Source organism: Sceloporus undulatus, chromosome 4, assembly GCF_019175285.1.
Source record: "Sceloporus undulatus isolate JIND9_A2432 ecotype Alabama chromosome 4, SceUnd_v1.1, whole genome shotgun sequence".
NCBI lineage: Eukaryota > Metazoa > Chordata > Lepidosauria > Squamata > Phrynosomatidae > Sceloporus > Sceloporus undulatus.
This window is the reverse complement of record NC_056525.1, coordinates 204,588,671-204,645,879: the sequence shown is the minus strand read 5'-3', so window position 1 is coordinate 204,645,879 and position 57,209 is coordinate 204,588,671. Positions and strand designations below refer to the sequence as shown.

At 40.1% G+C, this 57,209-nt stretch overlaps 1 protein-coding gene across 4 annotated transcripts; it reads left to right on the top strand.

Annotated features, from left to right (window-relative positions):
* Positions 1-16,589: 16,589 nt before the first annotated feature.
* Positions 16,590-45,716, top strand: ARMC1 (armadillo repeat containing 1). Of its 4 annotated transcripts, none has more exons than XM_042464136.1 (7): positions 16,590-16,806; positions 20,882-21,078; positions 28,678-28,769; positions 36,635-36,824; positions 41,817-41,933; positions 42,021-42,095; positions 43,391-45,716. In XM_042464136.1, the coding sequence occupies exons 2-7, from the start codon at positions 20,905-20,907 to the stop codon at positions 43,580-43,582; spliced, it is 840 nt and encodes a 279-aa protein (XP_042320070.1). In that variant the 5' UTR covers positions 16,590-16,806; positions 20,882-20,904; the 3' UTR covers positions 43,583-45,716. The 4 variants fall into 4 exon arrangements, with proteins under 4 accessions (XP_042320070.1, XP_042320069.1, XP_042320068.1 ...); XM_042464135.1 differs by having other exon boundaries at positions 20,879-21,078; XM_042464134.1 differs by having other exon boundaries at positions 16,590-16,810.
* Positions 45,717-57,209: the final 11,493 nt, after the last annotated feature.

Sequence of the window (57,209 nt, the reverse complement as noted above, 5' to 3'; positions counted from 1 at the left end):
AAATAGTGCAAAAGCACGCACCAAAAAGGCCATTCCAGTTCTAAGGACTGGAGTGCAGCTTTTTTGGCGGCTTTGGACGCTAGGACGATGCATCATTGAAATACCATTCCCCAAAGTGACTCGAAGCAGCTTTATTTTGGGCCTGTCTAACAGGCCCATCTTTCCTCAAAGAGAAGCACAATAGAGGTTATCCATCCTGTCTGACAACTTTTCCATTAGTAGATTTTCACACCAGTCAGTGATGGCGAACCTATGGCACGCGTGCCAGAGGTGGCACTCATAGCAATCTCTGTGGGCACATGTGGTTGCCCAGCACAGAGTTTTGTTACTAGAAAGCAAGAGGACATGGCACTTGCAATAAATAAGTGGGTTTTGGGTTACACTTTGGGCACTCAGTCTGCAAAAGGTCACCATCACTGCCATAGCTTATGCCACGATTTCTCCATTGATAACACCCATCTCCAGTTCTTGACATTTCATTTCTATTCAATTCAAAACTGTCATCGCCAGCCTGGAGGGAGTGAGGGGGCGGGACCAAACACCATCGGGACTCCCTGAAGAACAGACCCCCTCCACGGCCAACTGGTCATCGTCCAGCTGGAGGGAGTGAGGGGGCGGGCCCAACCCATCTGGACTGCCCTGAAAGAGACCAGAGCCCTCCCTCCACGGCCAACTGTCATCGTCCAGCTGGAGGGAGTGAGGGGGCGGGCCCAACACCATCTGGACTGCCCAAGAGACAGAGCCCTCCCTCCACGGCCAACTGTCATGTCCAGCCTGGAGGGAGTGAGGGGGCGGGCCCCAACACCACTGGACGGCCCTGAAGAGACAGGCCCTCCCTCCAAGGCCAACGGTCATCGTCCAGCCTGGAGGGAGTGAGGGGGCGGCCCAACACCATCTGGACTGCCCTGAAAGAGACAGAGCCCCCCCCAAGGCCAACTGTCATCGTCCAGCCTGGAGGAGTGGAGGGGGCGGGCCCAACACCATCTGGACTGCCCTGAAGAGACAGAGCCCTCCCTCCATGGCCAACTGTCATCGTCCGCCTGGAGGGAGTGAGGGGGGGCCCAACACCATCTGGACTGCCCTGAAGTGACAGAGCCCCCTCCCACGGCCAACTGCCATCGTCCAGCCTGGAGGGAGTGAGGGGGCGGGCCCAACACCTTCGGGACTGCCCTGAAGTGACAGAGCCCTCCCTGCCACGGCCAACTGTCTCATCCAGCCTGGAGGGAGTGAGTGGGCAGGGCTAATTTGTATTGCATTTTTACTTTACACTGCTAGATCATTGCGGAATATGCGTCTATAAATAAACACATTATTATTATTGTTTTGTTGTTGTTGTGCTGGCCAGATCGCATGCATCTATAATCTCTTCAGATCATATAAATCTTTCGCCTTTAGCTGCCAGCAGAATTGTGCTTCGGGGGCTTAAGGATTCCTAGAGAGAACAATTAATCAAAACGACAAATAACCAAATCTGCAAAAGTCAAAGCTGGCAAATGGGGAGGGCCAACTGTACTCCCATCCAGCTGTAATAAAGGCAAAAAACACTGCAGAAATATACAGTGTGAGGTTGCTTTAACCACCCTGGTTCGGTGCTAGGGAGTCCTGGGGAAATTGTATTTATTGTGGCCCCAGAGCTCGCTTTGCAGAGGCTAAATGTCTCAAAAACAGTCCCCAGAATTCCCAGCATTGACTCGCGGGGGGTTTAAAGCAGTCCCAACTGGATTTTCTGAGTGTGTTGGGACCAAACTCTTCCATTTGCCCCCACTCGGCTTCACTTTGTCCAACCTCTCCTCCTCCACTGTTGCATTGAGGGAGCCTCACCGGCAGGTGGCGCTGCAGCACATCCTTTCATCGCTTCATTTCCGTCCTAACCATAGAGTCGCCCTCAAATGTTTGAAAAAACCATAGATGGAGGGAAAGACTGGACAGAACCTTGAGCCTGGTCTCCTAGACGATAGAGTCCTTCCCAAAGTGTTTGTGCCTCCATTATGGACCTCTAGGCGAACCTGTTTTACCTTAGCAGGTTTCTTCAGAGGGGATTTTGCCATGGCCTTTGCCACCCTCTGAGTCTGGGCTGAGAGAATTGATTGCCCAGTTGATTCGACCCTTTGTCTCCAGAGTCATAGGCTGCCATCCACACTACAGAATAATCCACTCTGAACACTTTAGCTGCCCTGCCTCAGTGCTATGGAAATTCTGGGCGTGTGTTTTGTGCAGACATTTAGCCTCCTCTGTCAGAGAGCTCTGGTGTTAAAGCAGTCTCGTGCTGGATATTCTTGCAGGGTGTTTTGACCTTAGTCCAAAGGGACTACAAGGATCTCTCTAGATATACTTTTCTTTCAGTTCAGCCTCAAAGGGGCTACACAAATCCTCCTGCATACTAACAACAAACAAAATGGCAACTGAGGAAGCACACAGAGTCCACGAAAGTCATGCTGTGACAGCTTCTTTCTTCAGTAGGTCCAAAACCCATTGGCAAGAATAATCCAGTTTTGAGGCCACTTTAACTGCCTGGCTGAGTGCAGAGAATCCTGGGAACTGTAGTTTCTTGTGGCACCAGAGATCTCTCGGACAAAGAAGGCCTAAATGTCTCACAGTGTCTCATGGGGTTTTATATAGTAACTTTACATCTTGGTAGTCCAAGAAGAAGGGGGAGTTGGGAACTTATGTTTAAAACGTTGCAGATTGTCGCCATGTCCTCAAAAAACTACAGTTCCCAGAATTCCCTGAAGACACTGAGCCAGGCAGTTAAAAGCTGCCTCAAACTGATTAATTCTGCAGTGCGTTTGGACCTTAGTCCAATCATAGTCAATGATTCCATAGACGAACCAGGGGCTATATCTTTGAACAAACAAACAGGCATGTTTCTGCAGTGCGGAATGCGGATGAAAGCCCCAGTGCAACGCTCAAAACCACACTTCACGCTCTGAACTTACTACAGTAATCTATGGTCTTTACTATATTATGGCCCAAACGACCTCTTCCATTGTCCCGGATGTGGCGTTGCGTGAAGACTACTAAAAGCCTGGCCCCGCCCCTCTCCTTTCATGAGCGACGCTGATTGGTCAGAGTGAGAGCCGGCGCCGGCGCGGGATGGCTGCTGCTGCTGCGCGAGACGGTGGCAGAAGGGAAAAGATGAGCCGGTCGGTCTGAAGAAAAGCAGGAGCGCTGCGCCTGAAGGCTGACGGGAGTGTAACCCTGAGTCCCTCCGCTTCCATGAGTGGCGGTTCTTCTGCTTTGGAAGATCCAGTAGGGAGGAAGCTAGCGGTTTTTCACCTTTAACGCTTTGTCCTGCTCAGCCCCCACAACAAACGCCAACTCCCCAGATCCATACCCTGAGCCCAGACAAATCGTTAAAAGGCTGCCAAAACGGGTTATTTCTCCAGTGTGGATGCAGCCTGATCTCCTTCTCACCTCATCGAGGAGGACAAAGTTGAGGGGCAACTTGCCACATAAAGCTAGAAACAACTCTTATAACTGTAAAGTCGTGCTTTCTTAGTCCTTCTCAAAATGGAGGCCCTTGAAATTCGACAGGATCTGAAGATGGAGGACGTGTCCTGGAAAAGGAGGACCTCAGTCTGGCCACCCCTGCCCAAGAGGAGGTTTTAAACATAGGCGGGCAGCCACCTGCGAGGCGTTTTTGATTTGTGAGTTCCGCATGGCAGGGGCTGGCTGGATGGCCTTGGGCTATGATCCAGGGTGAAGACAAGAGACTGCAAAATAGAAGTTGTTGAGAGATAAAAAGGGAGGATATGGCCAATGAAAGCGTGAAAACACTTTTTAATATGCTCATAGTCCAACACTCAACCTCTGTGCCTGGCTGGCTTTCTAAAAATGCAATATTGGGGGGAAATGAACAGAACAAAATCTGACATGTTGAGTAACTGGAGGTCATTTGGGACAGATCAAGCAGGAATGGTTACAGTCCATAAACAAAATCCACGAGCAGCATCTATATACCTTTATTGGGTCAACTCAAAGCATAGAATATGTACTGCAAGCTGATGTACAGAGACTCCTTGAGAAATTCAAGGTAAGAAAGGAGCAGTTAGCTTTACCAGACAAGGACACGATTTGCCTTTCCCTGAGGATGAGCGCGTGTCATTTGCCCAAGATCATCCAGTGAGTTTCGGCTGAGTGGGGGATCGAACCCTGGTCTCCAAAATCAATAGTCCAGTGGCACCAAGCTTGCGTTCTCTCCCATTCAAACAAACCCACTGAATCGGATGGTCATACTTGTGTAAATCCATGATTCAATGAGTCTGGCTGTAATTGGGGCTGCCAATGGGATGCAAGTAGAAATGACCTGGGATGAGGGTTCGCCTGAGCATGTGCAGCAGTTTTCTGTTTGAGAGCTAGAGCCCACCCCATTCCCAAGATGGAAATGGCTGCATCCCACACTGCAGAGATAATCTGGGTTTGACAACCATTTTAACTGCCAGGGCCCAGTGCGATGGAATCCTTAGGATTTGTAGTTTCTTGTGGCACCAGACTAGACTACAATCCTAGAATTCCTAGCAATTGAGTCATGGTAGTTAAAAGTGGTGTCAAACCAGATTATTTCTGCAGTGTGGAGCCAGCACTAAGAGCTCACATAGGCAAAAGGTCTGCTTCCAGAGGCCTAACCCTTGCGAGTAACAGGGTATGCGTTGGCTCTTCGCAGGAGCCAGGAAAAGGATCAAAAAGTGCCTTCACTGATTCTCCCTATCAGTTAGGCAGTGTGTGGTTACAGTCAGCCACAATGCACAAACATTTAATTAGGAAGTTAAGCAACTAGTCTGACAGTTTTTTATATATCTCTGGTGTTACACTGTGTGACTCTGTCTGTTTCAGAAACATGCTCTGTACTTCAGTTGGGCAGTGGTAACCTTGAGAGTTTTATTTCCTAACTTGCTTGTTTCCCTGATCTGTTGCAAACAACAGTGTAGGACTTTCTCCTGCAGTCGGCACCAACTTAGGGTTAAGGTTGTAATCAAAGGCAAGACATGAGAATGAAAGTATGGTACTCTTGACAGGATTTCTCATTAATACTGAGGCATGGAAGCTGTTGCCCCATTTGACTGTTTTATGCTTAGGAAAAACAAACTCTGTTGAGCAACGTCAGTCCTTCTTTAAAAGCTTGAACTTGAAAGGCCCAGAACATCAAATGGCCCTTTTGATGTACAACAAAATGTAAAAGCGGTAACAGTTTTGTTTGGGTTTTTTCTGTGAGCAGGTTATAGGGAGAATACTACTATGCTGTTGTTCTTGTGAAAGTGTTTATAAGAATTGAGTTATATCAAGCTTTAATGCTTGAGAGATTGAGATTATTTGGTCAGTGGACACAGGCATTTTGGAGATGAATATTTAGAAATAGGAAAATAATTCAGTTTTTGTAGTTCCTACAGGTTTAATGTGGTCCGGTGTTCCCTCAGAGTCAGACAGCACTTTGTGTGAGAGACACCATAGTTCAGTGGTAGAGTTCCTGTTTTGTATGCTGAAAGTCCAGGAGGTTACTCCATGGCTCTTTAGGTGAAAGGATCAGCGTGTCTGTGGCAGTCCCTTTGCTGGGTGGCACCAGCGAAATGCTCTGCATATTTTTACAATTAATGTTAGGCCACATTTGATTTAAAATGTATTTTTTTAAGCCTAACCCTAAAGGCACCAGATCCTGTTGAACTGGGAAGCTAAGCAGGGCCAGCCCTGATTAGTGTGTGGGAGGGAAACCACTAAGGAATACCAGTGCTGTAGACTATCTTTCCAGAGAAGGAATGGCAACCACCTCTAGTATCCGTGCCTAAGAAAATCCTCTGAAATTCATGAGGTCATCAAAATCGACAGATGACTTAAAGGCACACACACACCCACACACACCCTTACACTTGTGTGTGCGGTAGAGTTAGAAACTTTAAAATGCATCCATTAAGCTGTCGGAATGGGATTTTTTTATAATTATAGGCATCTAGTTGAAAATAAATTAATAACAGTTCAGAGAAAAGAAGAGTGTCTGTATGTGTCAAACTCATGTTTCAGCAAAGAGGAATGAGATTGCTGAACTGGTAAGTTTAACAAATGCTTCCTAGTTCTAGCTAGATCATTGCTCATTCAGCCACAGCTAAGTGATATCACATGCTAGTAAAAAAATGATCCAGATCCCAAGCATGTCTGCTAAGAAGTTGAACACTGCCCGTTCCCTTTTTTGGCTTATCTGGTGTACATGCTGTTGGAAGGAGCTCCCCAAACACTGTTGGAACAGCTCAACTGAATAATGTTACCAGTAGTTATTATTGGGTTGGTTGGTTTTTTTTTCAAGAAAAAACATGTGGGAGACATTGTCCCTTAAAAAGGTATTGAGAGATTTCAGTGCAGGCAGAGACACTGCCATTGTAGGCCATGTGAGTACTAGAAACAAAGAGCATTAAAAAAAGAGGTATAACGTTTTCCATTCCATTAGCAACATAAAAGTAACTAACTTCTCTTGAGATCCAGCTGTCTCTCTCCTGCCACAAACCTAACTGTTCTTTCTAGGCAAAGAACATTGAATTCTCTGAAAGAGTTTCTGTATATCAGCTGGCAGATGTATTTCATGCTGTGAGTTTACCCAATAAAGGTTGCTGCGCTTGTGGATTTTGGATTTTCTTCTTGTATAACTATAACTTTCTTGTTTGATATGTCCCAAGTGACTTCCATTTTATAAACATGTCCAGTTTGGTTCTGTTTTCTTTTCCCCATAATGCACCTTAGAAATTTCACTAAGTAGCAACTAATCACTACTGTTGGTATGAGCAAATTTTTTCTTGTTATGAAGGAAATTCTGAACTGAAAGCAGTAGATATTTTATTTGTTGGTGAACACCAGACACACACAGAAGCAGAAGATGTTATTTTCATCTAACATGAATTTTTTTCACATCAACATTGATTATTTGTCAGAAGTACTTACGTATAGTAGATGTTTAAAAAATGGAAAGGTTTCAGGATAGTTTTTGGTAGTTTAAACAAATATGGGCAACTAGAATTCAGGGCACGTTAAAAACTCAGTTTCATGAACATCTTACATCCTTTGCATACTATTCATACATTGCAATCATATTTTATAATGTTTAGGTCATCTTTTTTTTAATTTGAGAAGACAGAACGAGAATCACATTCTTTATGTAATTGGTTTAAGGCAGTGGTGGGCATAACACAATCATGATCTGGCTGCCCTCCAGTTTGACAGTGTTGTAGCGATTCCATCATATGCAATTTTCTAAACAGGTTACAGCTTGGAGCTCTCCAGTTGCTGTTGGACTGCAAGCTCCCCTCACCATTGGCTTATGTTGACTAGTGCTGTTAGTACAGTACAATAATGGAAGACCACAAGCTTATGTCAACCTACTGCTAAAATGCAAACACACTGCTTGCATCAAAGAAGGAAAATTAATGCTCCCAAGACATGTGGAATGGCAGGTCTCCGTTTTTAGAAGAGATCTATTTTAAATATTTTAGGGGGAGGAGCTTACTTCAATGAATCACAGTAATGGAATTATTAGCATTATTTCTTTTTTTTCTTTAGAATCATATAGAAAAAACAGGATGTGGCACTTATTAATGGAATTAGAATGTTTAGAATGATTAGAGGAGGAAGAGAGGAAATCCCTACTAATAAAAGAAGAACAGGGGATGCAATCATAAAATTTCCAACAGTTCACCATGTTTTCAACCATCTCCCTGGGAGGTCCAGGAGAAGCAATTTTCTAACTAGGAAGTAAACTGCAAGTTTTAAAAAATTGGATTGGGGGGGGGGGGTTAGACCCTCCGGAGTTCCCTGAGGAGCCAGTGGAGATTCATCACTGGAAATTACCCTCCCTTCTTTACATTGAATAAGTGTCATTTGTATATTTGGCAATGGAAATGCGGGAGTCAGAATTAGAGCTATTGGTTTCTTTGAGAGAGGGTTTTTTAATGCTTTGAGAGTCTCATATGGACATTCTTATTTGCAAATGTTTTTCCCGAGTGACTATGGAACATCGGCATCCCAACAAGCTAAGGTGGTTCACTGACAATTTGTGAAGCTCTGTTGTTCTGACGTGATCGGCTGGTTAAAAAACCTGTTCAGAGTGATGTTAGAACAAGTTGGGTTGACTATGGAATCAGTAAGTGTGTGCTTTATAGGGAAATATTTAAACAGTTGGAAGCATAGTATTGTACTCAAGATAGGCATAGCTTCTCATCCGATGAGCAAAAAGAGGTTCAAACTGGTACTTAGGTACCACTAAAATTCATGGCTTAAATTAGAAGGGGGAATCATGTGGCCTACAGGATGCTTTTACAGTGATAAATAAAATTTTTTAAAGACAAGGTGTTCCCCCAAAATTATTTTTTAAAGCTATACAGTAGGCAGATTTTTATATGAAGCTGTACAGGATCAGATCATGCAATTCTTGGTCTTTATTTCCTATTTCAGTTCCTTTAGTGACAGAAAGTGTTTTATATCGCTTGACATCGGTCAGAACAGACCAGCTCTAAGAACCCCTGGCTTCCCAGCAGCTTGGGGGCAGGGCATTTATACACTGCACACCTCCAAGACAACTTGAATCTGGCCAGCTACCCACAGAGTTGCCTTCTTCAAGATGTTCCAATGCCACAGCATTTATATTTTGCATGCCGCCAGAGTGCCTTAAACCTGGTTTTCTGCACAGCTTTTAGCTGCACCCAAAAGGAGCAGTTCTTTGCTTCTTCTTTTCAGGTTGGCTTGAAGGTAGATTGGGCTGCAGCGTGAGGTTGCCGTGGCTGAATCCACCTTTGGAAGGGGCGACGTTAAAGCCTCCTCTTGAGCGTCTGTTTCCACCCCATTGTTGGACTAGAAGAACAAATAATTTTCTCTGTTTTGCTAATTGCGATTTTTATTTCTGGTATGGGGGGAGAGGTTGCCTGATCCTCATAAATTGGTAAACCAAATTAGCAGAACCAACCAAACTGACAGAGCTAGAGAGGTTCCTTGCAGTTCACATTTGCCTTACAGTTCAAGATCTTGTGACTCATTTTCTAACAAATGTTAAACATTACATTGAAATTCCAAGTGCAAATATTGTCTGAATGAGCAGTACTTTTAATACTCCAAACAAATAAAATATGCCAGACAGGTCAGGACACAATAAACGTTTTGTGTTTTAAAAATAACAAATTGGCTTACAGTGGTGTAAAAATACTAATACTGCATTTTAAAAAGAAATTCCAAAAAGGCTATGGTTTTCCCCTGGAAATAACAGGAAAATATCTTTCTTTTTGTCTTTTTGTTTTAACTGTGGCTTCAAAATATCTGCAAATTTTGCATCCCTGGGATTAGGTTTGGACTGCCCCAGCCAGTGTACTGATGAGATGCTATTAGGATTGCAACTGAGCAACATTTGTAGAGTCACATGATTTCCCTTAGCCTAAACCTAGTTGCAAGATCCAGCAAATAGATCTACTAATCTGTTACTGAAATTGAAAGCCAATATAAAATAATTTGTTTGCTTCCATTGATCTACTGGTAGTTGGAATTAGCCATTGTATTTTAGGCCTGTGGAATGTAAGACATACCTCTGAATAGTAACATGCGTACAAGTTCTAACAAGAGATGATCGGTCTTTGTCTCTATCCAGACTTGGTTGTGGTCTCCACGGCATGTTGAAACTCTGGTCTTGTATCCACTTATGAATGTTAATGTCAGTGTATTTAGCCTAATTGATTGTGCATAAATAACATAATTGTTTTAATAAAACGCGAGCAATAGTGTAAGGCCATGATAAAGTAACCTTTTTAACCTTTTTCAGCTTCTTTGGTCAGTAAACCTTAATGGCCCAAATAGAAGTATTGTAAGGAAAATAGGCACCAACCTCTCTGATACAGTGCCCGAGGGTTCAGTTCCAGGAAGATGATACTATTATTATTGTTGTTGTTATTGTTATTTTGTGTGATTGGATTAATGATTAGTCGGGCTGGGATAGCCAAGCACCTGTACATTAGAAGGCAGTGCAAATATCTCATGTGACTGTTATTATTTTCTTCTAATAGCAAACTTGAGATCCAAGCGGATAGTCAATGGAAAACGAAACAGCCCACCAAATAAGGAAGCAGTTTCTATATCCAGTAAATTCCTCAGATAGGTATAATATTGTAAACATATCTGTGAACAAATTGAGAGAAGCAGCTTCGTGGGTGTATACAGTGGTCCCTCCCTTACGCAGGGAATCCATTCCAGACACACATACACACCTGCGTAAAGGAATTGCACTATGCTCGAGCCCCATTAAAGTCAATGGGGCTCTGCTCATGCTGCACGCGCCCCATTCTTTCTGGTGTGGCAGCACGACTTCCGGCATATGCTGGAAGTGCTGTATGATGCGGGCCGCACTGTGCTTCTGTTAACAGTACACCTCAGTTCCTGGGCGTTACTTTGATACGGAGTGCAAAATAAGATGAAAAGACCAGAAATATGTTCCCACAGCACTAGGGGAAAAAAGAGCATTCAACTTTTATCAGAACTAACAACATGCACTGTTAAATGAAGCAGCTGGGTCAGATGAGTGTAGCCTAAGTAACAGACATGTGTTAGCCTTCTAGAGACACTTGAAGGCTTCCTACAACTGCACAGTAATGACGGTCTCCCCCCATAACCCTCTACTTCTTATGGTCTATTTTGGTGCCACCCTCACAAACTGTTTTTTTAACATGAGCGGGGGGGGGGGGGGGAGATAGCTGTGCGGCAGGCTTATGTGCCCTCTCTTTTAATTCTGTTTTGTTTGTTCACACCATGCTCAGTAAGAGATTCTGGGGCAGCTGCTTTTTTTTATTTGCTGTGGTATACAGGGCTGTGCGAAATTTGGGTAGAGTCAAGTCCTACTCTTTCTTAGCTCAGGCTTTATGTTTGAATTTTCAGAAACATGGCTGCAAAACCCAGCACCAAAACTCTGTATTTCTGCAGCCCCCCTTCACTATCTTCCCAATGCTGATACTAATGGGGGTGGGGTCTTCAGCTAAATAGAGGACAAAGAGTGAAGGGCGGGGTAATAGAGAATATTTTTTAAAGAGGAGCTTTGTTGTAAGAGCCTTTGTTAACCAATGCATGCCTATGAAGTGGTGTGTGAGAAAAGGAAAACGTGAAAAGGGAATAAGGTGCATACAGTTGGCAACTACAGTACATTCTAGAAAGGAGAGAGTTGAGCATAGGTGTAACCCCATTTCCCAATTCTCTCACTATACATTCTCTCCCCAGAATGCCTAAGCAGGACTGCAAACAGATATAGTCTGAGCCTGAACCATGACTCGAGGTACTGGAGATACATTGAAATCATTTTGTTGCAATCCTCTCATGGTTACATTATTATTATTTATTATTATTAACCTTTATTTTAAAGCGCTGTAAATTTACACAGCGCTGTACATACAATCTTTTTTATTGGACGGATCCCTGCCCTCAGGCTTACAATCTAAAAGACACGACACAAAGGGAGTGAGGTGGGGAAGGGGCATCTTCTAGTAGGAAATACATATAAAATACATAGCAATAACAGGAAATGAGCAATAAACAGGGAAGAAAAGAACATCAAATAGCAGTGACAATTATGCAATGCCGAGGAACGCTGCCCTGAACAGAATGGTCTTCAACTCCGTTTGAAGCTGGTTAGGAAGTGGATGGCCTCTTGCTCGCGGGGGAAGAAAACTTTATTATGTTATTTTAAAGGTTGAAAAGATATTCGCCTTCAAAGCAGGTTGGTAAACTGACAGGGTTTGGACAGTAAAGGACTGTCCTTAAAATTGGATTCTGAATCTGTTTATCTTCTTAAATTGTTATAAACTTTTGAAAAAGAAATACATTCATGAGCTACTTTCTTGAGAAATCCTGCCAGTCAAGCTCGGCGTATGAACCTTGGGATAATTAGAAGTAGTATAATTAAACATGGGTCTACAAGCCAACCGAGTGTCATCCACGGAATACACAGAACTTTGTCGTAACTCATTAAAGATAAATGAAGTATCACACTAGTGTTACTCTTATGTACATGCTTCAAGTCTATAATCAGAACGAGGAATTTTGGCCCTCCAGATATTTTGACTTGAAGTTTTTCCATAGCCCTAGTTATTAGGCCAAAGGTAGAAATTAGTGAGTTTGTTGTCTAAAATAGCTGAATAGCCACAGATTCTTCAGTCTGTACTGTCGTCAAAAGAGAGATGGCTACATGCATGCATGAAAGGGCTGTGCAAATTTTAAAATATGTGTGTGTTTGTCAGCTTCCAGGACACCTGGTGTCCCAAGTGTTCTGCATGCATGTGGTTTTAACTTGTTGCAGAATAACTTTTATGGAACACTAGAGCCTCTTATTTCAATGGCTAGGAGTGGTTTGTCTCCATACAGCGAGAAATTTGGCTCCAAACCTGAACATTATTACTTACTGAACAGGGCTTGTTTGTCTGAAACAAAGAGAAAACTTCCATGTCTGGTTTAGGTCTTGATATGTGGAAATAGTAAATAAAACCTTTATGGCTTATTGAATATCCTTCCTGGATATCAAGATTCCATTTATATATTTCTCGCTCATTAAGCTTGTGAAGAATAAGTTGAGCAGCCACTTGAGAACTAGTTATATTTATTTTATTTACAGTAAGTGTATCCCTCCCGCCCTTCAGCCCTAAAGGCTCGAGAGTGGCTTACAATTTATTATTATTTTTCATTACACAAGTTTGTGCTTGTGATGTGGATTGACAAAGTCAGTCTGAACAGTTGTTGCTGCCAAGATATTCCATACACTCAGAGGAGCATTTACTCTACTCTTCTCTACTTATTCTCTTATCTGCATAGAAGTTGGTCTGCCTTATTTCAGCATGGCATATCTTAGGTAAAGATCAGAGAACTACAGCCTTAAGTACTAGAGCTTCCGTGTGATTCAATTCGTGTTTCAAGAAGATTCAAAGAGTTATAGTAATGAAGGGTTTCATACATCCTTCTAAATATTATTCTAGAGGAGAGCTGGAATTGATGCATGAAAAAACTGAAACAGGATGAGTGAAAAGTATCTGTGCACAGAAGTGGTTAGGGCCAGTTGTCCTTTTAAAAGATGGATGGGTTAATCTGAAATATCTCTCTTCGAAATGCAAGCACTGTTTGGGTTTTTTTTTAAGGATACTAAAACTTATCTTTCAGTATTAAATTGGATCTTAATTCTTTTTGAAAACAAGGTCTCTGTGATTTTAGTTAATTCACAGTATTTGCAAACATGGGTGTTACTGATCATCAAAAGGTCTGATTTTTGGCATGCTCTTTCTCTACGCTCCATTCTGATGAAGTTTAAACTAGAACTGTTCCCTTTTAATGCTAGGCAGGCACTTCTGAACGTGATGGTTATTCATGGATTTTACAGTAAAACTCATTCTCGATTTGAAGTGGGAGGAGAAAACTCTTTCAGTGAAGATTATATTAGTCATGAACCGCTTTGTTTCTATTGTACTTATATGACAGTAGCACTAATTTTAACTACTGAATCATGTGGGTTATAACAGTGTGGTGACAGAATAATACTGTAAGATCAAGTCATACATATAAAGTTTAATTTGTATAGAACGAGTCTGAGCACTCAGCAGTATGCTGTATGACCCTTAAAATAGCTTGTCCTTTAGTATGGTAAAAAATATTTCCTTTGGTCCATAGGCCTTAGTATCTACCTGGTACACTGTTTTCTGTCTGCTTCAGGGAAATGCCAGTCAGATTTGGATGTTTGGTTAAAAATGAACAAAAGAGTGGCTGGGTTAAACAAAGGCCTCTTACAAAACGGCCCAGAAAGGATAGTTCTCCTGTGAGGTGACCTTTGGAACAGGGAGAAATAGCAGAATAGGTTCACTTAGCCGGCTTCAAAGACTTAAAAACAAAGAGCATTTGTCAACCCAAAGAGCATGCATCATTGAAATACCATACCTCCAAAGTGACTCGAAGCAGCTTTATTTTGGCCTGTCTGTAACAGGCCACGGTATCCCTTTTTTGGAGCGCATTAACTATCAGTCAGGTCAGCTAAAACCACCAGATCAGCGTTTGAATTTCTGGACCTTTATGGAAGCCTAATGACAATGATGACTTATACTTATATGGCTGTTTGTTGTAGACCCTCGTGTATCCCTCCTTAGAGGTATTTTGCCTTTATCTCACCTCTGTCTGTTCTATTGCAATTTCTTGCAAATTATAATAAAGTATATATAAAAAAATTCTGCTGGAAGTTGACCACAGAGTTGTGCTGGAGAACTAGACGTTCCTAGAGAATACACTTCTCTAGGCGAGTGGTTCCCAAATCTTGGTCCTCTGAGTGTTTTGGACTTCAGCTCCCATAAGGCCCAGCTAGCTTAGGCAACCTTCTGGAATTATGGGAACTGAAATCCAAAACATCTGGAAGACCCAAATCTGGGAACCACTGCTCTAGGCATTTGTAGGTCCTCCAGCATGATTCTATGATCAACTTCTCACAGATGTTGACCATAGAGTTGCACTGGAGGACCTGGACATTCCTAGAGAGGTATTATTTTAGGTAAAAATAGTGGCTTTTTATTTGCGTCCCCCCCCCAAATTCACGGGGGTCCTTCACCCCTAACCCAGCAAATGTTGAGGGACCACTGTAAATACTACTAACCCTTGGGGAGGCTGGGGAGAGAAATGTAGCACCCCTCTCTCCAAATGCATTTGCGTCTCAATGGCATCACCGTTCATGAAGCATTGCTGTCCTTTTCGCACTAGGCAATTGTTATAGACTTATATTCCACTTTAACTGCTGTGGCAACATTTTATGGAATCCTAGGATTTGTAGTTTGATGACGCATTGGAGATCTCTCTGGCTGACATTTCTAAATGCTTCCCCCTAAACTGCAAATCTAAGGATTCCATAGAATGTTGACAGAGCAATTAAATGGGAATAAAGAGCTATAATTGTGTAGCATGAAAGGGCAGGTCAGTTTCAGCAACCCTCATTTGCTTTATTTGCAGCACTGACAATCCAGCCTTGGATGCCTGAGTGCATGAGAGAGTTGCTGGTCCTGCACGTACTATTTCTGTAAGGAAAAGTACTCAGCAAACCATTATCACTTCTAGCATCGCAGCAGCCTGTAAAATGACCTATTATGGCTGCGATCCAATAATATTTGCCTGAGACTAACCCTTCCTCCTTGAACCCCATGCTGTTTATTTCTGAGCATATATGGGCAGTTCTACCCTGTGGCTGTATCTGAACTGCAGAAATAATCATTTGACACCACTTTAATTGCCATGGATGCTGAAACCTGCAGATGGCAAGCCTGCAGATGGTGAGGTCCCACTGAGCACCTAGGTCAGAATCATCCAATTCATTGTATTTATTGGTTTATTTGGAGCATTTATACCCTGCTCTTCAGCCACAAAAGCTCTCAGAGCGGCTGACATATTGTTAATTAGACAGTTCCCTGCCTTCAGGCTTAAGAATGGTAATGGAGAAGGGGAACAAGTCCAGTAGTTCTTCTTTCCCTTTGAGGCCAAGGCAATGGCAGATGGAGTGGAAGGAGGGTCGTCTTATTTCTCTGGTTTAGGCCTGATGGAGCTGGGCCTGCCTTTTTCTTCCTCCTTATCTTGCCTTCTACAACATACTAAACCTTCTGGTATCTAACCTCCTCAGTCTTCCAGTCCTTGCGTCTCATTAGTAACAACAACAACCCAAAAATATTTTTAATTTTTTAAATTTATTTTTTTATCTTTTTACCTGTATTTTTATCCTTTCAATAAGTAATCTGTTTTAATATTCTAACAATTTAATTCTGTTGCAATGCATCGCTTTTCTATGTTTTTTTAAATTATATTGTTTTTTAAATGTTGTGAATATCATAATTATTATATTATTTATATAATTTATTATTAGAAATATTGCTATTATTATTAACAAAATAATAAATAAAAATAATAAAGTAAATAAATTAAATAAATTATTACTATAAATGTTTGTTTATTATTATATTGTTAACAATTATTATATTATTTATATAATACAATATTATTATAAATAATAAAATATATAAAAATAAATAAAATTATTATTGTTGTGAACATTATTTATTTATTTATTATTATATTATTAATTATATTATTATTATTATTATAAACAATAATAAATAAAATAATAAAATAAATAAAATTATTATTGCCATAAACATTATTTATTTATTCTATATTATTAATAATTGTTATATTGCTTATATATATAATATTATTTATTATTACAAATATTATTATAAATAATAACAAAATAAATAAATATGAATAAAATTGTTATTATTACAAACATTATCTATTTATTATTCTATTATTTATATAATAGAATAAATTATTTATTTAATAACGAAATTATATTATAGTTATATAATAATAACATTATAAGAATGGAGGCGTCTCATCCACTGGGTCGCCTTGAGTCGGAACAACAACAAGCATTTATTCTTAGACCTAGGGTTCGTAGTTCCCTTCTCCTCTTCCTCCTCCTGTTCCCACAATGCCTTGCGCGGCAGCGTGGGAAAGCCGGCCAATCAGAGGGCGGCGCAAGAAGGCGGGCGGCGATTGGTAGAAGCGGCGTCCGGCGGCATCCAATGGGGAGCCAGGAGCAGGCCTAGGCGGCGGGGCGCCTGCTTTGCTGCTCGATGTTGTCGCTGAGGGAGCCAGGTCCCAGCCCAGCCGACCTCTGCACCGCGCCGCCTCCTCCTCCTCCTCCTCGGGCTCCTTCCCCGCGAGGCTGGTGGCAGTGACCGGGGGGCCCTTCCGGGGCCGGCCCTCCTCCTCCTCCTCCTTCCTCCTCCCTAAAGCCAGGCGGGTAAGGGGGGACTCTGGACCGGGGAAGAGGGAGGGAAACGGGTGAGTCTGCACTGCAGGAACAGCCCAGTTTGACACCGCTTTAACTTTCCATGGCTAGTTATGGGACTCTGGAGACTGGGGTTTTGGGAGACATTTAGACTGCAGAAATAATCTGGGTTGACACTGTTTTAATAACTGTCTTGGCTCCATGTGATGGATCTTAAGAACTGTGGTTTTGGGAGACATCTAAGATGCATCTGCACTGCAGGAACAATCCCGTTCAAGACTGCTTTAACTCGCTGTGGCTCCATGTTATGAGATCCTGGGGACTGTGGTTTTGTGGGACATTTAGGCTGCATCCACACTGTAGAAACGGTCCAGTTTGACACTGCTTTAACCTGTCATGACTCAGTGCTGCGGGATGTTGGGGGCTGTCGTTTGGTGAGATGTTTAGGATATATGCAGTTTGGCACCACTTTAACTGCCATGGCTCAATGCTGTGGGATCCTGGGAACTGTGGTTTGGTGAGACGTTTAGCCCTCTCTGTCAGAGAACTCTGGTGCTACAATAAACTACAATTCCCAGAATTCCATAGCACCGAGCCAGGGCAACTAAAGCAGTCTCAAGCAGGATTGTTCCTGTAGTATGGATGCAGTCTGGGTTGACACTGCTCAATGCTATGGAATTCTGGGGGTTGTAGTTTTGTGAGACATTTAGTCAAGAAAGAACTGGACAAGATCCTAAAGTGTAAAGACATAACTCTCAACATTAAAGTGAGGATCCAAAGCCATCGTGAAAAATGCCAATAGAAGGAAAAGCAGCTGATTGAAGATGTGGTGCCAGAGAAGAGTGCTGAGGATATCATGGACAGCCAAGAATAAAAACAGGTGGGTTCTAGAACAGACCAAACCAGAACTATCCCTGGAAGCCAGGATGACTAAATTGAGGCTGTGGTACTTTGGCCACATCATGAGGAAGAATGAATCATTAGAAAAGACAATGCTTCTAGGAAAAACGTAAGGTAGTAGAAAGAGGAAGGCCACATGTCAAATGGTTAGACCTGATCAGGGAATGTCTGGGCCTGGGCCTGCTCCTGATCAGAGAAGTTGAGAATAGAGGGTCTTGGAAACATCTCATCCATAGGGTTGCCATGAGTCAAAAGTCAACTTGAAGGCAGTTAACAACAACAACAACAGGACGTTTAGACTTCTCTGTCAGAGAACTCTAGCGCCATGACAAACTACAGTTTGCAGAATTCCATAGCATCAAGTCATGGCAGTTAAAGTGGCGTCAAACTGGATTATTTCTGCAGTGCGGTAAAAGCCAAAGAAGGGGCAAGCTTCTGCTAAGAGAGGAAAGAACCAGAGAGGTGGCCAAGGATGAGGAATAGCCCCCTGACCTCTCCTGTCCTAGTGCTTTAAACCTTTCTCTTTTTCAGCTCTGAGGTTCCAGTGCCTTTCCTTGTAATGACCATGCCACCCTGAGCATCTTTACTCTGAAATAACTCCCACTGGATTCACTGTGTTTACTTATGTAGGATTTCACCTTCAGTCGTTTTAACCCTAAGTCAGTGCTGATTCTTTTGCAGGAGTTGGGATTTGTTCCTTTTTTTGAACTACCATTCCCAGCTTGTTTCACCAAGCACAGTCTTTGTGGCTTGGGGATTCTGGGAATTGTCATCCAAAAGGCAGTATTTCCAAGAACTGTTTTTTATTCTCAGACATTGCCCATTAAAGCTAAACTGTCGGCCCTCCATATTCACGGATTCTGAATCCATGGATTCAACCATCCAAAGCTTGTAAGCCGCTTTGAACATCGTGGAAAAGCGGGATAAAAATAAAATCTATTATTATTATTATTATTATTATTATTATTATAAAATATATTTTTAAAAAATTAATCCAAAAAACAAACAAACAAGCCATTTTATCTAAGGGACACAATTTTTCTACCCCATTTTGTACAATGGGACTTGAGCATCCATGGATGTTGGTATCCATGACAGTCCTGGAACCAAACCTCAATGGGTACCAAGGGCCCATTGTATATCTGTTTGCGCTGCCGAGGCCCAAAATGTATGTAATTATTAATATTGGTGCAATTCAAACAAATAAAATGTTGAAAAGACCAGCAACATAAATGGATTGTGTGCACTTAGAAACAAGTCCCCAAATGCTCAGTTTAATTTATTTCTGGGGATACATGAAGGATGTTGGAGTGTTTAGTTAATAGTTTGCTTGTTTTTTTGGGGTGGGGGAGAAGAAATAGTTGTGCCTGTTTCTAGCTTATAGTTTTTGCATATAATCAGAATACTTCAGAATACTTCATGATCAATTGCTGTTTGTCCAGGTGAACATTGAATAAATATGCATACACCCAGTACATTTCAACTGCATTCCTGTATACATTTACTTGAGAATAATTCCCATTGACATATTGTTCTTTCTGAATAAACATGCCTAGGATGGTGCTGTGGGATCCTTTCAAGCACTGGAGTAAAACCTATGAACAATGATTTAGCTGGGAGTATACTGGTTAAGATGAACTGTGTATAATTTTTAAATTATTTAAATTAAAGTCTTTCTGGAAACATGTTTGGTTTCTTCAGTGCTAACATACAGCAGTTGAGAACCTCTCTCTTTCTCACACTATTATTTTCCAGAACGACTCTTGATTAGATGATGAAACTGTTACCGGCACTAGGATTAATTTATTTTCAGGATATTTATCTTAATATTATTTCCAACAGCAGTGGATGCATTTATGATACTGTTTAGGAACAAGTCAGGTTTCAAAGAATCACAAAGCTGTGTCCAGCTATCCATAGAAATTTTTTGCTTATTTACTGCACAAGAGTCCACCTCCCTGTATCAGACCAGTTACATTGAAAAGTTATACAGTATTATGACATTTAGAAAGCTGACTGAAGACTTGACAGTACTGTATTAAAAATTCAGGGGCAATTCTCTCATTACCTTTTGTACTCCGATATGTGCCCATGCAATGTATATACTGTAAAAGATACGACTTCTTTTTCTTCTTAAGAAGAGACATGTATCTCAATTGAATAATTCTATATGATTTAATTTGTTAAATTTGTGTGATGATTTGGGGTTGATTTGCAAATAACTTTAATATTTATTTTGTTTTCACTGGATGCAGGGTTGAATTCCCATGCTATGCAAGAAGAATCTTCAAATTTGAACAAACATGTTTAAATAGAAATAAAAAGAAATATCTGATAAAGAATACTGCTGCTGTTGCAATAATATAATTATGATCTTTAAATGCTGGAGAAACTTAAAGTTCTAGCCAGTGTCAGAAAATATTGTCTTATAGTTAAGGTTGCCAGCTCAGCCTGTTTTGATAGCTCCAGGACAGTGAGATGTCCAGAAAATTGCCTGGTGTTGGATGAAACTAGTAATCCTTGTAGTAGTAGGTGGTCCAAATGGCTTGCCTGTATAATGTTCTGTGTTAACAAGGTGTGTGGGTGTGTGTTTTGTAAATACAGTGCGTATATTCCTCATTGAATAACTGTTTGCAGAATTGTAAAGTTGGTAGAAATATGGAACATGATCACAATGAATTTTCTTATGTTCTTGGATTGTTCTTCATTTTTGACAAATCCAAAAGGGTCCTCTGAAAATATTAAAGTGAATATGCTTGTACTAAGAATTTAAAAATGCATGAAACCTGTAGAGTTTTTGTAAACTGCACCTGTAAACGTGTTACTGTGATGAGTTCACTTTATAAAATGATTACAGTTGGTCCTCTGTATCCATGGAGTCACCTGGAAAATACATTTTTGTTAAAATCTAAAAAACAAATTTTGATTTTGCCATTTTATTTAAGGGACAACAATTTACTACATCATTGTATATAACGGGACTGGATTTTGGTGTCCATAGGGGGTCCGGGAACCTAAGCCAGTGGATACCAAGGACCCATTGTATTAAACAGAACTGGTTGTTCTGAAAGATCAATCTTATATTTGCCTGCACTTAGATACCATAAAACTGCATAAGTAAATCTAATATTGTTTAGCTTCATTAACATCTTGATATTACTAATGCCATCTTTCTTACAGCAGAGTCTTATGCATGAGAAGGAAAAATGAACAGCACAATGAACGAGGAACCTGATGCGTTGTCTGTAGTTAACCAGCTGCGGGATCTGGCAGCTGATCCTTTAAATAGAAGAGCGATTGTCCAAGATCAAGGATGTCTACCAGGCCTTATTTTATTTTTGGACCACCCCAACCCTCCAGTTGTCCATTCAGCACTACTAGTAAGTATAATTGATTTCCTTACCTTACAGAATGTTGTGTGGGTTTTCATTGTTACTGATTTACAGTTCATCTATGTAAGCAACATTTCATACTTTAATTTCTAATATTAAATGGTCATTTGCTAGCTTTTAAAACTTTGCCATGCCTTAATGTACCAATTTCAATAAAAAATCAAAACAAAATATCTCAAGTGGAAAGCTCATTTGAAAGAAATGGGGCACAATTTCTTTTTCAAAGTAGGTCACCTGAATGAGAGTTTCAGATGCAGTCATATGCCTTCTCATAGAACCTTTCAATTGGTCACTAGGGACAGAGAAACAGGTGAGAAAGTGACTAGAACAATGATGAATAAAAATACACAGTGAGCATGGTTAAATACAACTTAGAGTTCGTCCTTGTGTCTATTAGTTTTTTAATGTTACCATTGCATCTTGGTGCGTGCCTTCCAGGAGAGCTGTTCCATGAAGGACCTGTTGCAACTGGATTCTTGAAAAGTTTTTTGGAAGTCAATGGTTATGAAGTCGCTTGACATTCTGTAGACAGAATTACTATGATCTGTACTGGACCTCAATTTTGGCTCATGGTTTTTTGCTCATAGTTTTGAGGATGCTGTCATATTTGCTTATGGAAAGCCTTTCACCTTATTTTCCTAAAGTCATAGATGGAATTAATGTAGCTATTCTTCAGTTGGTTTGTGTGTGTACCAGAGGTTTTGAAAATATACTTGTTGGGACTACAGCTCTCAGAAACTCCCTAGAGTACATAGACACTAGAGTATTCAGGAAGTTGTGGTCCCAAAAACTAAGTTTTCCAAGAGCTGGTATGGATTTTTGCCCAGTCTGACTGGTTAAATCTGTCCAGCTGAAAAAGTAATATTTTTTCAAGGCTGAGGTGTTCAATTATTCCTTTTTTATCTATGGTGTGTAAATATGGTGGCTCAGGCCACAGCATGTCTAGATGTAACTGGCTGTCTATACCCTTCTCAGTTAGAGTTTTGGCCACCTTTTGGGTGAGGAATTGCCTTGCTGGCCCTACTGGATGACATATGCTGGAAAATGGTCATGGAAGCTTTTAGGAATGGGCCTGAGGGCCCTATGTTTAGTTGGTTCCTCTCATGAAGTGGGAATCAGAAGGTAGTGCAAGGACCACTGGACTTTCACATTCTTTGGAATTCTTCAAGGTTTGTTATTTTATTAATTAGCTATATTTATATCCCACCTGTTCTCTAATGAGTTTGAGGTGGTGTACCTGGTTTCCTCATCCACACGTATATCATCACAAGCCATGAGAGGTATGTCAGTCTGACAGATATCACCCAATGAATCTGATAGCTTAGTAAGGACTAGAACCTGGATCTTCCTTACTGACAAAGGCAGACCACTGATGGCTTACTGACATCCACTTGATATTGTATTGGGAATTGTACTTTAAAAAATCCAGAAATTTCTGCTGCAAACTTCTGCAGCCAGGTTGTTGATTTGGAACGTACTATATGCAATTAGTTTGAGTGGTGGGGCTTGCTAGTGTGATAGTGTTATTCTGACTTATAAAACATCAAGTTTGGTGCTTTAAGGACTGCCTCCTTCTATACAGTCAGCTCTCCATATCCACAGATTCTTTATCCATTGATTCTACCATCCACGGCTTGAAAAATATATGTTGTTCTTGTTGTTGGGTGCCTTCACATCATTTCTGACTAATGGGGAGTAATGGAAAGTGAACCTATCACTGTGCTTTCTTGATAAGATTTGTTCAAAGAAGGTCTACCATTGCCTTCCCCTGTGGCTGAGAGAATTGCCCAAGATTACCTAGTGGGTTTCCATGGCTGAGCGGGGATTTGAATCTTGTTCTCCAGAGTTGTAGTCCACCCCTCAAACCACTACACCACACTGGTTCCATTACAATTCAGAAAATATATAAATTCCAAAAAGCAATCCTTGATTTTGCCATTTTATGTAAAGGAAACCATTTTACTACACCATTGTATTTAATGGGACTTGAGCATCCATGGATTTTGTTATCCAGGGGGGTCCTGTAACCAAACCCCAGTGGATACTAAGGGTCCACTATATGCTCTTTCCCATACGTATTGGTCAATGCCTAAATCCCTGCTCAAAATTCCTGGCCAATTGGTCAGCTATCAAGGGCAGTAGTGGTTCTCACTCTGTGATACAGACTTCCAAGTAGAAACCATCATGCCCTGACATTGTATTGTTTCAGGTGCCTGATTAAAAACATGGCTGGCTTTTGGCTGAATGTTTTCAGCTGCATAGCAATACCAAGTATATTTCTATACCACTTATCAGTGCTCTTAAGCACTCCCTAAGTGGTTTACAAAGTGTAAGCTAATTATCCCCAACAAGCTGGGTACTCATTTTAGCGACCTACGGAGCCCCAGCTGATAGTGAATTCACAGTCTTGTGGTTTATGCGTGAGTGGCTGCAGTACAGGCATTTAACCACTGTGCCATCAGGGCTCTAAGCTACATATGTTCCCCTACAAGGTTTTCTTATACAGGTTGTCATGCCATTCTTATCTGCATGCTGATTGGTTTGTACACTATTGATCTTGTTTTTAAAGTATTCATTTTGAGAGTTAGGTCTATTAGGATATAAGCAACACACAAATATATAAATAAATGCAATATATGCTTGTGTTTGACACATTGTGAGAAACCATGGGTTTCATCTGAAATAGTCAACTTTTAAAAATATATTTTTAACATTTTTATTGCAAGTTATTACAAGTTTTGAATGATATTAGAGTTTAACAATGTATGTTGAATATTATGGTAGCTTGGGAATGGTGATACATTCCCCCCTTATTATCAGAGAGACAGATCACATGTAAGGACAATACTAGGAGAAGTATCCTTTCCCTGCCTATGTCTGAACTATAAAAATAATGTACAGGTTTACCTAGTTTATAGCAAGCTTATACCTGGCCCAGAGGGACCTTGAAACGGTTGTACATGCTCTGGTAACTTCAAGATTGGATTTCTGCAATGTACTCTACATGGGGCAACCCTTATACCAAACTCGGAAGCTACAATTGGTGCAGAATATGGCAGCCCGGCTGGTCACTGGTGCTCCCAGGACCAGCCATATAACACCGATTTTAAAAGATCTTCACTGGCTGCCCATTCGCTTCCGAGCTCAATATAAGGCGTTGGTAATTACCTATAAAGCCCTAAATGGCTTGGGTCCGGGATACCTGAAGGACCGCCTCTCCCCATACATTCCGTCCCGCACCCTCAGAACATCTGGGCAGCAACTCCTGAAGGTGCCGGGGGCTAGGCTTTCCTCCGTTACCAAGCGGACGTTTTCCATCGCCGCCCCGGCCCTCTGGAATACGCTGCCCGCTGAGCTCCGCTCGACTACCTCCCTGGCCCAATTCAAGAAGGATTTAAAGACCTTCTTATTTCATCAAGCATTCCCCCCATGAACATCATTTAGGGCCTCCCTCCTCTTTCCGTGGCCATGAGGAAGGGCTAATTGGGGTTTTATCTTTTTATCTTTTTATTGTTTTTATTGTTTCTTTGATGTATTGTTTATGCTTGATTTGCTTGATTTATGTATGTATATCTTAATTGTGTGTAAACCGCCCTGATCTATGGAAGGCTGCGGTATATAAATAAAACTTTTATTATTATTATTATTATTATTATACAACTTGGTCAGTGAAAAGTCATTTCACATAAATTTGGGTTTTAAATAATAATTTGCTTTTTAAGATTTAGGTCCTTGCTGTTCTGACTCATAAAATAAAATACAGTGTGCCTGCGTCATATGCGGGTGTATTATATGCTGCTTTCGGCATACGCTGAAAGCAGCAACGGAAGAAGCAGTGCCACAAGCTGGAAGGAGCAATGGTACGCGTGCCCATGGCGCACGTGCTCTGCCGCAAGCATGAGCTCCATTACTTCTAATGGGGCTCAAGCATACGCAGAATTTCTTTTACATGGGGGGGGGGGTCCGGAACGGATCCCCCATGTAAAAGAAGGGACCACTGTATGTAGCAGGCCCTACGGGAGCTAGATTGGAAATCCATTTTCAACGTCTGGGCTTCTGATTGGTGGAACAACAGCCTAAACCCTGGATATTTTTCCAGACAGAAACCAATGTAAGACCAATTACATTAATCATATTATTGTATAAGTATGTTTCATGAAGAATAGTGAGAAGATTAGAAGCAAATATTTTAAAAAATTATTTAGTAGTTCAGAATTTCTAGTAGCTGGCACTATTTCCTAATATATTTGGAGCTTTGAAGTGCCAGTTACTGTTTTGATGGGATTCCAAAAATATTGATAGCAGATTATTACAATTCAGAAATGAAAAAGAATGTAAATTTGTAAAGTAACCCACCACGTGAGTTTATGTGAATTATATAATGTTTTTGCATCTTCAAATAGTATATTTCAGATATTGCAAACAGGTAATTTTGTACAGGATATGCTTGCTGGTCAATCCTATACATAAATGTTCTTGAGAAAGCTTATCCCAGCATCGGTGGAGATAGGATTGTAGTACATATAAGTTGTTTGGTATTCCCTAGTGCAGTGCACACCATTGTTATCTGTGGGGTGAATTATTAACTACTGTTAATGATCGTTCACTTTCAGTTGCCCTAGTAGATGTCTGCATATTTCTTTGGGTGCTTAAATGTTCGTCATGTTACACATCAGCTTCACTTGTTCTTGTGAGAACATGCCTCTCGCATTCAGCTGCCAAACATATTATTTTGTGTGAATGAAAAAATAATCGAGGGGTTCCCAAGTGAATTTTGTGTGTGCTACATAGCTCATATGTTAAGTCAGATCATCCCAAACATTAACTACAAATTTGGCGAACATCCATCCAGCTGTTTATGTTTGATACAGTAATAAAAAGACAAGTCCAAAGGTACATATTTAAATTTTATTTATATAGTTATGTCATAAAGTGGGCGAACACATACACACACATATATAATTTTTAAATTCAGTTTATTAAACTCTTTCAAACGATGTACCAGCTAGACTCCTGGGACTCCAACAGTGACTTTCATGTATGCCATCTAGCCTACATATTAAATAAGGCCATCACAATAAAATTTATGAAAATCCAGCTAGTCACTTTTGTGTGATACAGTAACAGACAAGCATCTAATTTTATTTGTTTAGCTTATTAATGATTTATGTTAAGAATACTGATTGAAAAAATAACACTGCAGATATTTTGGGTCTACAATGCTATATCAATGCAGTTAGGAAATGAGTAAACATTACTAAGTAGGCAGCTGACTGAACACTGGTGCAAGGTCCTTTGGTATCTGGCTGTTCTTTAAATGCTATATTTACTGCTCAGGTAAAATGTAATGCTAAATAGAATGGTAGAAGACCCAAATTGCTAGTGTGCAGCAAATGCAGTGAAAGTATTCAGACTTTTCACTTTTTAAAAATCATGCAAAAATACCAATCTTTTGGAAAACCTAATTAATACACTCAGAAACACACATTTCATAAAATAGAAATATTGCTTTAGCAGCAAAAATACAAATTGAATACTTAGGGCAGTCTTTATTGACTTTTATCCTATATAAACAAGTCAGTTCTGGAAATGATCTGTTTACTATAATATATAAATCACTTAAAAGTCTGTGAGTAGAATTCCAATAAAATTTGCAGTGCAATCCATGTTTAATCAGAACTTAGTCCCATTACGTTTTCTGACAGGTGGGTATGTATTAGATCACATAGTTCAGCTTTAGACTTTGGGTGCTCAAATTTTTGGCTCTTAAAGGCCCGGTACAGACGGGCATGTTGCGGCGATATTAGGGTTCGATAGGGCTGGGCGTCCAGATGTGCCCAGCCCTAGTGATGTCACAGGTTTGCACGCCCATCCACACAGCTGGTGCCACAGCTGCGCAGCTGTGGCGCCGCATACAGATGCCTGTTGGCAGAAGCAGCATCATAGGGCTGCATTGCAACACTTATAATGGCGCAAAAAAGAAGCTGCCTAGAGCAGCTCCTTTTTGAGTGCGCATTTGTAAAGCCACATGTGGATGCTGCTGCATAGCTGCACAGCAAAGAGGGACAGCGTTTCGCCACCCATGTGTACCGGGCCAAAATCTTACATTTTTGACAGGGAGTAACAAATATTTCTTTTTCAAGGATAAATGGCTAATTTTAAATATCTATTATAGCACTTTGGGAGTTGAAGTTCTTTCTGAACATGCACACACACACTACACACATACATACCCATCCACCCATATGTGTGCGCACATACACACACAGGGAAGGCAATGGCAAAAAATCCCCTCTGAACAAATCTTATTTTATTCATTTATTTATTTATGGTATCTTACCAAATCTTACCAAGAAAGCCACATGAGAGGTTTGCCTCAAGGTCGCCATATGTTGGAAACAACTTGGAGGCAAACAACAACAAACAACTGACCTTTTTTGGGGGCTCAAAATGAAGCCTGCTTCAAGCATTGTGAGACCAAAAAGACCACAATCCTAAACACATTTACCCAAGATTAAGTCCTATGAACCTGAAAGGGGCTTCCTCCCAAGGAGACACGCAGTGGGACCGAGCCCCAAAAGGAGGGCTGTATTCCCCCCAACTCTTCTGCAAAGCTGCAAGTGCTCCTTGAGGGCATTCATCTTTGCCCCTTTTCCTTTCCTTTCAAAATTGCTTTGAGGAGGGGGTGGATGGGGGGGTCATGGAGGTGGTGGACTGGGTGGCCCTTGCAAGGACTACCCCCAATCAGACCTGCTTGTGGGGGGCTGAGGGGTGGGCGACCCAAAGGGATACAGGGGGTCCAGCCCTAGAGCTCTGGCTCCCTCCCCCACTTCCCCCCAAAGAAAGACCAGCTACCCTCTGCCAGAGTGGCCCAAGGGAGCCCAGGGGCGTTCTGCATGTCCTCAGGGGCTCCTTCCTTCCTTCTTTCCTCTTCCTACCTCCTCCTCCATGCTTCGCTACTGCCGTTGCAAACCTCTAAACAAATTGTGTCAAGAAACCCCCATGATAAGTTTGCCTTAAGGTTGCCATATGTTTGAAATGACTTGAAGGCACACAACAGCAAAGACTACAGTTCCCAGACCCCCAGTTGTGAGGGGGTCCTTATGCCAGCTCCTTATGGCCCTGTTCCCCCTGGGCAAACTGGGCTGAGAAAAGGAACTGGGCTGCATGTGCGCACTCGTGCCCCATCCTCTGCCCTTTCTACTGGTGGCTGCCGTGCCCATGTAAACTGGGCCACATGCCACTTCTGGCATGCGTGCCATAGGTTTGCCAACACGGTTCTAGGTCTACAAGATGCTTGGACTTTGCTGTGTTAACTTCAGTTTATATTTTATACATTTGCTGACAGAGCAATATGAAAACGCCATCCCTTTGTAATTTTTGTCTCATTATAGAGAGAGTCAACACTGTTTCTTGTAGTTTTACTGGCAAATATATGCCAGATGTCTTTGGAAAGTTAAGCTTCCCATTTTTTCATTTATTTTCTAAGTTTCACAGATGTTACAGTCTACTTTTGAGAGATGAGCAAGAAAAAAAAAAGAATAATGGAAATGAGTGTAGATTACTGTAACCCACCCTTTCTTACAGGCTCTTCGCTATTTAGCAGAATGTCGTGCCAATAGAGAGAAAATGAAGAGTGAGCTGGGTATGATGCTAAGCTTACAGACAGTTGTACAAAAGTAAGTACACATGCCTTGTGTAGTAATGTCACATAATTAATGTTATCATGCATTAATGTTGTTTTAATATACCTTTAAATTAGTCATTGTTTTGAAAATAAAGTGCCCAAGGGGCAAGAGGAGATGAAAAAGAATACCACAACTGAAATAGTTTGATAATGGTAAATCCAGCCATTGGTGCATGCTAGATTGAATGAATAGAATTTGTTAAGTCAGCATGTATGTAAGTCTCATTCATTCAGTAAGAGTATTCTAGCTGGGCCTAAAACTAGATTTAGCTTCCTGATTCTAGTGGCTCACTGGTAATGAAGTAAGTGGCTAGCTGTAATTCTGAAATCTTTAGAATAATGTTTTTGTTTGTTTGTTTGTTTGTTTGTTTTTGTTTTGGTGACTTTTCAGTTCTCCTGGCAGTTAAAGATTTTGTTCTGTTACACAAATGCACTTTAAAGCTGCAGAGACAGCAAAAGAAGACTTGGATGCAACATGTTGTAACTTTGCAGATGGCACCAGGAATATCCTAACAATATAACTATACATGTATACCTCAGTTAATGAAATGGATGTGTTTCTTGGCATCACTTCTTTAACAGAGGCAGAAATAACATGAGAAAGAGGAGAGTATGTTCCTCCACCAAGGGAAAAAAAAAAAGGACAGCCCAGACTTCAACATGATTCAGCAAACTGTGGCCAGTTACATACCGGCAGTTGGGACGTCCAGAGGACCGTCCCTTTTTAAAAAGGGGCGTCTCTTCTAGACCGCCCTGAGTCTAGTACGGACTGTGTCCGTACAAATGGCGCCGGCCCTTCTCATGGCCGGCGCCATAGTTGACGTATCGGACGCTGAGCGTCTGAATCGCGTGGCCCTAATGATGTCAGAAGGCGCCTTTGGCGCTCGTGACGTCATCAGTGCGCCGCGGAAGAAGCTCCGAATGGACTTCTTTTTTGCTCCGCACGGGAGCCGCGCGGTTTGGCTGCTACAGCTCCCGCGCGGTGCAAATGGCGCCGGCGGGGGACCACCGCAAAGCGGCGGTTTGTATCCCGCCTGAGTTTCTCTGGTCCTCTTTCCATCCTCCCACTGTCAGTGCTGCTAAAAATGTTCCATCTAAAGAGAGGATGAGGAGGAAATTAAAAACCCTTTCTATATAAAGCATTTTCACTCACAGAATCTATGTTAACAGAGGTATACTTTCATGTCATTTGTTTTGAAATAACTCCTGCTGCATTCAGTAGGGTTTTAGTCCTGCGTAAATGTGTATAAGATTTCAGTTTAAATGTTTCCAAGTAAGTAGTTGTATTGGTGCTGTGATATTGTGCAAAAATACAGGTGGGTTAGTTTATAGTTTGCAGATAAGTATTCCCATTTTGTGTTCATTGGAAAGTGATTCATGTTGCAAATCAAAGCGTGTTATCATACATAACATTAAACAGCATCATGATGGCTATTTTTGCATGTAACAAGAAAAATACTGCCAGGGGACTGAGATATCAGTAGCTCTTGATACTGAGCGATGAATTAATGAAAGTTAAATTCCAATTACTTAACTAGAGGCAGCTTTTTTACAAGAATGTCTTGCCTTTGCCAGTGTCATGTTGAACTAAATCCAGCACTCCTTTTTCCAATTTATTACTTGCCTAAGATGATCAGCTCAATTAATATGTATTTAATTGCATGGGAGTCCCTTGCAGGTAGGATAAGACACACAGACTTCAGTAAAACTAACCATCTCCATCAATTTTAATTTCACACAGTGTTAATTGCTTGTAGCTCCCATTAATAATTAAACTTTGAGAATTAGACAAGTTTTAAATAGATGCTATTTTTTTTTAAGTTACTACAAGTCTGTGTGTGGTGCAGGAGATAGAGATAGGTCATATAAGAAAACAATTTGAATCTGGAATGTCTTGCTGGCTCATAGTTGCTTAAAATTCTTCCAAAGCATGCTGTCTCTCTGTAACCCAGCTCCAGTTTCTGAAGCTGAAGGACAAGGCAACAGAGAACCCCACCAGTGGGTGGTAGGACTCTCTACTACTATTTTGGATCCAATGACTGGATTACGAAACATAAGCTTGATGAAGTGGTGATGTAGTTCTGAATCCTCTTGGTTATTCCCAACTAGAGGAGACCTGCTGAATCAGTTGTTGAATAAGTGAGTCAACACATGGGTAAATACTATTAATTTACTAGGTCTAGTTAAGACACAACAGGATTCAAGCCATGATTTGCTTTTAAGATTGCAAAAAAATATTGGGGTGGGGGGAACTATAACCCAGGTTGCTCCACTGACTGAAGGAGAATTTGAGACCACCTCCTTGGATCATATATCCCAATTTGTTACCATAAGTCAAAGCTCAATGATCTCATTTTTAAAAATGACAATAGCAATTAATAAAGTATCCAAAATGTCAGCACACTTTGTGGTTGATTTTTGAAATTATCCCTGATCCCTTTAAAAGTAGGCTATTAACCAAAAGAAATGGCAGGAAATGGTTGATGTGGGAAACTTGAAAGGCAATCATAACATTCGCACTTCAGAGCTACCAGAGGATATTGAAGAAAATAATATAGTAGTACCTATTGTTAATAATTAATGGAACTCAGATTGTGCAGCATTGTGATCAGAAAGGATTTTGAAGAGAAAGCCTAGAGATATTCTAGCATGTTCAAATGTAAGAATGTACCTTTTAAAAAAAGAAAAAAGTATGGCAGAGATATTAAAGACTTAAAACATTATAGACAATGTAATCTATTGAAACTTAGAGAAGAAATACTTTATTTTCTGGCATATAAGACTACTTTTTAACCCAGGAAAATTTTCTCAAAAGTCAGGGGTCGTCTTATATGCCAGGTTTCGTCTTATAGGGTGAGTGCTGAAACTACCAAGCCAGATTGGAGCATCTGGGGCTTTGTATACAAACCAATCCAAGCAGGCTTTGTATACATCAGGTTTTCCTGCTAAGTACCTGCATGTCATAAGCATTTGAATTAGAATTACCATATTGAAATCAAATCTGATGTTTTTTTAATTTTTATTTGGTGTGCATTGGAAGAGAAGTAGTCTTATACGGCGAGTATATCCCAAACTCTGTATTTTAACTGGAAAAATTGTGAGTTGTCTTATACGCCGGAAAATACGGTAATTTAAATCCATGATTAGAATGCTTGATAAGGAGAGCATGTGGTTATTGATTGCTGTTGGGGAGACTACATAGAGATCTTGAACTGTAAAAGCATATGTTGATGGTGATGAAAAACTGGACAGTGGGTGCATCTAAACTGATGCTAGTTAAGGGCTGCAGCTCCTTCCTATAGAGCCCTGGGATTTCTAGTTTTCCAAGGTATTTTTAGTCTTCTGTACTAAAGAGTACTGATGCCTCACCAAACTACAAATCTCAGGGTTTTGCAGAAAGGAGCCATGCCAGTTATGGTGATATCAAACTGTATTATTTCCACAGTGTAGATGTACCCAACAACAATTATCTGGTTTCTCTTCAAATTGTGTAAATTTATAGCCCTTTTAGAGAGCCAGTGTGGCATAGTGGTTTGAGCGTTGGACTCTGGAGACCAGGGTTGGATTCCTACTCGGCCATGTAATCCACTGGGTGACCTCCGGCAAGTCACATGTTCTCAGCCTCAGAGGAAGGCAATGGCAAACCTCCTCTGAACAAATCTTTCCATGAAAGCCCCATGATAGGTTCACCTTTAGATTTCCATCAATCAGAAAGGCACACAGCACACACTTACCTGCTTTGTTTTATTTTTAGATGTCAAAGCATTTGACACAAATTTTTATAAATACCTGGAAGAAAAAGTGGGAAACATTGCTCATAACAGTACTCATTATATTCTGTTATGGTAGAATAACTTCTTATAATCTGACACTTTGGTTGGAATCCTGTTGGAGCGTTGTGCTGTTGTAAAAATGATGATACAGGTAATTGCATTTTTCTCAGACGTTGCTTAAGTGCACTCCTGCACAGTCACATGCACACACAGCCCTCTCTTTTAATTTTGACTTGCTGGACCGGGCACTAATAGATCATTGCACTATGAGTGAGGTTCCGGCCTTGGCGCTTGTTGTGTAGCTGGTTACACAGCTACAGGCCCCAGTGTACTTATGCTGATATATATTTATTCTACTGAAGGTTTATAGGGTCTTGACCCAGATGTGAAGTATTAAGTCTGCGATATGAATAATCAGAGATTGATAAGATCAATCACTGATTGATCAGATTCGAGGACAGTGGTGGCTAAATTTTTGCCTTCGAGATCAAAATTGGTATGTTGGTATGGGTTTTTAGTGAGCTCACTTGGTGGGTGAGGGCAGAGCTGATGCTCCTCTTGCTGTTCCCTTCTCAACTGCTATTGAGGGACACTTCTGACATAAGCATTGGTGAAATAAAGGTTTTCTAAAAACATTCACTTGTGCCACATAAGCATCCTTAGCAGTGTTGTTCCCCATCATGAATTACAGCAAATTCACATACCCTACTGTTCAGCATCTGTGAACAACACGCTTCTCCAGACGCTTATATTCTGATATATACACATATCATATGCATAGAGAATCATATCAGTAGCATATCTTGGCAGATTTGTCAGGGAGATTTTTCTTGGAGGGATTATCTTTAATGTATAAGAATTAAAAGCCACATTAAAACTGAATTAACTAAGGACCACATAAAACACACACTTAAAAGACTTTAAAAACAATAAATAGCACAGTTTAAAATAATGCCACACTTAACAGCCCCTTTTCAATTTTAAAATCCTGTCTGAATAAAACGTTTTGGCCTTCTGATGGAAGGACGGACAGAATGAGGCCATTCTAGCCTCCCAAGTGGGAGGGGAGTGTTGTAAAGTATAGAGGCATCTGCTAAGAATGCTGCACCAACCCCGGTTGCTACACATTTGGTGCATGACTACGGTGACCAACCATCACAGGCCTGGGGTGGCCCGCTGCAGTGGACTGCCAGCAAGGAGCATTTTTTGTGTGTGTGCTCCTTTTGTGGCTGGGTTTGGGCTACCTTATGCGGCTGCAGCACAGCTTAGGTCTGATCTGGAGGCATGCATCACCTGAATGCCATGCCCCGGATCAGCCTGAAGGTGGCTCTTTTGGCCCATCCTCAGTGATAGAGAACCTTTTACAGACCGAGTGCCCAAACTGCAACCCGGACCCCACTTATTTATTGCAAAATGCCACGTCCCTCTGGCTTTCTAGTAAGAAACTCCGGCAAACTCTGTGCTTGGGCAACAGCATGTGTGCCCACAGAGGGGGCTCTGAGTGCCACCTCTGTCACGCGTGCCATAGGTTCGCCATCACTGGCAGGCTTTTAAGAGTTTATTGAACATTACCAATTTACTCTGAATTGCACCCAGAAGCAATGGGAAGTAACCGAGGCATGTGGTACCATGGAGAAATTTGGCATTATGAGAAATGAGTGTGGTTGGTGCAAAAGTTTTAAATGTGCATGGTCACTCCTGGCTACTGTAGAAACCTGGGCCTTCAGGTTCAGGGCAGCATCCAGGTGTATAACCAAGCTACAAGCCTATCTCTTCAGGAGGAGTCTAACCCCATGTAGCCCAGGCTGTATCCTATTCCCTTGTCTATCTTTCAACTGACTAGGGTCATCTCTGTCTTGTCTGGATTAAGCTTAAGTTTGTTTACTCATATCCAATCCATTACTGATGCCAGGCATAGATTTACAGAAGATACAGCTTCCTTGGAGTGAGGTGGAAAGGAGAAATAGAATTGGGTGTCATAAGCATACTGATGGCATTGGACCCTAAACCTCTGGGCAGCCTCTCCCAGCAGTTTCATGTGGATATTGAAAAGTATGGGGGACAGAACTGAGTCCTGAGGGACCCCACAGGCAAATGGCCAAGGTGTCTCCCAGCACTACTTTTCTGGGTTCACACCTCCAGAAAGGAACAGAGCAACTGTAAAACTATGCCTCCAAGTCCCATCCCAGTCCAGAAGGATACCATGGTCGATGGAATAGAAAGCTTCTGAGAGGTCCAGTAGAACCAACAGAGACACACTCCCCCATCTAGTTCCTGGTGTAGGTTGTCCATCAAGGTGACCAAGGCTGTCTGTATCCCATAACTGGGCCTGGAACCAGACTGACATGGATCTAGATAATCCATTTCATACAGGAATCTGGAGCTGGGAGGTAACCATATCTCTTGTTACCTTGCGTAAAACTGGATTATTGGACACTGACCAATAGTTGCCTATTACATATGGTTCCAGGGAAGGTTCTTTTCAACAAAGTCCTCAAAACTGTCTCCTTGTTGTAAGGAGGTGTTGACAACTCCCTTTCCCGCTTGGTCACTTCGCATGTGGCCTTTCTAATGAGTCAGGAAGGGTAAGGATCACATGGTGGCTCTCGAAGGATCCTGTCCATATCCTCAGGAAAAGAATCCATTATTGGACAACCAGAGGCCATGGTTAAACATCAGACTTGGTAGTTGGATGTGGTCTATGTTCTGAAATGTTAAAACACCGTAGTTTTCCATGCAGACTGAAAAGCTGTGGAAGGGAAAATGCTGAAACAAGCTCTTGTGTGTTGCGAAGTTCTTTTTTGACAGCTTGCTGGAATAAAAAGCAAAGATAACTCAAGATGCTATTTTAAAAAGAGACAGCATATTTTAATGTGATGTTAGTGTATGTGAGAGATGCCAGACTGACAGTTTTGTGGGTGGAGGTCAGTACCTAAAGGGGAAAATATAGGAGGATTGGCAGTGAACGGCTTTCTTTTTTCTATTTCTTTGTGCCAAAGGGTATGCTGATACCTACCCTAAGGAAAATAATGTTGTTTGGTCCCTCTGTCAGCTAAAGCATTGCTTGTGTCACTAAATGTTTTCTCCCCTAAAATGGCATAAATTTTCATATACTGTAGTACAATAAAAAATTAAATACTTCTTTTACAAACAAAAGAGCCAACTCCTAGCATTCCATCCCATTTCACCGGCCAAGAAATGGCCTCTCCAGGCATTGATTATTGAATGTATGAAGGGGCTACAAGAATGTGTGTGATTTGCTTTGCTCCCTTGATGTTTTGCACATTGGCAGTTTTCCTGAGCTGACATGCAGTTGGCTTGACTCTGGAGTGGGTTGATATCTTTGTGCATAGGCTTGATGATACAGTGATGAGAGTCCTATCCCCATTTTCTAAAGCAGTGGTTCCCAACCTGTGGGTCAGGACCCTTTTGGGGGTTGAATGACCCTTTCACAGGGATCGCCTAAGACCATCAGAAAACACATATTTGCATGTACCAATGAAAATAATTGCATGGTTGAGGGTCGCCACAGCATGAGGAACTGTATTAAAGGGTCACGGCATTAAAAAGGTTTGGAACCACTGTTCTCAAGGCTATGGGTAGTGTGGCTGTATGGTGCTCCTTTGGAGTCAGGCCGCTGGAGTGACACACAGCATCATGGGCAAATTCAGGGCATGCTTTGTCAGGACACTGCACCCCAACTCCTCCCACAGGCCGGCATTTTGGGTTCATCTGTATAGGGCCTAAGTCTTCATCAGTCTGGGCTCTTTGACTGGTATGGCCATGTCTTCCTGGCTTATGCATCAAGTCCAAATATGCTAGGAAATTTTGCATGGAGGAGGAGTCAAAGCATAGGGCGTTCCACTGTCCAGTTATAATTTGCTTATGCTGTGGCGTTGAAAGGGCCAAGCAGGCAGGCTTGGAAGGCATGGATATTTGCTACTATTATTTTCTAATTTCTGTATTGGAGATATAAGAAAGAACTAATATCCTAGGGAGCCTCATAAAGGTTTTCATGGTTTATATTTGGAAAATGAAATGAACTGGGAAATAAAAATACAATTGTCAATTTTCTTTGCCTTAGGACCACAACACCAGGGGAGACAAAATTGTTAGCTTCTGAGATCTATGATATTCTTCAGTCTTCCAGCATGTCTGACATTGACAATGTGAATGAGATGAATTCTCGACGTCGGAAAGCTCAGTTTTTCCTGGGAAGTACAAATAAACGTGCCAAAACAGTGGTTTTACACATAGATGGCCTTGATGATTCGGTAAGGAATTCTTAAGTACTTTTTAATCTACAACCCACATAGGGAATTGATGGTCTGGAAGAGGCAACTGTTTTCTGAAATGCACCTGAAATGTTAATCCTATACACTAAATGTCATATAAGTAGTAATGTTTATTAAGACTGTTTTACAAACAGCATGTAGGAATTGTTTTTAATTATTAATGAAGCACAGTTTTAATTTTTTCCACTGAACTATGGAAGGATCTTGTGATTTGTCTGTATGGTTGAGTACATTAAATTTCTCCACCTGTACTGAAAATGTTTGTTTATTATTTTGATTGCTTTTGAATGTGGAAGCGAGTAGAACTCCATATTGGAATTGGTGTATCTTTCTAGCTTCAACCAACTGATGAAAGAGTAATTTTTCCTCACTATTTTTTTCTTTTCAGAATGATGAAACATGCAGAATAATTTGTTGTTTTATAGGTTCAGACCTAAGGAAATGTTGGCGTTTCTTACTGGCTTTTCCTGACATCTTTTCTCGTTGTCTGAGATTTCTTTGGCTATCAGACAACCGTTGTGATAATGAGGTCTCAGTGGAGTCTTTATGCATTGTCAGAATAACTTCTATAAATTTATCCTCCATTCCCTTGTAGATAACACCCCAGGGCCATGTTTGCCTTTTTATGGCTGCCAAGCAGCATGTAAGACTGTTTGAACATGTTATCCACAAGTGCCCTTAGGTCTGCATGTTTCAGTTTTGTAGCCATTTTCAATGATCAGACCTAATGTACTGCTACAGTGACATACATTTTTGCCAAGTAAATATGTTAAAAGAACCAGATTTGATGGTATCCCATCTTCTCTAATGAAGTCATTGATTGTTAATCTAATGAATAATGAGCATATGCACATCTCTCTTCTTCCAGAGTTAACTTTCCTCCTTGCTCTATCTATCTTTCTTCCCTCCCGCCTTCCTTAAGCCAGGTCTAATCAGTTCCAGCAGTCCTGTGCCTATTATGTTTACTGACTGGGTAGTTCATTTGTTTGCCCATCAATGTCTTGTAAGCTTTTCTAAAAGCCAGAAAAATGCTGCCTGTTTCTCTTTTGCCTGCCAGTTTAAATACACATTAAATGCACATTGCCACTGTAAATGTTCTAAGGTCAGCAAATCTTTGGGTTGCTTGTACTGTCTCGTAAACAGAGCTAATGCAGATTCTTGCAATTTCACTCCATTATGTTGAGGTAAAGATGTTCATTCCTAGTAAGTAGTCTTAGAGTATGAAATGCAGACATGCTTGATTTAAAGGACTTCCTTATTGACCTGTGGCTTCTTCAATGTGAAGGGGGTTATACTTCTAGTAGAAGGTTCTTAACATATGTTGTCCTCAACACCATCTTGGTTTCTGGGAAGAAGACATCTACACTTGCATCTTAGTTTTTATGCAAACTTTGACAACATGTTCCTTTAGTCTTCAGAGGAGGATGAAAAACAGTGTTTGTAAATCATTTTTTACTTCCAAGTGTTGGTGCTCAAACTGTAGTTGGCACTTAAGCAATTTAAGATAGAGAGGATTTTTTTCCATTTATCCATGAAAGTGTAGCATCTTAAGACTTAACAATATTTTTAATTGTAAAAAATTGAATAATGTTTTTTTCCTTTCCCCTTTTTTTTTTAAGATTCTAGGTATCTGAAAAATCAAAGTAAGCTAATGTAGGTCCACACTGGTTTCCCCTCAAAGTGCAGTAATAGCTGAACATCTGTATTTTGCATTTTACATGGTAACACTTGATGGTCTTTTCATTTGAAAGCTAAATAATTCACACTTTAAGGCAGGCATGGACAAAGTGCAGCCCTCTTGATTTGGCTGAACGGCAGTTCATGTCAGCCTTAGCTGGTGTAGCGAGTAATGAGTTGCAGTCCAACAACATCTGAACAGCATCTTTGCCATGCTTTCATTGAGGTTGTGTATTTGGGGCTGTCTTAAAACGGAAAACTCATTAGCAGAAATTCCACCACTGCTTCTTCCAATAAACTTCCTCATGAAGTTCATTATTTCTCTATCATCCTGCCAGATTATTGTGCAGCATTTGAAAAGTGGATCACATAATCTCCAATCCTATTTCATTGGCTTTAGTTGTGTCAGTGTTTTACATAGAGTGCTGGTATGGGCCCTTAAAGCCCTAAACCACTTAGGATCTGATTGTCTCATAATAATCTGCCTGATGCTGTATGAGCTTGCCTGATCAGTAGGCAAGCAAAGGAGACAGGGTCTTCTCAGCAGTGACCATGGAAAAGCTTCCTAGTGTAAATTCAGCGGGCTCCTTTTTTACATATTTAGAAAGATGTTGTTATTGTTGTTGTTTTAAAATGCTAATGGCTGCTGTTCTTGCTGAAGTTTTACTATCACACTGGCTTTTGATATTATAAGTATTGTGTGTGTTTTAACGGATGTATTGTTTTTTTATATTACATAGTATTTTTCCCTACTCTGCACCAGCTGCTTTAGTTATTTTTTATTAGAAGAAGTAGATATAAACATTAGTTATTTTTTATTAGAAGAAGTAGATATAAATATTATATAAGCTAAACTATTAAAGCAGTGATTCTCAAACTTTGGTCCTCTAGGTGTTTTGGACTTCCACTCCCAGAAGCCCCAGCCAGCTTGGCCAACAGTCAGAAATTCTGGGAGCTCAAGTCCAAACATCTGGAAGACCAAAGTTTGGGAACCACTGTATTAAAGTATGACATTAGTATTTTATACACTGCTTTTAGTTTCAGCTCTGGGAAGACAGTAGGATATAACCATCATCATCACCATCATCATTTTTTTATTTAAAAAAAAAACAAACATCTGCGGACTGAGCATTATGGTAGAAGAAAAAAGTGATGCACAATGTAGACTGAGAATACTTGAGGTCTTTGAAACACGTGTAGTAGGATTTGTTTAGAGAGTTACCTCTCTTGAAATAGTAATCAGACTTCCTAATGATTTAATAGCTTAATGTATGGTTAAAGTGATAGAAAGCTACCAAACAGAATATTGAGTTCTGCCCCAACATACACAGTAAACACTTATTCATGGCAAACAACTGCAGTTTCCAATTCCGCCAAATTATGATTTGCACACTTCATAGCTTAGCCAGTTTGGCTGTAAAAGCAAACTGCAGTTAACCAATTAACTGTGTATCCAGAAGAGGAGGTGCCTGACACTGATGCTCAATCATGTAATACAAAATAATTTTGGATGTTACTTGTAAACAGAGTAATTGGGCTGATTCAAATGTAGTGGGAAACTATTTTCCTATTTCATGAACAAATCTCAGGTTAGAGTGATCCCTAATAAGAATGGTGAGATAAGAGGTTTCTTCTTCAAAACAAACCATGGATCACTTGGATAGTTGTAGTCTAGATGTCCTAGTTTCTAAACGAGGATCATACAGGTGATTTAGGTACCAGAAAACCACACTGCCCCAATGCATGTGAGCCAGCCTATGTTCTTGATCATTAAGTTGAAATTATTGACAGGGTGTTTATGTTTGTGCACAGGCAAAGTTCAGAATTTAGTGCAAGCTGAGAAGAACTTGTGAATGACCTCAAATCAAGCAAGCAGCAACATTCCAAGCTCAATAGGATTTAGTGCTTCTGCAAACAGCAAGCTCTCAGCTGGCCTGACTTGTGTTGAAGTAGTGTTCAACAATCTGGGAATGGGGGATGCTGTGTAAAATTCTCACATTATAGGGGGTGGGCAAAGTGTGACATTGGAGCTGCATCCTATTGCTTGCCCCAGCATCTCTTTTGCCCTCCCCCTGCATCAAAGAAGTCTGGGAATTTGGGAGACAGTCCAGGTTGTCTCAGAGTCAGAAAGGTGGCCCCTGTCCCCAGCATAGTTTCCCATCCTGAGATATGGCCTACCTAAAGTATTTATTCTGAAATAGAAGTCTGCTTGGGCTCCTAAGATATTTGAGGGAGATTCTTATTTTGGTCCCATTACCCTCTAAGGCAGGAGGGTGGGATGGTTGGATTGACTTTCTGAATGATCTTGGGATTCCCCTGCCGGGAGCAAACTGACACTTCCCAGTTGTCCTCCTTCTGGAAGATAAAGACTGTTTAGTTCCTATGGGGTTTTCGTAATTGATTGGCTTCTGAGGAAGGAGTTTTTTAACTGCTGAAAGTTCTACTTTCCTTATCAAAGTGCTTTTAAAATGCCTTTCACTTCATTGTATTTTAGCATTATAACTTTTTAAAAATAAACTCTCTGTATATTTCTCTGCATCTGATTTAATCTTGTGGCAAGCCACTTTGAGACCCCGCTCTAGGAGAAAGGTTTTGATATAAATCAAATAAATGCTTGTGCTAGCTCTCCAAGACAATGTACTGCTTTATTGTCTTGCAGTGTCGTGAATGCATTAAAGCATGCTGGGATAACTCAGATCAGGTGCAACCAGCACAGTTCAATGTAGTGTTGTTGCACAGTAGGCACTGTCACTTGCTTTAAAGATAACATTTGCTTGTGTGTTTGTGAGCAGACATTTTCCTTTGGAATCAGAGTTCAGTTTGTGCAGTGCAGTGATGTCCATGAGCTGCCACAGATGAGATAGCTGAAGGATACAACAGCTGCTTTGATGCATTCAGTCAGTATGGATACAAGGTGTCTGATAAATAGCAACTTAAACACTAACTGCTCATCAATGAGCATTTCAGTCAGTCAGAACTTAACCACAGGGGACTGTTTAGCTGATCATACGGAGAAAAGCTTTCTTTGCTTTTCAGCACTTTCCCTTCATTATTCACAGTTGATTCCATCCTGGTTGATCTTCAGAATGTAAGCAAAAATGTTATTTTTAAATTCTTCATGGCTAAATTTATAGCAATACTTCCTCTTCCACTTCTTGTAAAGTAGATCATTGCATTTCATTTTGTTTGCAGTAGTGTTGTCTTACAGGGGGAAATTTTTCATGTACATGTGTCTTTCATATCTAAGGTTATTTACTTAGCTGTTGTACATAATCCATATTTTTTACATTTTAGTCTCGGAGAAACTTGTGTGAAGAGGCCTTGTTGAAAATCAAGGGGGTCATCAGTTTCACGTTTCAGATGGCCGTTCAAAGATGTGTAGTCAGAATCAGATCAGATTTGAAAGCAGAGGTAAGCACCAGGTGTAGCTTGCTGTCATAGTCTTTGGTATTAGGCAGAGCTCTGTTAACCTACTTTTAATCTCTGTTCTTTGTGTAGGCACTGGCAACAGCAATAGCATCTACCAAAGTTATGAAAGCCCAGCAAGTTGTAAAAGGTGAAAGTGGAGAAGAGGTGAGAGAAGAATCTGTCAGAACTTAAAAAGCATGGTCTTAGTAGTATTGGCATTTAAAAAAAAATAAAAACAATCTATTTATTGATTCCATCAGTAACCCAATTCCTACAGGTAATGGAGTCCCGTGAAGAGAGAGGATCTTCTAGTTTAGGGCTGGGGAATCTTATCATCCCAGTACTGTTAAACTACAATGCCCAGTATCTGACTGTTAGCTTTGTGTGGTGATGTTGAATTGCTTTCCTGATTCTGGCTTCTCCATCACTACTCTAATGTTTGTTTTGACTCAGGGCATAGAATAGCTGCATAATGTGGGAAGCAGTGTATGGGGCACTTCTTTTACTTAAATAAGAGAACAGAGGAATTTATGCTTATGTTGAACTCCTCATGCTAACTTTTTATGTAAAGCCTGGTAGAAGTTAAAGATCTGGCACAGATTTAGCAATATACAGTTGTGGTTCCAGATAGTAACTTACATAAAACATAATACAATACAGTATTTTGAAAACATTACCTAGTATTCTGTTTTTAAGAGAGTTTGCACTAACTGTTTTAAGCGGAAACTTGGGTGAAACTGTCTAAGAAGTTACATAAGTCTCTGTGAGATTTCTATCCCAAACTTCATACAGTATAGGTAAGGAACATAAGAAAGGTTATGCTGGATCATACCACAGACCCCTCTAGTCAAGCATTCTGTGCCCATGGAACAGTTTCCCATGGAAGGCCTAAACAGCAGAATATGTGAACATTTGGTTGTCTTGCATTTCTCAGCAAAAGATATACATAAGCATACTATCTCTGATACTGGAGGAGATAGAGGACTATCCTGACTAATAAACATTGATAGATTAACCTCTACGAATTTATCTAATTCCTTTTTAAAGCTGCCAAACAGGAATAGGTTAGGGAACAGAATGCTGGGCTGTTTAAGCCTTTAGCTATTCTTATGATGTTGAAGCTGAGGGGATTTGGGACAAATGTCTCAGGTACCTGTTTAGTAGGACAGTTTCCCTAAAGTTTCTGCTTAATATAAAAGGCGAAATCTTGTAAAATGGTGTATCTTATTCTAGTTGATTGGAGGAATTGAGTGTGTCTTTTTAAATGAATCTAGAAGGTTGTATTATCTCATGCATCACTCTAAACAACCTGGGCTTCTGTGACTGTTAAAATTCTTAATAGGTTTGGATAGTGTCTTAAACAGCACTTGTGGTAATGTTAGCTCAGTAGCAAGGCTAAATTTTGAAAATCTCTTTATAAAATGTCCTAATAAATGGGTGTCCCATATTCCTATAAACAGATGCTGGTTCCATTCCAAGATACGCCGGTAGAAGTGGAACAGAACACTGACCTCCCTGAGTATTTGCCAGAAGACGAAAGCCCTTCCAAAGAGCAAGACAAAGCAGTGTCCCGTGTTGGGTCGCATCCAGAAGGTGCAGCCAGCTGGCTGAGCACAGCTGCAAACTTTCTTTCTAGGTCTTTTTATTGGTGACTGCAAATCAAGGCTAAAAGACTGTGTGAACCAACAGGGGGCCAGTTTTCCATTGGTGTGGTGAACTGCCAAGTGCAATTTGCAATAAGTTATCACAACAGATTTTTAGACTACACAAAACATATGCTGTGTTTTACATTTTATTGGACATTTGGCCTTTTGGGCCAGTCAGAAGGATGGAGGCCTCAAATCAAGGTTTGTTCTTTTTCTTGCCCCTACCCCTGCTCTTATATATTTTATTGCCTCCTTTTTTAATATGGGTCCATGATCAACCAAACATTTTTGAGTGTATAAAGCTTTAAGTTAAAATTCATGATAACTACACATAGAGCCCATTCAGCATAAATCTCAGGACATCTGTGCCAGGAAATAATTAGTTTGAGTTTTGCATGGGTTTAAATGCCTTTTTTTCTTCAACTTGCCTTATTTCAGATTATATTTTTCCTCTGGATGGTTGCTCTAGAGGGAATATCCTGATTTCTTTGCCATTTCATTTGGGTTTTTCACCCCAACTTTGTTCAGAGCCAGTGTGTCTATATTCCACTTGTTGCTTTGCAAGGGAATACGTCCAATGAGGTTAATACGTCCTTAGTGTCTTGGAGTCTTCACCCCTTAATTGACAGCCTATTGCCACTCTCAGTCTGAACTTTAGTAATAAGATATTAAGATGAAAAATATATTTGCATATATTTTACAGTAAATAACTGACTGTAAGAAAATGCTTATTAAGGATGGCCATGATTCTTTAAATATGATCAGAAATAGCTGTTGGAAATTTAGTTTGGTTTAGGAGCTCTGGTGTCAGAATTTGCAATCTGTGCCAGTGATACCTTGTTGCAGATTTTGTCTGTGGTAGAAAGTGTGGTGATGGCCTTGTTTAAAAATTATTTTCAGTCAATGATGAGAACTGAAAAAAACATTGTGTGTGTGTGTGTGTGTGTGTGTGTGTTGGGGACTAAAATGCTGAATATGCCATAGTGCCACTGCCCTACATGTCAAACATTGATGGCTTGGTGGAAATTTGACTATTATCCTTGTTGCCTTTGACAGAGTGCTTTTATATTCCACCTCCTTGTACTATGGCAGGCGGCATGAGATGTGGAACCATGTGAAAGCTGGTTGTGGAGCTGGGAATAGTGCAGGAATGTGCCTGATGTCCCCAGGGTAGCGTTGGCAACCTACAAAAGTGGAAGCAATCCACAAAAGTGCACTAACCTGGTCTAGACAACCAACAGACCAACCCATAGCTGCATAGTTGGTTTCATCTCATGGTGATGCAGACATAGTAAATGTTAATAGGTGCCTGGATCACTGCATCTTGTTTCTGCTTAGCTGCCAGAAAGTTTAATACATACAGGTGAAATTTCAATACGTAAATAAATAAATATTAGACAGAGCAATTTAAGTGACTGAAATCTAGGCTGAGATTTTTCTTGATATGTTAGAACAACTCTAATACTGAGTCTACTATCTTCCATTTTGTGACTCAATCCATACAGATATTGACTACATCAGTGAGTTAAATGTTTTGAGGCATAGCTTTGCCCTTTTGATAGTCTTATCTCTTGTGACTTGCACAACAGCAATTAAGTAGCATCAAGTAATTGTCAGTGTAATGAAAACAACATGCAAAGGAGAGAGGAATGTAAAATACCAGTAATTAGTCAAAGTTCACTTAAATTCAGTGTCCATTTGAAATAATAGAATTTACTTTCAGATTTGTTTTCCCCTCTTTTTTTTATACTGTATCTAGGGTTTTTGTTTTGAAGTTTACACGCACAGAATACAAGCTTTCTAAGGCATGTATTGTATTAAATATGTATTACTAAGCATATTGCTGTCTAGAATGTTACAATACCAGACGTGTTTGCAAAGCCCCTGTTAGATAGCCATGGACACAATGTTTACTTTTAACATCTCTGTCTCTTTCTTTCTGTGTGTATTTTGCATTGCCGCACACTCACTGCACTACATGACATACCCCTTTGGATATTAATGGTTCAGTACAAAGTAGATATTAAAAACTCATGTATTCAATTTGTAGGTATGCTTTTTTGGTATTGCAGCTCTCTCATTTGAAGTGTCTGTAAAAGAGCTTTTCAAATACTGTAAAATAAAAGTGAAATATAATGAACCATCACTCTTCTGGTCTTCTAAGGATATTTGCAGGGTATTGGTCTCCTACGCATGAGCTTGTTGCTTTCGGAATGCATAAAGATCAGCATGGTGTCCTGGTTATAATTGGGAGAGCAAGAATTTTCACAGCTGCAGTTGCACCAGGGGGCAGATGTGTATACTGAAATCTGGTCCCTTGCAAAACTGCAAGGGACTTTTGTTTTCTATGGAAGCAGAATCCAAGCTGCCATGACCACAGACCCTACATTCAAAATGTACTGCTTGTTAACAGAAACTGAGGCTGTGGATTATAGTGTGTGGTAGATGAGCTTTGATTCAGTTTTGCTGATACAGTTGGCCTTCCATATCCACAGACTCAATCATCCATGGCTTGAAGCTATTCCAAAATATATAAATTCCAAAAAACAAACCTGGATTTTGCCATTTTATGTAAAGGAAATCATTTTACGACACCATTGTATATCATGGGACTTGAGCATCCATGAATTTTGATATCCATGGGGGGTCCTGGTCCTGGAACCAAACTCCAGTTGATACAAAGGGCCCACCCTACTAACACATGGTGCTAGGGTATTGCCTCCTTGCCCTACTGTTCTAATTAGGTGCCATGGTTGGCGTCAGATTCTCTCTGCTCTTACATTCCCAGTCTGCTCTAGTAAGTTGCTAAAACAAGATGCTTATATGGTTTTGTAAATTTCTAGATGCTTGGTATGCAGGGACTCAATTGTTTTTCCAAAGTTTCTGTTGTTTTTTCTACTCTTACCTGTTATATCATTACCAACCACCCTGTTGGATAGGCATGAAGCCTTGGTTTTTTATCTTTGACTCCCTCACTTCCTTGCTCCCATGGTTAGTCTGTTTCCAACTCATGATACATGTCCCTTTACAACAGTGGTAGGAATTATTTAGCCCTCCGGCTGTTGAACTGCAGCTTCCAGCACCTCACACTAACATAACCAGTAGTTAGGAATTCTGGGAGTTATGATTCACTAACTGGAGGGCTGAACAGTTCCTCTCCCTAATTTTTTTGTGGGTTTTTCGGGCTATGTGGCCATGTTCTAGAAGAGTTTCTTCCTGACATTTCGCCAGCATCTGGCTGGCATCTTCAAAGAAGTCCTCTCCCTGATTTCAAACATTACAGGAATATGGCCTTTCCTCTTGCTCCTTTTAGCAGCCCCCCCCCCCCCCACTTTCACACTCTAGTAATCTGATCTTTGCTGCTATGAGTATCTCCTCTCTCCTATTCTGCTGTATTTCACCAAAGTGAGGTGCCTTGCAATGCAAACAGATTTAAGAGGATGCTTTTAACTTGAGTTGTAGTAAAATTAAATAGAATTAAACTCTTCCTTCCTACAGAATGTGAATTCAATAATTATTAGGTGCTATTTGCATTTTTAGACTCTGTCCACATTAAATCCTAAAACATATTTAATGGTGTGTTTAGTTTTGTCCCTCTTGGAAACTCCTTGGGGGCAGATGTCTTTTTTTTTTGTATTTGATAGTGCTATGTGCTTTGTTAGTATTATATAATTGAGTTTATATCGGTGTTTTCTTGTTATACACACACACACACACACACACACACACACACACCCTAAAGCCTCCAGAGGAGGAATTTTATTATACACTGCTGAATGAATTATTTGCCTTGTCATCTGAGTTGAAGAAAAAAATTCACCTTTCTTTGTATGCACAGATAAAGGTGTGCTGTGGTATACTGCTGTTTGTAACTGTACTGATTGGTATTTGCTTTTTTAACAGAGGTGATTAGTTTAATTTTTAGTACTGGAAAATAGAAGTGGCTCTCATTATTCATAAGAATGATGGTAACCAGGAGAGAAAGTCATTTATAATTGGTTGAGTGCCTACTTCTCAGGGTTGATATCTAGTCAACATACCTCACAAGTGAAGTGGGTAGGGAGAACCATGTATATTGTCTTGAGATTATTTAGAGCAAGGGTTCCCAACCTATGCTCTGAGGCTCTGCATACACTTCCCAGGTGCTCCGCGGCTGCTTCAGGAAAATGAAAGAAATAAAAATTGAATTAAAGAATAAGAATATATTCTTATATATACTCCTAAACACCTTTAACTTGTAAGACATAGGGTAGGCCTCTTAAGGGCTCTGCCATAGAAATAAGGGCTCAGTAAGTTAAAAAGGTTGGGAACCCTTGATTTAGAGGAAAAAGAGACAATAAAAAACTAAAACAAATGCATAGAAGGTGACAGATAATTTAAAACAAATTTATCTAGTGTCTGTGAAATTGAAATTAGAATATTTTATTCTGAGTATAATTGGAGTTAAGCCCTGGAATGTAGGTTTACATCTTCCATGGTTCATTTATTGAGCCAAAATGGTGATTATGCCTCATCCCAACTTGGTAACAATAACAAGTCCTCATGGATATAGATATAATTCCAGCAGGCAGGTGTCATATTCATGCATGTTTATAACCTGGCATTTTCCTTTATTAGAGATAGAATGTCAATTGAGTGTTGTTGTGTGTCTGCAAGTTGCGTCTGATTTATGGTAACCCTAAGGTGTCCTTATCCTGGATTTTTTTTCTTGGCAAGATTTGTTTAGGCGCTTGAATTTGCGTACCACTGAGGCTGAGAGAGTGTGAGTTTTATGAGATCATCCAATGGGTTTCCATGGCTGAACAGGGATTTGAACCCTAGTTTTCAGAGTCATAATCCAACACTCAAACTGCTACACTATCTTTTTCTATGAACACACCGGCATTTGCAGTGCAGTTGTCTGTTGTGCTGGTAAAAGACATAGCTGTATATTTTTTTACTGTATTTTTGTCCAGGGAGATGAGCAGGTCCTCTTTGGAATTTGTGAATAACATGAAAAATTCTCTTAAGCACAGAACCATTTTGAAAACATAATCCCCCTGTCCCATCCTGTCCCATTCTCTCATCTTCTTTTTACAAAAGGCAGTGAAGCTGCTTCCCAGGTTACATTCTCTGAGCAACTTTTGTAATGATTCCTCTCAAGGATTAGTGCAGCCTTGGATAGTGAAGCAATTGTATAATGGGCTACATAAGTAGTGGAATGAGGTGGTGAGAGTGGACTATACCAGTTTGGATGATAGATGAAGGGACCTTTCATCTGCCTGCTTCTTGTCTATCTGAGGAAGAGGTATAAGGTCTGCAGGTTCCTGCTGAAGTTTAATAAAATAACTTCTGGGATCATCAGTCTCCTAACTTCCTATCCAGTGAGGCCATTGGATTGAAGAATGTAATTTCTAAAGGTTTTCAAAAATATAGTTGTCTTCCATAATCCTAAATAATACAGCGTCGCCTCAGGTACTTTCTACCACCTTAAGTTTGCTTCTACTTCATTATTCTCCCATGCCATTGGCATTTGTAGACCGATCCCTTCTGACTGTTTCATTCATCATTTCTTATTTTTTTCTGTGCTATGGGAGCCCCATACATTAATCTGATCTTGGATGGACCACTGAGAAAAGCTCCATTTCAGATTATAGAGACAGCTATGGCAAAGATGCTGTCTAGGTATTATTTGGAGGGCCTGTTTCTGATCTAGAAACACAACTGAAGCATTCCAGAAAGATGGATCCAGCTTGCTGTGTGCATTTTCCAGCAGATGAGAGGAAATATCCCATTGTGGGTTGCTCCTTCCATTTGCTCCGATAGACAGATACGGAGTTTGCAGGAATGCCCAGCAGGGGGAGCAATCAGTTTGGAATGAGAAAACAGTAATAGGGTTGCCATAGGTCAGGAACGACTTGAAACCACATAACAACAAATTGGCCTTGAGGAATTACAACTACTTTCTATGTGTACATGCAAGCAAAGCAAGGGCACCCCCGTTAGACTCAGTGGACCTAAGAAAACCCCATGATAGGTTTGCCCTAGGGTTGCCATATGTCGAAAACAGGCATACAACAACAACAACAACTCCCAGGTAACATCTATAGATGTTTAGTCTGATTCCCAAAGGAAGATTAAAATGCATAGTATGTAATCATACTATGTAATGTAGGCCAATCCCATCAGGCCTCCCCAAAGGAACTGAGCCCTTCCCAGAAAGCATCTGGCTCCATCCTGGCTTCTGAGGGAGAGAGAAGGTAGGCCAATCCCATCAGGCCTCCCCAAAGGAACCGAGCCCTTCCCAGAAGGCATCTGGCTCCATCCTCCACTTCCTTCCCCTTTTGTGTCATGTCTTCTTAGATTGTAAGCCTGAGGGCAGGGAACCGTCTAATTAAAAGATTGTATGTACAGTGCTGTGTAAATTTACAGTGCTATATAAATAAAGCTTCATAATAATAATAATATATTAGAACAAATTGACTGGAATCTACACAGTTCACGTAAAATAATGTTACAGGAACAGTTGCACTTCTTGCAAGGTTGCACAGGGAGGAGGGAAAAGTGACAATGCGAGGGGAGGCCTGTGGGCTCCAAACTGCCTGTTTCCCCCGTGGTATGTCTTACAGGTATGTCTCCATTTGTCTGTCCTTGGAGCCAAGGGACTCTGGGGAGTGTGACTTGGAGAGCTGGTTGTACCATGAATCAAGTGATTGTCCAAGTTCCCCGCTACCAGAGTGCTTGGACTCTGGGCCTTCTCCTTCCCTCCCTTAGAAGCAAGGCACTGGAAACAAAGCACACTCAGCTGGCAGTATTCCCCTCTCACACACTGCATCCGCATTGGAGAAATAATCCAGTTTGACACCACTTTAACGGGTATGGCTCAATACTATGGAATTCTGGGAAGGGTAGTTTGTTAGTAGGTTATCTAGAGCATGCTGTCGATAGCAAGCCAGTAGACTCAAATAATCCAAGTCATTAGATCTACTTGAGCATCTAGAGATGAGTCTAGGAGTATTCCCAAGTTACACTGTCTTTCATAGAGAGCTTACCCAGTTCCTGGACCCTGAGATCTACCAGTCCAAAGAGTCTCCACTTTATTGATATTACATTTGTGTTTATTGGATATCATTGAACCCATTACAGCATCCAGGCACTAAGCCACTATCTGCATGGCAAAAGTTACTTAGATGCAAGCATCTAAAACTTTGTGAAGTCAAAGGCTTTCATGGCCGGCATCCATAGTTTTTTGTGGGTTTTTCAGGCTCTGTGGCCATGTTCTAGAAGAGTTTATTCCTGATGTTTCGCCAGCATCTGTGGCTGGCATCTTTCTGCATTGCATGGTTCATCTGAATTCTTATATTGCTTTGCAGGAATGAACTTGAAACCTAAATGATATTCAAATTGTGTGAGATTATTTTTTACACAAAGGTTTTTCTTTGGTTTTGAGTGCAGAGCTGTAGCATTACTATTTTAAATGGATATCATTTTAATTATTTTTTCTTGTTGCGTACCCTCAGGACATTTCTGATATATGGTGACCTGTTTTATGGTGAACCTATAAAGGGGTTTTCTTAGCAAGTTTCTTTGCCATTGCCATCCACTTTAACTGAAGGAGTGTGACTTTTCCCAGATCACCCACTAGGTAACTAAAAATGCATCCATTTAGTGAATGTGCAGATCACATTTTTTTTGGGTTAGATCACAACCCGCTATAACCTAGGCAGAGTTTTCATACCTCTCCTCAAAATACATTTTGCACACAGGACAGGAGGGAATTCTGTTAAGCATCTTTTAATTCAAAAAGTCACTTTTTGTGTATTCTTTTAAAATAATCTGAAAATCTCATCCCTGTTGTTTTCCAGACTCTACACTAGATGGCAGCATAGAGTTATTGTTTAAATTTCAATATCTGAGGCATACATAATAAGTTTTTGAATTATACTTAGGTTTGATTCTTTGAAGAATTATAATTTACCCTGATATTTTGCAATAAGTAGATTAATCGCAGCAAATACTCTTTCTTTCTTTCTTTCTTTCTTTCTTTCTTTCTTTCTTTTTTGAAGAATGAGCAAATAGATTCTTTATCCTCTTTAAGAATCAATTAGGATGTGAGAGAAGTAGCCATTGGAGCAGCCCTGACAAAGGCTTTGGTGATCCCCTGAAGACTGACAAATGTTGTATGGCATATGTTTTTGTGGACTCTGGTCTCTGAAAGCTTATGGAATAAAATTTGTTTCTCTTCAGGGTGCCACATCATGTTTTGTTTCAGGAATTGATGTTTTCTGTATTTGAGATGATTATCTCATTCATATATATAATGTCCAGTTTTCCTGCGTGTTTGTCTAGGATCAAAAAATTCTTTTTTACACGAACTTTGAATATAACAAAAGGTGAAAGTGTTGAAGGTTTGCCAGTATCTTGAACAAAGATTGTGTGTGTCTGTATAAATATTATAATGTAAATAGCAAGAAACTAAAGATAAATTTGCATATGTTCATAACAAAATTCCAAATGCTTTCTTATAGGTATGTAACCCATATGGTTTATTATGAATACATAAATATTTGACATAGGAGACTTCCAGCATTTGATATTGTATGAGAAATCTCAGAAAGATGATTTGATTTTAACTTCTGATAAGAATGATTGTAACAAGTGATTTCTGTTTTGGCCGCTGAGGAAGATAGAAAGTGTCAAAATGCATCTGGCTCTTTCATACTGTTAGCTTATTTATAATATTTGTAATCAGGCTTCTGTTATCGTGAAAGTTATTTCTAATTGACCTTCACTTGTACAGAATCCGATGCATTATGTGTCATTTTTTATAATGTGTTAACAGCAAACTTTATGTATTATATACTTACAACAAAGAACATGAATTTTGGATTGGTTGAACTTCTGCAGATTTACCTTTTGTTTGTGTTTACTATCTATGTTTTAAAATATTATATATTTGTTTTATCTAATACTTCTTGACTGCTTTGGTTCATTGATCTGAATCAAGCTTTTTTCCCCATTTGTCCTCTCCCCAATAATAAGTCTCCATTTGGAAGCATGCAAAATATTTGAGTACTCTAAATGTATTTTATTTTATTTTATTTTATTTATATCCCACTTTTCTCCCAGCCTGGGATTCAAGGCAGTACATAACTCTTAAAAACACAATGCAAAACAAAAACAAACAACATCAACAACAAAATAACCCTCATAATAAAAAAGTTAAAACAGTCTTAAACAACTTCTATTTTTAAAAATGCAAGATTTTAGAATGGATAGAAAAGGTCATGGAATTAGCTCTTTTAGATAAGCTGTCTAATGTGATGAAAAATAATTCAGTAGAAACATTTAAGAAAACATGCGATCCATTTATAGAACAGATTAATTGAAAAAGAGGAGATACCAATAGTGCTGGATTTGATGTATAAGTTATATTGTGTTTTTCCCCTCTATTTTTATTTGTGGTTAGGAGAGGATTGTTGAGGGTGGATGGGTTGGGAATTAGGAGTAGATAAATACATGAAAAGAAGAATAGCAAGTAGAATTTAATTTGTTAATTTAAAAAGCAGTCAGAGAGAAGTGGGAGATCAATTTTTAGCTTTTATGTGGTTCTTTGTTCTTTGGTTTTTAAGAATATTTGGAAGGCGGGGTAAGATTTATATATGTGTATGCTTATCTGTTTGTTTGTTAATTCTATGTTTATGTGTTTTAATATTGAATAAAGAAGATGCATTCACAAAATATGCAAGATAAAACACAAGTTGAAACAGTTTTAAAAACACACTTAAAACATATTAAATTGAAACATAAGACTCCCTCACATTAAAAGTTCCATTTGCCACAACATATTTAAAAGTTTAAATAAAAAAGATCTGTGCTTGCCAGTGGAATGACAGAATAGAGGGGACCAGCCTGCTTTCTCAGAGTAGGAGGCTTTGCAACTTGGAAGCAGCCACTGAGAAGCCTCTCTCCATGTCCTCACTGCCTGTGCCTGTGATGGTGGTCAAACTGAGAGAAAGCCCTCCCCCCAAATATTTAAGTTCAGGAAGGGTCATACAATATAGGCAAATACAATCTTTCAGATAGTCTGGACCCAATCTGTGAAGGCCTTTCAGGGTCATAACCAGCCCTGAAATGTATCAGCAGCCAATTTATCTATTTCAGCTGTTTCTGCCCAAGTCTGCAACCTGGCCAAAGCAATTTGGACCTACTGGAGTTTCTGAGCAGTTTCCAAAGATGACCCCACATAGAGTGCATTATAATAATCCAAATGGCATGTAATCAAGGTATGTTTCATTGTAGCCAAGTATGATATCTCAAGGAATGGGTACAGCCCAAAAATGGCACAGGTTACCAGGATCGATTTATCCATATTTTTTTTACTTAGGTGAATGAGAATTGTGGAAGATCAAGTTGTGTTCATGCACAACTCTGGTGTCTTTCAGTGAACACCTTCCATGGAATACAGCCTTTAGATGCCTGTGGCTGGCAAGTGTGGAGTCACAACAGCACCTCTAGCAAGAGTTTCACTTGATTTGCTCTAAAACCTATTCATTTGTCTTATTAGCAGTCCATGGTTTCCATAGAACTGTTTTCCAGCACTTTATTTCAAACGTTGATTTTCTTCCTGTCTGCTTTCTTTCCTGTTCCTCTTTCACAATCATATATAGAAATCATAAATACTATGGCTTGGATAATTCTGCTTTGGTATTTAATTATATATTTTTCTACTTGCGGATGTTACCTAATTCCTTCAAAGCTGTTCTTCCAAGTCTTAGACTTGGACTTCTTGGCTATAGTCTCCATTTTGAAGACTGAAAAAAATAAGAGACTGAGTGTGGACACCAACATTCAGTATGTCTTCAACATCAGCTTTTTCTGTAGATAGCAGCAACTCTGCCTGTCCTTCTGCAGTGATAATAGTAGCTGATACTGTAATGATCTTCTGACATCTTCAAGTCAGGCTGCAGTAAGACAGGCAGGAACAGGGTAAGTATTTTGTTTCCTCATCAGTTGGCATCCATATAAATGGCAGTGCCAAAGTCCTTGAAGGAAAGGCAAAGAGATGAACATGTAAGGAGATAATAATGGCATTGCATTGTTTCTAACTAATGCCTTTGGACATTGTAAACTGTTTAATATAATTTCATATCACTGCTAAATTTCCAAACAAGGGAAACACATTTTAAATGAAGAGACTGACAGCATTATAACTATCTGGTAAGGCAATGAGACTCAAAGGTGTACAGAACTAAACTCTAATTCCACTTACTATTTTATTTTATTTCCCCCCTCCCATGGTCTTATTCCATAATATCTTATCTAACAGTAACCCTAGTCTGTCTCAGCTTTAGGAAATAACTGTGACCAGATTTTATTCCCCTTGATTTTAATGCATCAGTATTGTCAGTGATGTGACTGTGAAACTTCAGGGTTGGTGTAATACTCTATTTGTAGAAATGGTTGTTTTGGCTAAATGTCTTGTATGAAGTATTGTATGACCACTCTTGTGACTTCTAGAAATGTTTTTGTCTTTCTTAGTTATAAAAGACTGCAGTAGAAATACACCTTTTCAGCTGGGCTAGACAAGACTGTTCGGCCAACTCAGCATGACTAAAATACCATGCTGGGTTGACCCAACTGTCTCCATCCTGCCTCCTTTTAGTAGCCAGACATGTGCCACAGGACATGTTAGAAACCTGCTGTGAGTTTGGATTTCCTGAGTATTACCCATGATTACAACAGTCCTTTTAAAAAATCAGTAAATTCTGCAGCTTAGTTTTGTTCGTTGTATGAAGAAATATTGTTGACTTATTTGAGGATTTGTTGCCTATCAGTTTTAATGGATGCTACAGGGGTTTCATACATACCACATAGCTATTTCTTCACACTTTTAATTGTATACATCTGTATTATTAATGGTGCATTGGTTCTTTTAGTTCAAACATCAAAGTTATAAGATTATTTGTCCAAAGTATAAGATTGTTTTAAGAGCAAAAATGATCTACCCCAGTGATGGTGAACCTTTTTGAGGCTGAGTGCCCAGACTGCAACCCAAAACCCACTTATTTATTGCAAAGTGCTGTGTCCCTCTGGCTTTTTAGTAACAAACTCTGTACTGGGGTGACGGCACATGTGCCCACAGAGAGGGCTCTGAGTCCACCTCTAGCACGCATGCCATAGATTCGCCATCACTGATCTATCCTGTGGAACTCAGTATTCTCCCTCTTTGAAATGACCTCTAAACTTCATGTAGATCAACTTGGAAACAGAGCAACCAGAATCACACTTAATATCAAGAACTTGAGTTTTCCCTTGTTACCAAATAGTAAAAATCTACATAGTCAGGTACCCTTGGAAGGCTACAAACATGGTACGAGACTTCTTACCAGTCCTCTTGCTTGCCCTCAACAACTAATAATCAAAGGTAATGATTGTCTTGTTGATAGATGCTCCATTCATATCTATCAGTTAGGAAGGGCATTCCTAAGCCTGAGAGAAGGTTTTCTTGGTGGCTGCTCCTAGGCTTTGGAATCTCCGCCTGAAGAGGCAAGACTAACTCCCTCCTTGCTGTCCTTCCATGAAAAGGTGTAGCATTATTATTATTATTATTATTTAGTTTTGACAAGCCTTTGGGATCTGACTGCTTACAAGAAAACATGATAACATGCTGTACTGTTTTTATTTTGGTTTTTTTTAAGTCTTTTCTATTTGTAGTTCAGTTCTATTTCAACTTTTGGTATGTTTTACTGTTATGTACTTTTGTCTCTATTCCTCCCCCCCCCCCCCCAAATGCTTGTGAACTGCCTTGAGTTCCAGCGCTGAGAAAAAGGGTGTTGGTGGTGGGGTGGTGACAATATCAGTTTGCAATGTTTTTGTTAAATTCCCTCAAAACATTATTGACAAATGTCTACAAAATAACCACAACGTCCCAAACACTGGAACCTAGACCAAGGTCTCATCACACTGTATTGATATAACTATCTTCTAAAGTTTATGTTTATGTTCTAAATATTGTAGGTGTGGGTAATCTTATTTGTTTTCTAACCATCTCAGCATTATATATGAAAATATTGTACATGTAGGTCCTTCTCATCAATCATCTCTCAAGGATAATGTATTATCTTAGAAGTATACTTGTTGTGTATTTACTGTATGTGCAGATAGATAGTGGTATCTTATTTATTATTTCTATTTTAGGAGGGGTAAGCATGCACCAATTATTTGCAGGCTTTCAGTAGTATAGAACTTTACCATTTTATGAAAAAAATTAAGATTGATAAGAGGTTCATCAGAAGATCCATGTTTCTGAAATATATACATCACTAGCACTTTTTCTGCTCTGCTCCTGGTAAATTATTGAATATAGGTTTCCTTCCTGTGTTTTTGTTATTGCTCATGGCTGCCAGAATCTGCACTTAGATTATTGCAAAGTTTGAAGTGTTACCACAGGTTGTCCAATCACAAAAAACTGTGTGTTTTTTTAGATGAGTCTTCTGTCATGTAATTGTTTTGCCTCAGACACAGTATTGTATGAGGGTTTATGTGTGTCTATGTAATGTGGTCCTTCACTTGTCACACCACTGGTACTATTAAACTCTACTGTTTCCCTGCCCCCCACTGTTTTTCCATTTTTTTGTCCTTCCACATAAAT

What these genes read in the sequence shown, in the direction of transcription:
- ARMC1 (XM_042464136.1), top strand. Translation starts at nt 20,905, where the DNA reads ATGAACAGCACAATGAACGAGGAACCTGATGCGTTGTCTGTAGTTAAC. An exon ending in TTGTCCATTCAGCACTACTA is followed by an intron (nt 21,079 to 28,677) that starts GTAAGTATAATT and finishes CCTTTCTTACAG; the next exon opens with GCTCTTCGCTATTTAGCAGA. An exon ending in TTACAGACAGTTGTACAAAA is followed by an intron (nt 28,770 to 36,634) that starts GTAAGTACACAT and finishes TCTTTGCCTTAG; the next exon opens with GACCACAACACCAGGGGAGA.